This window comes from Balaenoptera musculus, chromosome 15 (genome assembly GCF_009873245.2).
Source record: "Balaenoptera musculus isolate JJ_BM4_2016_0621 chromosome 15, mBalMus1.pri.v3, whole genome shotgun sequence".
In the NCBI taxonomy this organism is placed as follows: Eukaryota; Metazoa; Chordata; class Mammalia; order Artiodactyla; family Balaenopteridae; genus Balaenoptera; species Balaenoptera musculus.
This window is the reverse complement of record NC_045799.1, coordinates 28,229,838-28,301,007: the sequence shown is the minus strand read 5'-3', so window position 1 is coordinate 28,301,007 and position 71,170 is coordinate 28,229,838. Positions and strand designations below refer to the sequence as shown.

At 50.8% G+C, this 71,170-nt stretch overlaps 1 protein-coding gene across 1 annotated transcript; it reads left to right on the top strand.

Moving 5' to 3' along the window:
- The first annotated feature begins 10,937 nt into the window (after positions 1-10,937).
- ANGPT4 (angiopoietin 4) lies at positions 10,938-51,766 on the top strand. Its single transcript, XM_036824220.1, has 9 exons — positions 10,938-11,798; positions 30,742-30,897; positions 32,368-32,489; positions 35,021-35,253; positions 38,954-39,069; positions 41,676-41,777; positions 43,227-43,393; positions 48,493-48,623; positions 49,594-51,766. Exons 1-9 carry the CDS (start codon positions 11,490-11,492, stop codon positions 49,752-49,754), a joined length of 1,497 nt encoding a protein of 498 aa, XP_036680115.1. The 5' UTR covers positions 10,938-11,489; the 3' UTR covers positions 49,755-51,766.
- The last annotated feature ends 19,404 nt before the right edge of the window (positions 51,767-71,170 follow it).

Genomic DNA, 71,170 nt, shown 5'->3' with positions numbered 1-71,170 from the left:
CAACAGAAATGGATTTTCTCACAGCTCTGGAAGCTAGAAATCAAGGTATCAGCAGAGCCATGTTTCCTTGGAGACTCTGGGTAGATCCTTCCTAGCCTCTGGTTTCCAGTGATGGCCATCAATCCTTGGCGTTCCTTGGCTTGCAGCTGCCTCACTACAACCTCTGCCTCCACCTTCACATGGTGTTCTGCCCTGGTATTGAAGCTGAGCAGGACCCTGTGGGGCCTTCACAGGTACAAAAGCCCCTCTGTGTTCCCCGTTTCTTATTTGTAGAAAAAAGGCTTTAGTCTCCTAGGCCTTCCCTGAGTTCCAAAGAGCAGACACATTCGGTTACTAATTAGGGAAGTGAGGGAGTGCAGAAACAAAGGAAAAGAAGGCAAGCAAGAAAAGTGATGATAGCTCAAACAATGATTCAGTGATAAAACAGAGTCCTAGTTCCTCCTCAAGTGATGTACATAACAATCTGAACACCCCCACCCAGGTGGAAGATGGTGACTACATGCTGACCCCAGACTGGTTGGAACCAGAATGTTGATGATTAAGATTCCCGCAACCCTCACCCCAAATGTTGCCTTTAAAAACCCTTCCTTAAAAGCCAGTGGGGAGGGGCTTCCCTGGTGGCGCAGTGGTTGAGAATCTGCCTGCCAATGCAGGGGACACGGGTTCGAGCCCTGGTCTGGGAAGATCCCACATGCCACGGAACAACTGGGCCCGTGAGCCACAACTACTGAGCCTGCGCGTCTGGAGCCTGTGCTCTGCGACAAGAGAGGCCGCGATAGTGAGAGGCCCGCGCACCGTGATGAAGAGTGGCCCCCACTTGCCGCAACTAGAGAAAGCCCTCGCACAGAAACGAAGACCCAACACAGCCATAAATAAATAAATAAATAAAAATTAAACTTTAAAAAAAAAAAAAAAAGCCAGTGGGGAGTTCAAGTCTTTTGAGCATGCACTGCCCATTCTCCTTGCTTTGCACCCTGCAGTAAACACTGTACTTTCCTTCAACACAACCCAGTGTCAATAGATTGACTTTGCTGCCCAGCGGCTAGCGGACCTGAATTCCATTTGGTAACAGTATCTTCACATCATCTTCTTATGAGGACAACAGGCATATTGGATTAAGGGCCCACCCTACTCCAGTATGACCTCACCTTAACTAATTACCTCTGCAATGCCCCTTTTTCCAAATAAGGTCACATTTTGAGGTACTGGGGTTAGGACTTCAACATATATTTTGAGGGACACAGGTCAGCCTAAAATAGTTGTTATGCTGCCATAACAAACAGCACAATACAACAAAGGTTTTTTTCATCTTTCTCCTCCTTCTTGTCCCCAGTGGGGATCATCAGGTAAGCTTATGGAAACCTCACTGGGACCAAGAATTTTGACCATTTGATGTTGCTGCTGTCTTAACACAAGGCTTCAGTTTCTCTGCAGTAAGGAAAAGAAGCAGAGAATCCCACAGTGGTTCTTAAAAGTGTCCAGTCACATTCTGTGGTCAAAGCAAGTCACATGGCCATGCGTAACTTCAAGAAGGAGTGTCCTGGAAGGAGAAGAGACGTGGAAATCTAGCACTAGGGATGTTTACTTAAGTGAACATCAAATACTTAAATTATTACGTTTGCCTTTACATTTAAATAGTGATACCCTCCAGAAAACCTGGAAGGATGAGGAAGTTTTGGATAAAGAGGGGCAGCAGGGAGAACAAAGGGGACATAAGAAAAGTCACAAGTCTAAGACCACCAGGACATGAAAGAGGACCTGTCAGGTACCAAGTCCTCACTGGGTGATACTGACATGCACCATCTCATTCAATCCTCACAACGACTTTGAGGGATAGATATTAACCCCCATTTTACTGAAGAGGAATTGAGACTCAGCAACCTGCCTAAGATACACAGCCTTAATGAGCTGAGCAAAGGGAAAACCTGACTGGATCTGCATCAGCTTTTAGTATCTCACAAATCATTCCCAAATTCAGTGGCTTAACACAACAAATATTTACTATCCCCACCTTTCTGTGAGTCAACTGGACAATTCTTCTGGTCTGAGATGTGTGGCCTAGGATGTCTTCAGCTGGCCTGGTGGTCAAGGATGGCCTCACTCATCTGGGGGTTGGTTCAATGTCAGCTGAGGTGATAGGATGACTTGACCACATGTCCATCATCATCCAGCAGGCTAGCAGGAGCTCACTCACCCTGTGGTCCCAGGATTCCAGGTGAGTGAGAGAGCAAGCCCCAGGGCACAGTCTCTTTCAAGCCTCAGGAGCCTCACATTTGAAGGGGTCCCATTGGCGAAAGCAAGTCACATGACCAAAGCCAGCTTCGAGGGGTGGTAACATAGACTCCACCTCTTAAAGGGAGGAGCTGGGAAGTCACATTGCAAAGAAGCGTGCTTACAGGGACCGGAATCTGTGGCCAGTTTTGCAATCTACCCCAAAACAAAGCCCAGTGTCCAACAACAGAGAATGAATTGAGAAAACCTTGGCTGCACCAGTGGAGGCTTACGCCACCATTAAACATGTGCTTATAGAAGAACCTTCTGCTGTAGAAAGTACTTCATAATACATAGAGTGTTAAGTAGGAAACACAGGCTATAAAATTACGTGTACATAATTTCACGTTGACTTCACAGCCATCAGATTGCCATAAAAGTAAAGCCTGACGATACCAAGGGATGGCAGGAGTGCTGAGCAGCAGAGACTCTCCTGCCTGCTGGTGGGTGGTACCTCAGTGCAGCCTCTTGGAAACACAGACTGGAAATCTACTCAGGCTGGCAATGCACGTACCCCACATCCCAGGAGGAGCACCCCTCCATTAATACCCTAGAGAAACGCTTGCTCATGGTACAGGGCTAGTGTAAAAGAAAGCCACAGAAGCCTCGTTAGGAACTACAAAAGAACTGAGTCAACCCAAATGTCCATTCGCAGAGGCTGAATAAATAAAGAGTAGTGTGATTATTGATGCAATGCTGCACAGCAGTGAAAAGAAGATGACCCCAGTCACGGGATCTATCTGTGAAGTTTGTATAGATCTGGAAAACATGGTGTGCACGCAGGACATTGCTTACAGCTTAATAGCATATGTTTGAGTTTTGGAAACACAGAAATAGTATCATTATTTATGGATACATACATATGGACCTGTGGGCAGGGAGAAGAGAAAATGAGACTGGGGAGGAGGATGTAAGGGATGCCAACTTAACCTGTAACAATATTTCATTTCTTTAAAAAAAATCTGGGAAAATTTGCAAAATGTGGACAGGTGCCCATTTGGAGTGATGGGTATATGGGGTTGTATTATATTACCCTGTGCATTTTTTATATTTTGTTTTTCAAAAAGTAACACCAATGTAAGTAAAACAAATTTTTAAATAGCTTAGAAATGTTCCTTTGAGGTTCTGGAAGATTTTTTGTTTTGGGGGATTGCTAGAAAACCACCCCAAAATATACGTGTCTCTATGTAGAGAGAAATGATTGGGGGAAAAATACTCCAAAATGTTAGCTGTGGTTTTGCCTCTGGCTGGTGAGAGCACAGGCAACATGTATTTTTTTTTCCTTCTTGTTAAGTATGTATTTTCTGACTTTTCTATGAGGGACAGGCTGTGCTCGTTTAATAAAAACAAACAAAATACAGAGGGGCCTGTTGGTTCTCTGGGTCACAGGCTCCCCTGGGCCTCCGGGGGGTGCCAGGTTCCAAAATAGATCTGCCCTTCGACCTGGCAGCCTCACTCTTCACGTCCTGCAGCGAGTGCCAGGCGTGGGCTCAGAGGCAGTGGGGCTCCCCAGGCCTGAGAAAGGATGGATATGGATAGTGGCCCAGGCTGAGGGGCACAGCTAAGAGGTACGTGTCCTCCACCCTGGTCCCCTCAAACTCTGGGGTAGCAGAGTCAGGCCTGCCATTGTTCAGAGGGGAAACCGAGGCCAGAGGGGATACCCCAGGGCGAGGCAAGTGTCGCTAACAGCAGAGAGAGCTCTGTCCGAGGCCCATCTGGCTGGGACTGGACTGAGTGCTGATATGCTGGGTGGCTTTGGACAAATCTCAGAGCATTCCTGGGCCAATTTTTCTGGCACCCCCGATGGAAATAATCCCACTTCCTGCTGCACCTTTAGCCATTAGAAGGGCTGAAGGACATTTTCATGCAAAGAGATGCTGGATCTTGCCCATAATAGCAGGGATAATAATAACAGCTACCAACTATTAAGCACTTTTGTGCTAAACACTTAAATGACATTTTCTCATCCTGACCTTCTGTGGCAGATTATATTTTCCAAAAAAGGCCACATCTCCCATCCCACATGCTCTTCTAAAACTTTGCCACTCTCCATTAAGAGGTAGTCTATTCCCTTGCTTCTTGAACTTGGATGGGACTTTGTGAGCTGGCCTTGCAATGATTCATGAGGCTAGGTCGTAAAGGTCATATGCCTTCTGCCTGATTCTCTTGAGATTCTCCCCCTTGATAGCCAGCCACCACGTCATGAGGACCACCCCGCCCCATGACATGCGGAGGCTGTACGTAGTCTTTAGGGCTGACAGCCCCAGCTGAGGTCTCAGCTATATGAATGGACGAGCTTTCAGATGATTCCAGGCTCTAGCCTTCAAGCTGTCCCCGCTGATGTCAAATGAAGTCATGTCAAGCTGTCCCTGCTAAATCTGGCCCAAACTGCACGTTTATGAGTAAAATAGGTGTTGCCATTGCTTTAAACCACTAAGTGTTGGGTGTTTTATTACACAACCCTGGGAACTGGAAGCCCCCCCAAAATCACCTTGCTCTCTCATTATATAGATGAAGAAACCAATTCTCACCTACTAAAATGGAATCAAGATTCAGTACCATGAGTGGGGAGCTCTTAATTGATAGGTGTGTGTCACAGGAGTGACCTCAATACCTAGCCTGGGCCCCTCCTGATGCATCAACTATGCTGTGGCTCTAGGGTTGGGGTGGCAGAAAGCAGAGGCAGGGAACAGTTGACAGACTTGTCTTGAGTGGAAAGTCTCACGGGGGCACCATGATTCGTGCTCCAAAGATCCCCGCCTTGGCCTCCTGGGGACACTGACAGACCATCCCCCCGGTGGTCAGCAACCCCAAAGCTTCCTGCCAAGACTCGCTCTGTTGCAATCAGCAGCCCTAGCAGATGCCAGGCCATGTTCTCAGGAATGTGAAGAGTAGAGAACAAGAGGCTTGGGGGCACTTCAGGCTGCCCACTTGCAACCCTCAATTATCACCCTGGGTGTTGAAATGTAGGAAGCTGAAAAGGGAAGCGGGCGGGGGAAGTGCTGGATTGTGGAGATGAAGCCAGGAGTAGGAGACTCAGACTTGTGACTAAATCCTCTTCTTTGGATCCAAAATCAGTAAGTGACTCTCCAAGAATGATCCCGTTTTCCCCGCCTTTGTCCCCAGGAGCAGGAAGAGCCATACTTCCAGGAGAATCGACCCCAGCGTGTGACTTGGGACAAGTCGCCTCATGAGCTAAATGCGAGGTGAGAGACCATGGTATCCCTGGTTATGCCAAGGCTCCCCTGGCTGGGGGCAGGGGGGCAGGAAGCCAGTTCACTTGGTGAGTGACTAGGATGGGGAAGCAGTGGGCAGGTGGTCTGTGCCCATCAACATCCATCTCCCTTCTGGTCTCTCTACCCCAGGTTTCCTTGAGAGCCACCCCACCCTTCCCTCAATCCCTTTGGGTCCCATGAGGTTGACCCATGAGGCACATGGCCCAGCCTGACCTACCAGAGTACCTCATCCCTCTGGCTACAGTAGTCGGTTCAGGAATGTCCATGTGACCCAAGCCAGAATTTTCCCAAGAGCTGTCAGGAAAGGGGTACTCCATTTCTGGGGGGGTGGCTAAGTTGATAGATTGGAGCTGCCCTCATCAATGGTAGAGGTGATGGTGGTGAGAACTGTCTGGCGATAAGCTAACAGAGGAAAACAAGAGCCTAGCGCTAGAGAAAAAGGGGAAAAAAAGAATTCCTAATATCATCTGAGTACCTGGATCCAGGCTATGCCTGAAGCCAGGTACCCCTACACTTTTCAGTTACATCGGCCAATAAGTTCTCTTTTTGCCCAAGACATTTGAGCAAAAGCCAAATTCTCCAGATGGATATGAGTATTTTCTCCACGTTCTGGCTCCACGGCAACAGCAGGCCAGCAAAGGGAAAATAAACTAGGGGTAGAGGGGCTGTTTTAAGTATTTGGAGGCAAGATACTTGAAATACCCCAAACAGAAACTTCCTGCTTCCCTTGCCCTGGAAAGGGTGATTTCCTGAGTCTCCACCTGGGGACTGCAGCTCCTGTCCCCACACCAAAGTGGAGACTATTGATTCAACACTCTTGAGGACTTACTATGAAGTTGACCTTAGGAGAGGCAACAGACACAGAAATGGAAAGTGGGGCTGATGCCCTGAAAGAGTTTTCAAACCAGAGGGGGATAAAGGCACACAAACAAGGCTTTATAATACAGGGTGAGAGCTCTGATGGGGAAGCACAGGCAGGGGGCCCTGGGGTCCCAAGAGCAAGAGGGCCTATTTCCACCAAAGGAGGGAGGCTGACGGCGAAGGCTTCCCAGAGAAGGTGATGCCTGAGATAAGACCCAGAAGACAAGTAGAAGGAAGCCAGTGAATAAATGTGAGGAGGATTGTCCAAGCAGAGTGACTACAAAAACAAAGGAACTGAGGCTGGAGATAGCAGAGAGAGTGTTGGAAATTAAAACCAATTCCTCATCACAAAGTACCAAGTCCTAGGATAAGAGTGGTGAGGCTGGAGGCCAGATCCTGCAGAGATTTATAAACCATGTAAAGAATTTGGAGTTTAAAACTGAAGGGTCTTAAGCAAAGGAGTCAAGAGCTGGATTTGTGTCTTAGAAAAATCACTGACTGCAGCATCAAAGATGGATTAACAGGAGTTCGGTTCTGAAGCTGTTATTCTCCCTTTGGCAAGGGATGAAGACACTGGGTTAAAAGAGTGACAGTGGGGGGAATGATGACATTGCGCTGCCGTTTATTGAGCACTTCGTATGTGCCAGACTCTGTGTTAAGCCTTTACAGGGATAGGCTTTTTAATCCTTTTAACAACCCTACCAGGTAATTGCTAGTATCAACCCCATTTGACAGAAGAGAAAACTGAGGTACAAACAGGTTAAGCAAATTGGCCTAGACCATACATTTGGGAGATGGGAAAGCCAGAATTCCAACCCAGACAGGCTGGCTCCAGTATGCCCAGAACAGTGGAGAGGGGCAGAAGGGAGAAATATTTAAAGGGTCATTGGCAGAACAGGTCTGATTGGATGGCAAGTGGGGTTAGGGGGGTGGTGGGGCCTTGTGTCTCCCTGGCAGGACCGGCTACATAATTTGAGGGGCCCAGTGCAGAATGAAAGGGCTGGACCCTTTGTTCAGAACTTATTAAGAATCTAAAGATGGTGACAGCAGAGCATTAAACCAAGTGTGGGACCCTTCTAAGCGTGGGGCCCTGTATGACTACAGAGGTCACACACCCATGAAGCCGGCCGGCCCTGCTTCCAGGTTTCTGGTCCAAGTGCCTGGTCAAGGTGGGGCAATTCCCAGGGATGGAAGAATCCAGAAGAAGTTCATTTGGAGTGGAGTAGGGGAGGAGAAAATGAGGAGTTCCGTTTGAGACCTAGGAGGTCATGTCCAGAAGGCGAATGGGTCTGGTGCTCAGGAGGGAATTCGGGGCCAGGAGTCCACAGCACAGAGCATGCTGGTTACCAAAGACCCTTCAGGTCCAAAGTTCAATGTTGCCTCTAGGCTCCCTGAGCTCGCTAACCGACCCCAGACGGCATCTTTCCAGTTTCCTCTCTGGGTCTAGGCACCAGCTCCTGCTGCCTGCTGCCACCTGGGCACTTGCTGCTTCTCGTGGGACTGGCTGGTTCCCTTTTCCCGGAAGGCCAAGAGGTCACTTTGTAAAACCTCCGTCTCCTGGCTAGACCTATGCCCAAACCACCTCCGACACTGGCCCTGAGGCCCTGTGTTCAAAGATTCTCAGCGGCCTGAGAGTTTGTAAACTTTCCCTAGAGCTCTCCTCTGCGAGATCTCCGGAGACCTGGTGAACCTGTTCACGCCCTCCGCCCTCCGACTGAGGAGGAGGTAGCTTTGGCCCCAAATGGTGATCTGCCCGAGGCCTCCCAGCGTTGTGCCAGCTGGGACTTGCCCTGGTGCCACAGCCCCGTGGCAGCTCCACAGCATCCCGCCTCCTGCCCCTCATCAGCCCGACGGGGAGAGCCTGGCTCAAGCATTCATTCACTCATTCATTCATTCATGCATTCATCTGACAGATATTTATTTACTGAGAACATACTGTATATCAAATGCTGGGAACAGAGGGAGATAAGTAATTACACAAGTAATTAACCTCTGAGCACCTTGAGGAGGGTTAAGATAAAGGGGTAGGGCTCCAAGAGGGGCGGGTCTGGTTTGAACAGGGCTGAGGGGGGCCGTGTAATCATGTGTCAGGTCTCCGGCCTGTAGCATTTCCCAGAGGCGGCTACACTAACGCACCTCCTGTCCTGCAAGCTCCTCTTGTGACAATGACACTCCTCCATCAAGGGATGGTGTCTACATTCCTGCCGTGAACCTGGGCAGACCCCAACCAATAGCATATGGTAGAGCTTCCACTGAATGCCTTCCGAGGCTAGATCATAAAAGGTGAGGTAACTTCCACCTGGCTCTCTGAGGACATGTGCCTTTGTAGCCACCGTGCTCGAGACACCACCGTGTGGAGTGAGGAGGATTCCCAGGTACTGACAGGTGAGAGAAGCCTTCAGGATGACCTCGGCTCAGAGCCACCATCTGATTTCAACTTCATGAGTGAATGGAACAGACTGTCCAGCTGAGCTGCTCCTGAATCCCTGACCCACAGAAACCGTGAGAGATACTACATGGTTATTTTTGTTTTAAACCACTAAGTGTTGGGGTCATTTTCTGGCAGCCATAGTAACTGGAACACTGATGAAAGGTGGGGGTGAGGGCATGTGGACAGCAGTGTTCTGGACAGAGAAAGCAGCATATGCAAAGGTCCTGAGGTGAGAAGGAGGTGCTACAATGAAGGTGCAGAGGTTGGCAGGGCCATCTCCCAGGCTTTCCAGAACTCTTCTTTTGATTCTACCTGCATTTCTCCTGTGAACAGACAATCCTATTTCCTCTTCTGTGCAGAGAGCCATTCTGTGTTCGTGCAGTTATGGGGCCCATGTCTATTTAATTAAGCCCTGGGTGGGGGGGGGGTAGAAATTAACATTCATTCTTTCTTTCAATCAATAAGATTAAATGCATTGTCTGTGCCAGGAGCTTCCCTTGTCATATTGGTGCCCACGAGGAGGTGTTAATGCTCCCTGCGGTGCACAGATGAGGAGGCTGAGGCTGGGGGGGCAGGCGTCCTCACACATGGCCTTGACAGGTACGTGGGAGGAAGTGGGATGGGCTCTGGGGCCAGCATGGCTGTTGAGCCTGCCCTCCTTCGCCACTTCCGGGTCAAGCCCCTCCAGGCTGTGTGACTTTGGACAATTCACTTTCCTTCTCTGGGTTTCAGTTTTCTCCTCTGTAAAATGGGGAGGATAATAATGCTGGCCTTACTGAGATTATCTCGAGGCTCAACCTACACAATCTTAACGATAGCTGCCCTTACTCTGGGCTCATCTGCGCCCGGCACTGTGATAAACTCGTGACTTACGTTAACATTCTTCTTTCTTGCAAGGGCAGAGGTGGTGTGACCCCCTTTACAGTGGAGACAGTGGAGGCAGAGGTGGGCAAGCAGGGCTCTGTGAATGCCGGTGACTGATGACCAGCTGCCTTTCCTTTTCCTGCCAAAGCCTCACACACCTGGTTTCATGTTCTCAGTCCCCCGGATGAGCCCCTACTTTGCTGCTGTCCCAAGCAGCCTGCCCACTTCAAAACTCCGTCAGGATTTGGGAAAACAAAGGGAAAAAAACAATACCAAACAGCCGGATAAGCCCCCACTCTGGGAAAACAAGCAGAGAAAGCCAGAAGGCAGCCCACACAAGAGGGGCCCAACCAACTCCTGGGCACCTCCTGTCCAGCAACCAGGCCCCCCAAGGACAAATCCTTGCCCCTGTGGTGTTTACATTCCAGTAGGGTGGGGGAGGGGAGGTACTTAATAACTATGACACTGATGACAACAACCAAAAGCATTTATTTAGCGCTCACCTTGTGCCAGCACTGCTGTAACTCAGAATTTTCACACCCTGTGAAGTGCATGGTATTATTTCTCTCTGTTCACCAAGAGGAAATGTAAGCACAGAGAGGTTAAGCGACTTGCCCAAAGTCACACAGCCGATAAGTGGTGGAGCCAGGATTTGAATCAGTAAACAAGTTAACAAGTAAATTCAAACTTCCTCAGTCCCCACGCACAGAACTCATATATATTCCTCATGCAAGAGATGGGGTTTACCCAGCCTACACACCAGGGTATGGAAGCCGAGAGAGGTGAAGTTGCCCACCCAAGGTCTCAGGGCCAGTAGTTGGGGCAGGAGGATTTAGAGCCAGCTGCCGCTAACTCGGGAGCTGGTCAAGACACTGCTGCACCCCAAGCTCTTCTCCCCGAAATCTACTTCTCCACTCCAGCCAAAGGCGGCCCCAGAACAATCTGCCACAAGACAGGACAATCTCTCATTACTGTCACAGCAATGGAGCCAGGGCCACCTTAAGGCCCAATGTCCCTCCAGGCCCTGAGGGAGAAGGGAGGATGGGAGCCCACTCCGGCTGGGGCGCCCACTTCCCTGGCTTTGCAAGGATGTTCTCTGTCTCTGGAAACAGATTGAACTGGCTGCCTTCTTCCCAGCCTCACCCGTCTGCCCCCCTCCCCTTTGCTCCCTCTAAGGTCACTTCGCTGTGTTCCAAGGCTAACTGGGAATCAAAGGGGGGAAGGTGGAGCAGGGAGAGAAGGGAAAGGCGTTGGGGGCTGAAATTTGAGATCCCAGCCTCCCTGTGGGGGGAGGTTGGAGAGAGAGACACAGAGAGACAGAGACAGGAAGAGAGAATTCAGTTGTCTTTGGTTTTCCAAAGCGGGCAGCTTGGGGGTTTGTGTGTGTGTGTGCGTGTGTGTGTGTGTGTGTGTGTGTGTGTGTGTGTGTGTGTTGTTTTCTTTCCTACGCTCAGGCAGGGAGGCCAGGCCTCCCCTGGATAATCCAAGGACTCAGAGGTGAGGCAGGCAAGCCAGTGAATGGACATGGCAGCGTGCGGACAAGAGTAAGGAGGCAGGAAGGGAAAGGGGGAAGAAGAGAGGTGAGGGGGTGTCTGGGGCGGGAGCCTGAGGCGGTGGGAGGAAGCAGAGCAGCTGTGGTATTTGGAGCAAGTATAAATAGCCGCCTGGACGGAGCTTGGCCAAACAGGGCTTTGCAGCTGCAGCGGCTGTGCAGGCGGGACTGGCCACTGTTGGCCACGGTGGGTGCAAACTGGGCAGGGAGACAGGCGGTGGACAGGCACGGCCCCTGGGCTCTGACCTGACACCCCTCGCCATCACATCTCTGGATGCCTTCCCGGCCAGCCATGCTGCTGAGTGGCCTCCTCCTCATTGTGGCCACCACGACTGTGGCCCAGCGGAGGGGGCAGGAGGCCGGCGGGCGCCGCCGGGCACACCGAGTCCAGCATGGCCAGTGCAGCTACACCTTCGTGCTGCCCGAGCCTGAGCCCTGCCCGCCCGAGCCCGACGCCTTCGGGGGCTCCAACAGCCTCCAGAGGGACTCCCCAGCAGCCGCGCTGAACCTAGGGGACTGGCCGACCCAGCGGGTACGACAGCTGGAAAAAATGCTAGAGAACAACACACAGTGGCTGCAGAAGGTAAGGGTTGGGCCTGCAGGGGGGTGGTGGGCAACGAGCAGCAGGTGAAACATCGACCCCAGAGGCCTGCCCCGGACACAGATGGCCAGGCTGATAGGACCTTTGTCTCCGAATTGTACGGGTTGGGATGATGAGGCCCAGAAACAGAGGAGCCTGAGGCCACACAGCAAGACTGGGTGGAGTCAGAGCTGGAAACCTGACTCCCTAACTGCCATTCATTCATTCATTCATCCGATTAAGGGCCAGGCCCATCCTAGGCGCTGGGGATACAACAGTAAACAGAACCGTACATCCCCGTCTGGACTAGTGGAAGAAAAAGGCAATAAAGAGATGAACAATAAATATCTATTCTGTCAGATGGTGAAGCAAAATGAAAAAGGGAAAAAGGCAAGGAATGACCAGAGGTGACTATTTGAGGTCAGATAATCCGAGAGGACTTCTCGGAGGAGGTGACGTTTGAGCCCAGAGAACAAGCAAAGTGATGAGGCAACCCAGGAAGGTATCTGGTGGGAGGGCATTCCTGGCAAAGGGATCAGTAAGTACAAAGGCTGTGTGGTGGGAATGTAGTTGGGTTACCTGGGGAACAGCAGGGAGGCCAGCGTGGCTGGAGCAGAAAGGAGGAGGACAGAGGGGTGAGGGACAAAATCCGAGAGATGAGGGGAGGGCAGACCATGTCGGGCCTTGGAGGCCACTGGGAAGGATTTTGGCTCTTTCTCTGAGCATCATGGGAGTCACTGCAGGGTTTTGAGCAGGTGAGAAACACCTGATTTAGTTTTAACAGAATAGACTGTAGGAGACAGATTCGATGCTGGGAGCCCAGGGAAGAGACCACTGCAGCCACCAGGCAAGAAGTGATGGAGGTGTGGAGCAGGACAGGGCTGGGGGAGGGGGTGTGGCCCGTCAGGTTCTAGTATATTCTGAAGAGGGCGCAAATGGGCTCTGCTGATGAATTGAATATGGCGTGGCACAGATCAAGGAGTTGAGGACCCCACTGCCATTTTGGCCCAAGGCCAGGGCCACTGTAGGGTCTCCTGTCCTCATACTTTCAGCAGACACTCTGAGCACCCTCCATGTGCCAGGCCCTACGCAAGACACTGAAGTACAGAGGTGAACAAGGCAGGTTTGGCCCTGGGTGGGGTGGGGGTGGGAAAGGCATCCTGTGGTGTCCAAGATGGGGAGCAGTCCCACCTTACCCATGGTTTCCAAATTTTTCAAATCATTCGCCTGATCAGCAAACAATGTTTCGCTCCCCCAATACACGCATATTTATTTAGAATTTATGCACGTGCACCCATATTAATATAGTATGTACAGGGTATGAGACAAAGGAAAATGGAACTTTAAGAAGATAAGATATGAGATCATATAAACTGAAGTTCTGGTGGTTTCCTCCTGTTTTCCAGAGGATTGCCTTCTGCATACCCTGGGTTGATCCATCCCCCAGGGGGAGAGGTTGCCCTATATGTATCTAATCAAGCTGATTTGTGCACACACTCGAATATACACTTAACCTCCTGTTTCATTCCTGCCCTGGCCATCTATCTCCCTAGCCCCCCACTCATCATCTTCCCATAGTCCCTGCCTACTTGCCCTCCACCCCTCCTGCCCTGCAGCACTTCCAGCTGCCACCATCCCACCCCTGGATCCCCCTTCAAGGGAGCTCTTGGCCTCATACACCAGAGCCCAACCCAGGGGGCTCCATGCTGCCTTGAAATCTGTGTGTGTCTCTTCAGGCAGTTGTTTCCAGTCCCATAAGGGTCGTGCCAAATCTCACCTCCTCCTCAGGCCTCCATCTTCACCCCCTGCCCATCCTCTCACCAGACCATGGACCTCCTACTTCAAAGAGAAATGGGGCCTGCCCCACACTTGCAGATTCACCCGTGCACCCACCAGTCCCCAGGGCCTTTCTCTGGCTCAGAGGGAAGTGTTCCTCCATGAGCCAAGGCCACTCTTCCCTACCTGCAGGTCCCATCCCTTGCAGCCCCTCAACCTCCTGAAACCAACCATGCCCTCCTATGTCTCTAACAACACCTCCCTCTCTGCTGTTCCTTCCCCTCAGTCTTTAATTGCATCCAAGTATCTCCCATGTTAAAAAAGAAAGAGAAAGAAGAGAATGAGGAGGAGGGAGAACAAGCCCCTTCTCCAACCCCCACCCCCTCTGATGTCTGGCCTGGCTCTCAGAAATCCACAAGCTCTGCCTCCACTTCCTCCTCCATTCCCTCCTTTCCTTAAGTAGCCTCCCACTTCCCACTTCCCACTTCCCACATCCAATGGCCACGGCTCAGTCTTCATCTTACTTGACCTCTTGGCAAATTTAATATTGCTGACCAATATCATCCTTCTAGAAACAGTCTCCATCAGCCAGTCCTCAGCTGCTACTCCGACTACTTTCCCTACCTCCACCCAGGACCAGCCACCTCCATCTCCTACCTGTATGGTTGTCATGTCCACTGCCCTGGGCTCCATTTCCACCCTGACCCCCATAGTTCATTCTGCACTCAGCAGACAGAGGGGTCCCGTTAAAACCTAAGCTAGATCCTCTCCTCAAAACCCTCCTGGGACTCCCATTCTCTTTAGTTATTCTCTTACTGAACAAAAATCCTTACAGCCTGGAACACCCCTCACCCAGACACTTATGTGGCTCACTCCTGACCCACCTCAGGCCTAGTGCTTAAATGTCACCTGCTCAGAAAGGCCCTGCCTGTCCACCCCATTGAAAATAGCCACAGTCCTTCTGCCACTCTCTGTCCCTTTTCTCAGCTTTGGTTTTCTCCCTTAACACCTACCACCACCTGTTCTTAAAAGCATTCCTTTTGGTCTGTGAGCTCCAAGAAGGGAGGAGCCATGTCTGTTTTGTTCATTGCTGGGTTCCCAGGGCCTAGAACAGTGCCTGGCACATAGTAGGTGCTCAATACGTGTCTGTTGAATGGATGAATGCATGGACGCACAAGGGTCCTCCAATCTCTCAGGCCACTCCTGCTCCTCCCCCCACCCTGAAATGTTGGTGTTTCCTAGGACACAGTCTCCATTCTTTGCTTCCTCTCACACTTCGTGGCACAACCCACAGGGCTGCCCCTGTCACTTCCAGCAGCACCGTCTCCAACCTGACCCCCAGTGACACCAAACCAACATCTGATGGGCTCCTGATCTCCTCTCCGAGGGCTCACAGTGTCTCAACTCCAAAGCTGCCTGAAACTCAGCTCTTCCCTCCCCTGCCCGCCTGTCCTGTTGAAGACATTACCACACAGCCAGTAGGTCATCTATGGCCCTGGGGTGTCCTTCACCCCCAACACCCACAGGCAGCAGGTCCCATGCATCCTGTTGCCTCAGCTTCTCAGACCATCCTCCTGTCTTCCTGGCCACTGCCCTGGCTCAGGCCTTGTCACCTCTCCTGTGGACACTTCTCTCACCTCCCACCTGCTTTTTCTCCCCTAGGTCTCACCCTCTCATCCATCTTTGACTCCCCTGGGTGCCTAGTGCTTGGATAACATTGGCTGAGCCAAATGATGGATTTAAACCAATGGTTTTCAGGTTAGGAGGTCACCCACCTCGCCTCTTTATCTGGCAGTAGAGTGTCCTCTCCAGGTATCTGTCCACGTAGCCTGATAATCCCAGGCAGGGGTCACCATGGAGCACCATGGGGCTAAAGAGTACTGATGTGGGAATCAGGTGGACCTGAGTTCACATCCCGGCCCCAGCACTTATTTGCCACGTGGCTGTGGATGAGCAAGGCTCAGTTTTCCCTTCTGCAAAGTGGAGAAAAGAACAGCATGTTAAGTGGGTGGCTGGGAGGACCAGTGAGACCACTCAAGCACCACTCACAGCCTGCTGCCCGGCTACAACATATGAAGACGTGGGGTAGCTCACCTGGGCAAGGATACGGTAGCTCAGTAGGCTTTTACTTAATTCAACATCATCTCTATTTGGAGCCCTGCACCACTGGGTGGGGGAAGCTCAATCCCGGTCAAGTCACTCCAAGGGTGGCAGGTAACCTCGGGGCAGGGAGTGTCACTTGTCCATGCTGGTATTCTCGGGCGTCCCCAATCCTGCCTGGTCTCTGTTGGGGTCCAAGCAGAGGTTTGTTGTGCCATCTCCTGGGTACCCTTGGGTTGAGTGCCCCCTTCATGCCCTTTGGTCTTTGGGTTACTGCCAGGTCACCCTGTGCCAGTGGAGCCTGCCACAAGGTCAGAGCCATTGGCAGTCACTTTCCTCTGGATCCTGTCACCTCCTTGGCAGCAGCATAGCCTGGAAGGTGAGAGCCCCGACTCTGGAGCCCAACTTCTGGGATTCGAGACCCATTCTGCCCCTTTCTGACTGTGTGACTTGAGGCAAGTTGCTTCACCTCTCTGAGCCTCAGTTTCCTCACCTATAAAATGTGGTGACAACACTATCTACCTTTATGAATATTTAATGAGATGATGCATATGAAGTCCTTGGCCTGGCACCAGGCGTACAGTAAGTTCTCAATCAGTGTTGGCTGTTTCTATTAGGAGTTCTCCCTGGAAAGAAACACAAATCCTGCAATTCTTGAGTTCTTCCTCCCCCAGATGAGACATGTGGCCCCTGGCTCAGAGATACAAGGCCCCTGAACAGTCATCTCTCTCCCTCTGGTCAGGGATGCTTGCTACCTTCTGTGACCGTGACCTGCCTCTGGCTCTTCTCTTGTGTATTCTCTTGGTCTGGGCTTATCTCAGAGTATTTGAAACTTGAGGGCCTCTTTTTGGCTTCTGCTGTAATCTCCCAGAAGAGAAAAAAAAATGAGTTTCAAAATATTCTCATCACCATCGCCATCAGGGATAACCAGGGATGACTGGGGAGGACTGGCCTCCCAGACCGAGCTCTCAGCAAGATTCGTTCAGCTGGGAGGGTGCAGCGAAGAGCCTCCCTGTTGCAAGCTCGCCATAGCCAATACCTGCTCAGCCCATGCCCCCAGCCCCTCTCCCTGTTCGCAGTATACAGGCGAGCAAACTGAGGCCAGGGAGGGGAAGGAACTTGGCAGAATGGCACAGCAGCGAGACCCAAAGTCCAGCTTCCTTCTCCAACTCTGCAGGGTGTCAACGAGGTGGGGGAAGCCCTATCTGAGACAAGGGGTGCTCCCTTCCGCCTCAGAATTCCCGAATCCCCAGTACCTACTCTCTTCTTGCAGCACTCTGCTGTGGTATCCTCCTGCCTATGCTCAGGGTGCGTGGGGGGTGCCCCATCCCTGCTCCTCCTCCCCCATCCTCACTCCCCTCCACGCACCCTTCCCCTTCCCTTCCTTTTACTAGTCTCCTCTTCCTTGTCCCTCTCCCTCCTCCTCCCTCTCCCTCCTCCTGGAAGCCTCTGCCCCAATGACTCACGTCTGGAGCCGGCAATCAGCTCAGTGGGATGCACATCAGCTCTTGGCTCTGCTCCACCCCTTCATCTGGGTGAAGAGCTGCAGCAGGAATGTTGGGGGGACAGGGGTGGGGGGGACAGAGCCAGCTGGAGAGCAGGCTTCCCTCGCTGGGCCGTGCAGACCAGTGGTTAGCTCCTGGCTCCTGAGTCCACCACGGATTAGCTCTGTGAGTCTCAGCTGCAAGATGGAGAGTGAAAGCTCCTACTCCTGACATTTGATGTAGGGTCAAGAGAGGCAGAGTCCGGAAAGCATCTGCCCGTAGCAGGTGCTCAATAAAGCCCCACTCTTGTCCTGTCATGTCCCCAGCGCCCCAGGCCTCCCAGCCAGGAAGTGCCATACTTGGCCCTCTCCCGTGCCCCGCAAGGAGACCCGTTCCTTCACATGAGGAGCGTGAGGAAACGCAAGTCCCCAGGCTCCCGTCCCACCCCCAGCACCTGAGGGCAGCAAAGCTTCCGCTAAGAGTGGGGCAGACTCTGAACCCGGAAACCATGGAGCCCTCCACTATCTTACCTGTACCGAGAACTGCTGGCCCTCTCTGCCGATCTCTCTGTGTGTCTCTGCCTCACTCTGTCTCTGTGTCTGTCTGCCTCTTGTCCTAGGGCTCTCACGGTGGCCTGACTCGCTTTCTCTAACTCCGTGGGTGCCTCTGTCCCTCTTATTCTCTCTCCTGTCTGGCTGGCGTCTACCTGAGTCTCTCCCAGTCTCTTGCTCAGGTCTCCCCTCACCCCTAGGCCATCCATCTCTCCTGCCTCTACCTCCCCGGGTGTCCACATGCTCTGTCCACACTGGAGGACCCGGGACACACCGGCCCAATGGCTAGCACCCCACCCCTCAGCCAGGCTCAGCTGGGGCCTCTTTCTCTTCCCCTTCTGCACCCAAAGCCAAGCAGGGAAGGGTCAGGGGCTGGGCAGGAGCCCCCCAGCCTCTGCTGTTCGCTCCAGGTCTCTGACGTCAAACCTCAGAATAACTCGGCCCCTCGGCCCAGCGGTCGTGAGGCCTTGCCTGGCTGAACGAGGATCGAAAGTGCATCCAGCGGGAGCGCAGCGTGGGGTCCTGGTCCAGCCCAAGATCCTCCCAAACTGGCTGGGGCTCCCAGCTGCCCTGGCCTCCCCAGGCTGCCCGTAAATTCTTGGCATTTTCGGCCTTCAGTTATCCAAACAAGGAATGAATCTTGGTTGCCGAACAAAATGTCTTGAGGTTTGATTTCCTAACCTCACCGCTGGCTCCTCTAAAGAGTCTGGGGCTGGGGAAGGGGGTGGGGAGAACAGCATCTACTTCTTGGAAGAATGGGGTTATTGTTCCAAGGAGGGAACCTAGAAATGGATTGCACAGATGCCCTGGGCGTAGGGATGACCAGGGAGCAGAGGCAGTGTGGCCCCTCATGCAGGATTCCCCAAAGGAACAGGCCATCCCATACGGGCAGCTTCTGGCTCTCTCCTCCCGGGCCCCAGAGCTCGGCCTGGCTGGGGTATACACAGACCCTTTCCCCTTCACTCCTTGGGCAGGAAATGTGAGAAAACAGGCCGCAGGTCTGCCCCTCAGCCTAAACCTCTGCCTGGACTCTGGCCTCTGAGCGTTTGCTTAACCCCAGAGTCAGCTCTGAAATGTCTGGAATGGAGCCCGAGTCAGGGGTCATGTCCCAGGGGGGCCACCGACCAGCTGTGGGCTTCCCTGGGGAAGCCACCTACATCAAGTAGTTCCTCTGCAAAGTGGAATTTAAAATACTGCCTCCCAGCAAGAGGGTAAGATAAACAGAACAGGTGTTACGGCCAGCATTTATGGAACGCTTCCTGTGTGCCAGACACTGTCCTATGTGCCTTGTGAGAATTATTGCACTGAATTCTCACAATGAGCCTAAGATTATTTGCCCATTAACAGATGAGGAAACTGAGGCACCAAGAGGTGAGGTGACTTGCCCAAGGTCACAAGACCAGGAAGGGTGAGGTCAGGTTCACACTCAGGCTGTCTGATGCCAGAAACCACGCTCTCAACACAATAAACAAGACATGTCCATTGTGACCTGGTCCCTGGGTACCTAACTGAGGCCTGGGGAACAGAGAGGCCCTTGGCCATCAGAGGGAAAACTCACAGGTGCTGGATTTTCCCCTTCTCCCAGGAGGCCCTCAGCCAAAGAGAACTTCTCTAGGGCTCTTTTGCCAGAGTAAATTCAGGTAGAACCTCAGTCATCAGGGGCAGCCCTTGAAAGCTGAGGGAACCCTGAACTTCCGTCTAGGCGTCCTCGTTACAACCTCCATCCTTGGCCCAGGGCCCGGGGTAAATCCCACAGAGACTGAGCGTGGGCCTTGGGGCCCCATTGACTCAATTTGAATCACATCTCTACTGTTTGCTGGGTGTGTGTTCTCAATCACTTTGCCAGTCTGTGCCTCAGTTTTCTTGTCTGTGAAACAAGGACACTAGTAGAAGCCACTTTGCAGGTTGTCGTGGAGATTAAATGAATTAATACACATGCAGGGCTGAAGACAGCTCCCGGCATAGAGTCAGAGCCCAGGGAAGCTAGCTGTTGAAAACATGCTTGGGGTGCTCGGCACAGGAAGGCAATCCATCTTGGAGTCAGCACAGGAGCCCGACTCCACCTTCTCTGTGTCCCGCCTTGTGTGATCTTGGGAAAGTCCCTTTTTCTTCTCCCTGGGCCTCAGTTTCCTCATCTGCCAAGTGGGGAGCATGAAAACAAGTACCTCAGGTGAGGACAAAATGAAGTAAAGCATGCAGAGATCTGGTGGGGTCTGCAGGCGAGGAGATGACTGGGGACTCTTGAAGCTGAAAGCAAAACGGCTTCCTTTGGACAGAGGAACAGAGCCACAGAAGCTCAGGCTGGCGGAGCCTTGTGGCCCTTTATTCCTGACTCCAGTCCAACACTCGTTGGTCTACCAAGTAGGGCTGAAGGATGGAAGGTGATTCCCAAGCAGCTGAGGGGAACCCCCATATGAAAGCTCTGCAGAGACTGTAAATGGGTCCCCCAGGAACAGAGATGAGCTAAAGAGAGGCTGTAAATAAAGCAGCTGGGGTCATGCTGACCTAGGGTCCAGTTCCAGCTCTACCTCTTGCCAACAGCCCAGTTTTTTTTCTCAGCTTTTGACGAATTTTCAGCATGCAAAAATTGGGAAATATGGAAGTGTGTGAAGACACAGAGGGAAAAAAATCACTGTCATCCCAATCCCCTGATCATCTCTTGGTTAGTTTCCTTGCTGTTCATTCTATGCATTTGAAATTTTTACTGAAATGCTTTAGATGTATGAAAAGGTAGAGAGAAAAATCAGATGAAATTTCTTGTCCCCACAACCCAGCTTAAGGAACAAAACCTTACCAACCCAGTTAAGCCCCTGACCCTCTCCTGCCTCCTTCCCCCACCAGAAATGGCTACTGTGAATTCTGTGTTGATGACCTCCTACTCTAGGTCCCTCCCTAACCGATGTATATTTGTTTCCTATATAAGTGGTCACCCTGTCTATCTCTTTCTACAATTTGCTTTTGTTCACTCGACCTTGTATCTGGGAGACTTATAGCTCTGCAAGTGTGGGAAAAGCCTGAGTCACAGTTTTTCCATCTGTAAGCTGGGGACAATGGTAAGCACATGCCTGAGTTTGCTGTGAGGCCCAAATAACTAGTGCATGCTGAGGTCTGGGAGTGTGCCTGGCACTGCATCTGCTTGCAGGGAAGTAGGAGATGCTGTTATTGCTTCTTCTCTCTTCCGGGGTGAATGCGTTGCTGTGGCTACTCCACAAACAGGACTGTCTCTGTGCCAGGCACGATCATACATGTTTTACAAACATTGACTCATTGAACCTCATGATACCCTAAAAGGTGAGGACTGTATGATCCCCATTTATTGTGGGGAAACTGAGGCCCAGAGAGTTCACACATCTAGGAAGTGAGGGAGGTAGGCTTGAACCCAGGCAAGCTGGGTCCAGACCTCACACTCTTAATCACTACACTGCCTCTCCATGCCACCCATTTTACAGATGAGTACACTGACCCTGGGTGGAGGAATGACTCGACTACATTCACCCCGGGGTCATTGGCAGGGACAATCTTGTGGTGACAGGACACACAGCATGTCAGAAACCTCATGAAAAATCCATGCGTCCTTACAGTTATGAAGCTCTGGGATTATGTGCAGAAATACAGGCCTGCACACGTGCACACATGCACCGTTCTGAACTTAATTTGCCAGGTAGAGTGTTCATTCCTCCATGCACTTCATCTTCCCCTCCACTGATGTTTACTGCAAGCTTACACGCTAGGCACTGTGCAGGTGATGAGGATTCAGCAGTAAGCAAGGAAGACTTGGTCTTTCCCCTCCGGGAGCAGAGGAAGAGACACTAACCTAGTAATTTCTCATGTGTAATGATCAACCATGATACATGCTGTGAGGGAGGGGCTCACCTGTTCTAAGAGGGGCCCCAACCTTGATGGAGGGTCGGCTCCAGGAGGAAGGACAGAGCTGAGATCTAAAGAGTGGATTAGCAGTTCCTAGGCAAGGAAGAGAAAGGAAAAACATTCCAAGCACAGGGAATGGCAAGTGCAAAGGCCCTGAGGTAGAATGGAGCAAAGTGATTTTGATGGAGTGAAAAATGTTTGGTGTGGCTGGAACACAGAGGGTCAGCAGAGTGTGGCCAAGATGAGACCAGCGTGTCCATCAGGGCCCAGACCCAACCTCCCTGGGCCTGACCCTGCTCTCGAGGCTTTTGGGTGCTGGGAACTGATGTGGCCACTTTCTGTCCTGCCCCCAGTGATGGGCAGTGGCAATGGACATCTGGACCTGCTCCTCCCCTCCTTGCCTGACCCTGGTCCTATCCCTGTCACCCTGTCTTCAATATCAGCCTTGCCCACCAGAGATGGGGGATGGGGGGATGGGTGAGGGAAAGAGCTTAGCCATTGGATTCAAATCCTCACTTACCAGCTGTGGGTAAAGCTTGGCCTCTCTGGGCCTCAGTTTACTCATTTGTCAAGGGTGGAGCAATCTCTCTTTTCCTCCAGGCTGCTGGGGATCAGAGTTACACACCAGAGTTGTGCAGGCAGGAAACCCTGTTGCTGCATGGGGAGATACCCCAGCAAGGCCTCCTTCCATCTAGAACACACTTGACTCCATTCCCCCAGGTGGAGCTGGGGCTGGGAGGGGAGCTGGGGTTACTGTCACATGATCACTTCAGTCAAGCCAGCTTTGAAGTGCAGCCTGGGAGAGTCACTCCCAGACAGCCTGGATTTGCCCTCGATGAGCTGTCTGTCCTTGGACAAGTTGCTTAACTTCTATGTGCCTCATCTGTAAAATGGGTTGATAATATCTCCTACCATAGAGGGTGGGATTTAATAAACATAGAGGTTAGAACAGTGTCCAGCACATAACAAGCACTAAGTAGACACTTGCCAAGCAAAATGGACACACCACCCCACTCTGTGTAAGGGCTGATGCACAGGTGGCAGGGAGGTGAGTGACTGCAAGAAATGTGTTTCTTTACTTCCTCTTGATTAAACTCCCAATTCCTACACTCGGGAGAATAAGGAAGCCTCATCCACTGGGCCTCATTGTAGACAATCCTTCCAAGATCAAGGTTTAGATACAGACAACCACAAAGGGATAGCTGAACCTGAGGCCAGAGCCCTGGCAGCTCCTTCCCAGCTTATGAGAGGCACCCACATCCAGGCGGCAGAGGCGCCCACGCCAGCCCCTCTGCAAGGAGGAATCAATGAGCCCATTTTCTGATGAGGCCACTGAGGCTCAGAGAAGCTCCACCACTGGCTCGGAAAGCAAACACCAAAGCTGTGATTGCACCAGCGCCTGACTCCCAGAGCCATGCACCAGGCCCACACTAGACTCAGCGCTCCAGCTGGAAGTTTGGCGAAGCCGGGCCTGTGCTGGGAATCGCAGCTTGAGCTGAGAGTTGAAAAGCGCAATCCTCCTCAACAGCCCCGCTGGTCCCTGACACTCTCCGCTCCTGGCTCCCTGCCCACTCACTCTGCTTACTCTGAGCCCTGACCCAGAAGAAAAGCAACAGAATCTCCTGCAGGGAGGAAAATAGCCTAGGAAGGCTGGGCCTGGCGGCTCAGAAAAAACAAGACAACCCCCTCTGCCTTGAGCCAAGGGGTCAGGGCCTGTGTGGGCCCCGAGGGGACGGGAAGGGCTGGAACCAGGCAGAGGAGGAGCGGCCATCAGGTTCACAGCCACAAAGTTAGTTCCATTGGGAAAATGAGGAAACTGAAGCCTGGGGATGGCAGGGCGGGATGTGATGGGCCAGGCAAAGGCGGCAGGGCCGGCGAGATAGAGGGTCTGACTTCTGTGACCTCCGCAAAAGCAGTACAGTAGTTATAGTCATCTATTGTGGCGCAACGAATTACCCTAAGATGTTCAGCAAGTTAAAGTAACCACAAACATTTATTATCTCTCACAGTTTCTGAGAGTCAGGAATCGGGAGCCCCTTAACAAGGTAGTTCCGACTTGGGTTATTTTCCATGCAGTTACACTCGGATGTCAGCCGGGGCTGTGGTCACCTGAAGGCTTGACTAAGGCTGGAGGATCAGCCCCTAAGGTGGCCCCAGCACAGGGCCGGGAGGGTGGTACCAGCTGGTGGTGGGAGCCCTCTGTTCCTCTCCGGATGGGTCCCTCCTCGGGGCTGCTTGAGGGTCCTCAGAACATGGCGGCCAGCTTCCCCCCAAGCAAGAGATTCAAGAGGGGGCAAAGCAGAAGCCACAATGTGACGATGTCACCAAGGGCTCACCACCAACATTTCCACAGTATCCTGTTGGTCACACTGGCCAGGCTGACTACACTGGGGCATGAGTACTGGGAGGGGGATCATTAGGGCTGCCTTGGAGTCCTGGCTGCTACAAGCAGCCCACTGGAGTGGTGAAGTCTGTGGTCTCAGGAGCCCGAAGGCCTGTGTCCCAAGCCAGCCTCTGCCACTCCCAAGCTGTGAGACTTGGGGAGCGGGCTCATCTTCTCTGTGCTTCTTTTCCTCACCTGTGAAATGGGAGCGATGAGACCAAGGACTAAACGGGCTAAGTAAGGCCCTTGGGGCCACACCTGGCACCCCTCCTCAAGCAGGAACCAGCCTGCTCTGGTCACCGCTCTCTCCCCGGTGCCCCGCAAGAGTCCTGGCACTTCTGAATGAGTTTGTTGAACAGACGGATGAGCCCCAAGACTGTGTCAGGTCTCTGGAACATTTTTCCTGCAGATACCACAAGCTGGCTCCCTCCCTTGCCGTGGGCCTCCCTCGGCTCCTCCCCCTTGCCCTCCAGTCTCTGTGCGGCATTTCTTCCTGCCCTTGGACCAGTGGTCTCCCCAGCACTCTGGCCCTCTGGCCATACCTCTCACAGGGCTCCAGGGGCAGCTGGGGCTGAGTTAGGATGTCTAAACTTATTTCTAGCAGCCAAACAATGATTCAGTGGAAATCCAGTGCTCCTTACATAAAATGGACCTATTTGTTCTTTTTAACAAATAGTTTCTGAGCACCTCTTATGTGCCTGGCACTGTTAGAGGCACAGAGGGCGCGGCCATGAACAGAGCAGCCCTGCGCTCCTGGGGCTGATATGCCTGTGGTGGGGAAGAGACAAATAGGAAATGACTGCAGTGATTTCAGATGCGTGACATGCTGTGAAGAAACCACAGTCATGGCAGGTGGAGTAGGGCTGGGGCACAGTTACCTTTGACGGGGCGGCCAGGGAACGCTTCTCAGAGGAGGTGACACTTATGGGCAGACCTGAAAGTCAGAAGGGAGCTGACAGGAGAAGCTCTGGGAGCTCCCGAGATAGGGGCGTGTGGATGTGTGTTTGAGAATTCGAGTAGGTAACACCCTGGCTCCGCGGCCAGACCCCAGGGCCCCTCCTCCAAACGCAGTGTGGGAACCACAGACACAACCTCTGCCCAGGGCAGTTTGTCCACATCACTAGTGTACACACCCTTTAACTCGGCAGTTCTGGTTTAAGGGATTTATCCCCAAGCAGCCTTGCAAGAGAGTTAATGACAAGTGGACAGGATGTTCCCAGCAGCCCTGGTGTGATGGCAAAAGCCTGGAAATAACGTACAGCCAACTATAAGCAAACAGTGGGAGGCTGTTAAAACAGCAAGGCGAGTCTCTCTGGATGAATCTAGAACAATCTCCAAATTATATTAAGAAAAAAGACACAGGGTGCAGGATGGTGAGCTGACATTTTTATAGACTAAAAGCAGGGGGATATAGGCATACTTACTGCTGGTACATGCTTAGAGTTTCTCTGAGAGGAAACCTGGAAGCCCCTTCAGTGGCCTGTGAGTAGGGGAAACAGGGCAGGACTTATATTACCCATTTGAAAAATTAAAATTAAAATTAACATTACAAAAATTTGCGTTTAAATTGAAACACATACACAAAACCGTCAAAGCTCTGACCTTCCAGATGTCCATATGTCTGGCTAGACAGGGCAGTAGCTCCTGTGTGTAACCTCCTGTAAGTTACTTTCCTGATTGGGGCCTCAGTTTCCCTGTATGTGAAATGGGGCTGGGCTGACTGGGCCCTGCATGTCCTCCAGGCTCGCCAGGTCTCTGCTCCTGTATCCCTCCGTGCCTGGGGCCCGGTGCCTGGGGGACCCCTGCTGAAGCCCTTTCTCCTTCATTAGCCTCTAATTTCTGCCCTTCCTACCCTGGGGCCAAGGTTCAGCCTGTCCTGCTTCACCCTAATTCCCATCCCAAGATGGGATGCTCAAGAAATAATTTCTGAGTGAATACATGAATGAAACTCAGAGGGTGAGGGATTAGTTTGAGGAAACACATTTGTTATTATAACACATTTTTATATGGGACATTTTATAGAACCTTGTGTTGCTGGGTTTGTTTTATATTGAGATATAGTCTCAATATGTGGATACAGTGAAATTCACTCTTTTAATGTACAGTTCTATGAATTTTGACAAATGTATAGAGTCATGTAACCACTATCACATGATATAGAATATTGCCAGCACCCCAAAAAAGTTCCCCTGTGTCCCTTTGCTGTGAATCCCTACCCCCGGGCCCCAGCCCCTGACAACAGCTAATTCTGACTTTTCCAGAAAGTCATATGAATAGAATCCTACAGTATGTAGCCTCTTGAGTCTGGCTTTTCTCGTGCAGCATAATCGGAGGTGCCTCCGTGTTGTTGCATGCGTCAGTAATTCATTCCTTCTCATTGCTGAGTAGAGTTCATTGGATGAATGGACCACAGTTGTTTATGCATTTACCAGTTGAAGTCTTTCTCATTTAGATAATGCAGGAGAGAAGCTGGCTTGAGCAGATCCCCTGGGCCACTGAGGCTGCTCATGCCTGCATGCTCATCCCTCGTCTGTCCGGGGTAGCCTCCTTCCTCCCCCAGCCCCTGCCTGTCAAAACTCCTTTCCTTTCCTTCAAGGCCCTTTTCAAATGCCCCCTCCCCAACAAGGAGCAGGGTTTACTGTCCCCGTGTCACAGGTTGGTAAAGTGAGGCTCAGAGAAAGGTAGCCCTCACCTGCTAGAGGCCCACAGCTAGAGCGTAGCAGAGCCAGAAGTCAAACCCAGGGCCAAGGGGAGAGGGGGTAGCTCAAGGGCCAAAGATCAGTCTCTTTGCAGGCCAGAGGGGTGGTGGGAGTTCAGAGCCCCATTCCCCCCATCTCAGCCCTGAGAGTTTACCAGCATGAGGGTGGCAGAGAATGGGGAGGTCCAGTCCTGCGTGAGGGAGGGCCGTGGCAGATCCCACCAGGGCCTGTTTCTCCATGGGGGTCCTTCCTTCACCCTTCCAGCTGGTGCCTGAGCCCGGGCTGGGCCAAGCTCCCACCACACAGGCTGACATCAGTCACCAGAGCTGCGGGCTGTCTGAACGGTGCCCATCTTGCCCAGATTACCCATCCTAGGGCCCATGAGCATGCATGGCAAATTGGATGATGGGCCCCAGCTGTGGGTGGCCTTTGCCCCACCCAGCCATTGGCAGCCACAGGACAAGTGGGGGACTAATAAGAGTGCTTAGGGAGTTCCCATCGCTCGAGAGGATCCCAAGCTACCCTGCTCTGCAGACCTGAGGAGTCTTGGAACACAGCCCAGCAGCTGGTGACCTTCGGCAAGTCTTCTGGGTCTCAGTTTGACCATCTGCAAATGAGACTCTTGGGGGAGAGGCTTGAGAAGTTCTCATGGCAGGAATAAACTTGCTGTTTGTCTGTGTGGAGCAAAAGCTCAGGGCCTGGGAGTCTATATTTTAAACCAGGCTCCAGGAGGCTTGTGACACATGGGATAGTCTGAGAGCAGCCGCAGTATAGCTCTGCTTACCCTTGTGCACATGAATGCACGCTGGGCCACATGGTAGAATCCCCAGAGTGTTGATAGAGGCATGGCGAGGAGGCTGACCTGTGGGGATGCTGGTAGCCTGGCCCAGGGTGCAGGGAAGTGAACAGATTGGCAACTCACATTAGGATCATAGTGACCAGAACTTGCTAGTGGATTGAGTGCAGTGGGTGACAGAAAGAGTCAAGGATGAAGTCTGGATTTGGGGCTTAAGAACTGAGTGACGCCATTTACTGTGATGGGAAAGAGGGAGGAGAATGGGTTAGGGAGGCAGGGACGGGGTGCTGTGGGAGCTGGGGAATCAAGGGTTACATGTTGGATGCTTCTGCCTGAGATGCTTTTGGAAGCCCGGGTGGCGACGGCAAGCTGGTGGGACATTCAGGGGAGAAATCTGGGTGGGATGGAGACCGCGCAGTCAGCACATAGGGGGATGTGAAAATCCTAGGACCCACTGGAGCGGCAGGGCCCTGATGCATCTGGGGCCTTGGGCACTTTACCATCTGGTCCTGGGTGGAGCTTATGGATCCCTTTTCAGAATATTACTTTTAAATGCATAAAATAAAAGCATAAGAACACCCAGTGATATTGCGATTATAATCAAAACATTAAAAATTAAATTTGTGCCATAGTTGTCACATTATCCAGTGGTGGGTTTGAGAATGTCTGTCATTCTGAAGTGATGATCAATATAATATTTTAAGATACTGTAACATCGGTGCTGTGATGTGAAAATATTTGTGATTTCTACTGGTAATGAAGTTGTAGAATCAGCTAATAGTGCTATGATTTGGGGCCTATGCTCATAATTGAAGGAAATACCAAATTTTAATTACACGTTAGTGAACAAAAACATAATTTTTCTCTCATCCAAGTTCATGGACCCCCTGAATTCTCTTCACAGGCCCTGTGGTCCCCCTAGGGAGAGAACGTAAACACCCTTGACAAGGGCCCAGGATGGGGCTTATGAGAGCTCCCTAAGAAGCCTGAAAAAGGAGGACTCAGAGAGGGGGTGATGGGAGGGGAGGGGAAAGGAAGGAGGAGGGGAGAAGGAAAACTCAAGGAGGGTACATCTGGGAAATACTTCCAGAAAAAGGGAGCGGCAATAGGGGTTGACTGCTGCTGAGGTGGAGAGTAAGCTGAGGGCATAGAAGCGTCCCCTGACCCTCCCTCGTCAAGGAGGGTTATAACGAGGTGCATTAAAGAGTGAAGGGGCTCCCTGGGGCTGGGGATAGGTCGGCGGGTGCACAGGATTCAACAATATGGATTGTATTTTTTTCTTGAGTGTGGTAAATACACAGATTTTATTATACTGTTCTTTATGCTTTGTGTGTGTGTGTGAAGTACACCATAATAATATTATTAATTTTTTTAAAAGGTGGGGACTTCCTGGTGGTCCAGTGGTTAAGACTCCATGCTTCCACTGCAGGGCGCAAGGGTTCGATCCCTGGTTGGGGAACAAAGATCCCACATGACACAGCCCAAAAATAAATTAATTAATTAATTAATTAAAAACAAAAAAATTAAAAGGCGAGCGTGGGAATGGAGGTGAAAATGGAGACAACTTGTTCAAGAAGTTTTGTTGTTTGGGGGAGCAGAGAAACTGGAGACACAGACAGAGGGGGGCTGTGGTGTCAAGGATATTCTTTTTCTTTAACTTTTAGCTGGGAGCCCTTGGAGCACATTTGTGTGTTGGGGTGGGGGGTGGGGGCGCTGACGGTGCAGAGGAGGAAAGAAGGGGCCAAAGGGACAAAGGTTTGAGAAACTCGGACGTACTTGTCTCCCTGGTCCTCAAGTCCCCTTTGTGACCTCTGCACCACGGGTTCTCACACTTAAGCGGGCATCAGCTGGCTGGGCCTCTCCGCAGAATTTCTGATTCAGTAGGTCTGGAGTGGGACCTAGAAACTTGCATTTCTCACAAGCTCCCTGGCGATGCTGCCACAAGGACCACAATTTGAGAACCACTGCTCTAATCGACACCACTTGCGCCCCCTTCAGGATTTAACATTGCACTACAATGGACCATGCCCCTTCTAAAGCACTCAAGGGAGGAAGGTATGGGAGCAGACACTTGAGATGGAAGAGACTAAGGAAGGAGCAGCTGGAACCTGACCGCCAGCCAAGGTCACTGCCTCTCTCTTGGAAGCACCAGTCTTCCCAGGGACCCTGGGAGCTGCCCTTTTGGACCTCCTGGAAGACTGACAGGAGAAGGGAAGGAGCCAGGGCTGGGGGATAGAGACTGTGGCAAGAGGCCAGCAAGTATGCCAAATGGAGAGGGAGTGGAGGAGGGGCACCGGCTCTCTGCCTTCAGGCACTGAGCCCTGAGAACATGCTGTTCACCTTTGCAATCTGATCCTGGTCTCACACCAGACCAGTTTCTCCTGCTCTTGGGAAAGACAGCCGCCCTGTCAAAGAAATGAACATTAGCTTGTCAGATCCCAAAACATCTGAGCTGGGAGAACCCTTGGAGACTGGCCAGTTCAGCTCCATTTCACAGATGGAGGGGGCCAGAAAATAGAAAGTCCAGCTTGGTGGATGGACCTGCAAACTCTTGTATGGGGAAAGATGCATCCCCACTTCCTGCTATGGACTCAGCCCTAGGAAGCTGGGTAACGGGCGTGACACTGGGCGCTATGCTCTGACCCTTGCTGCTTCCCCTTTTCATCGACTCACTGAACACATTTTTTTTGAGCACCCACTGTAAGCTAAGCATTGTGCTAGATATGGAGATAAAGCAAGACCAAGCCCCTTGCTTCATGGCACTGACACTCCAAGGGTAAATTTTAAAAGGCAATAAACAGATAAATATGTAATACAAAGTCAGGGAGTGATAAGTGGTAGGAAGAGACCTGCAATGACCTGAGGGAGTGAGCCTTGTAGATGGTGTGTGGGTGGGGAGGATCCACACAGAAGGAACAGCATGTGCAAAGGCCCTGAGGTGGTTGTGTGCTTGCTCTGTTGGAGGGGTGTTACAGAGGCCAGTGTGTCTGGAGCTGAGTGAGGGAGAGAAGGCAAGGAGAGGAAATCAGAGTGGTAGCAGGAGGCCAGGTCATGAGAGAACCTGCGGTCAGAGAGGATTTTGGCTTTTCCTCTGAGTGAGACAGGAACCCTGGGAGGGTTTTGAGCAGAGGAGAAATGTGATTTGACTTAGGTTTAACAGGATCCCTCTGGCTGCTGAGTGGAGGATGGCCCTGGTTGCTCTATGTCCTTCCATGGGGACATATGGAAGGGACAGGAGCCTTCCCCCAGGCCCTACCCATGACCCCAGCCCACCGTCTGTCTCCCCACAGCTAGAAAGGTACATCCAGATGAACCTGAGGTTGGAGCTGGCGCAGGCCCAGCAGCACATGGTCCAGAACCAGACAGCCACCATGCTGGAGCTGGGCACCAGCCTCCTGAACCAGACCACCGCCCAGACCCGCAAGCTGACCGACGTGGAGGCTCAGGTACCGGAGGGTGAGGGGGCAGCACTGGGGGGCCTGTGGCTGGCCAGGCTGGCTCACAGCCCCAGTCATCTTGCCCTGACCCCTGTCCCTGGGTGAGGTCAGGGCCTCCTCTGACCCTGTAGCCTCCTGGGGCTCCTCCCTGATGACCCCGTTACAAAGCTCTCTCCCACCAGGCCATGAGCCAGGGTAGGGAGAGGGGGGAGGGTAGACACTGGGTTTGGCTCTTCTGCCTCTGTGACTCCAGTGTCCGGGTCCGTGCTGGGCACTGGGATGAGGGGATGCAGCAGCACACACACCCCCCAAAGGACTCACAGTGCTCCAGGGGAAGGTGGATAATAAACAATTCATTAGAACTCAGGGGGCCAATGACTCTGAAAGAGGAGGCCACAGGGAGCAGCCGAGAGGGAAGGAGAGGACGGGAATATAAACGAGAGGGTAAGTGAATGGCTGAAAAGACACTGACAAATGGGCACATGTTTGTTAAACCCTACTATGTGCCAGGCACTGTTGGATAGGCCTGGTTCTAGTTTACAGCAGTAAATAAAACAGGCGTGGATCCTTACCCCCATGAAGCTTCCTTTCTAATGAGCACCAAGAAAACAAACAGGATAAATAACATATGTGTGTGAGACGGTGGTAGCACTAGGGAGAAAGTAGCATGGACGAGATCAGTGGGGAATGTGTGCCGGGAGTGGCGGGAGGGGCGAGTTGCAAGTTTAGACGGTATGGCCAGGAAGGCACCACTGGGAGGGTAGGACTGGAGCCAGGCTTACTGGGAGAACCTTCCAGACAGGGAGAACAGTATATGCAAAGGCCCAGGGGTGGAACGGTGCTGGGAAGCTCCAGGAGCATCAAGGAGGCCGGTATGGCTGGAGTGACCCAGGGAGACGGGTGGGCTCAGACAGGTGATGGGGGCAGATGGCATCACAGGGCTTTGCAGGCCACTGCCGTGTGAGGCGGGAGCCACAGGGAGATTTTGAGCATAGGGGCTGCTTTTTAAGTCTGCCTCAGACTACCGAGCAGACAAGGACTGTAGTGAGCAAGGGCAGGAACAGAGAGCCCTGTGAGTAGGCTGGCGCGGGATACGGCGAGAGATGGAGGCCGGGGCCTGAGTGCGGACGGGGAAGGGCAGGGAAGTGGTCAGGTACCCGTTTGGAAGGTGGAGCTGATGGGACTTGCTGATGGATTAGATATGGGGGGGTGGGTCAAGGGTGAGTCCTCCTGGGGTCTGAGCAGCAGGAGGAATGGAGCTGCCATGCACAGTGATGGGGAAGAGTAAATTTAAGAAGCAGATCAGAAGCTCAGTGAGGGTCTGTGAGTGAGTGAGTGAGGAAATACTGAGAGGATGGAAATAGGTCAGCAAGTTTCTGGAACGGCAGGGCCCAAGGCCAGGCGTGTGGCGGTTGGCAGGGCTCCTGCAGGGCTTACATGGGCCCCCACCTCCCCCCATCCCCCCACTTGCCGGGGCAGGTCCTGAACCAGACATCGAGAATGGAGATCCAGCTTCTGGAGACCTCACTGTCCACCAACAAGCTGGAGAAGCAGCTGCTGCTGCAGGGCCACGAGCTCCACCAGCTGCAGGGCCACAACAGGTGGGTGCTGGCACCCTGGCACTGGACAGGGACAAGGGCTGGGACCAGGGTTGAGGGCCAGGGCCAGCCGGGACCCACGTGGGCGTGAGACCGAGGGTGAGCACCAGAGCCGGCCAGGGCTGGGCTCGGGCCGGGGCCGAGGTTGGAAGCTGGACTTGGGCTAGTGCCTGGGATGGGGTTTGGGGCCAGAGCTAGGGGCCTGGGTTAAGACTGGAGTGAGGGGACACTTGGGGGACTAGGGCTGGAGCTAAAGCTGGGACGTGGCCAGGGCTGGGGAAAAGACTGAAACCAGGGCTGGGGATCAGACTGAAGCCGATAGTGAATGTGGATCCTGGGGCTGGCGGCCAGGCAGGCATACGGCCTGGCTACCCCGTCCTGGGTGGGACAGGGGACAGGCATTTTCCTGGGGCTCAGGACACTCTGATTCTTTCTCTGTTCTTTCTATCTTTCCCTCTCTCTCTCCCTCTCTCTCTCTTTCTTTCCTTCTTTTCTTTCTTCCTTTATTTATTTCATAAATTTTTAACAGCTTTATTGAACTACCATTTACATACCATACCATTCACCCTGTGCATTTTAATTTGATTTACTTATTTGTAAATACATAAATCTGATCTCATCTACCAACTCTCCTTCCCAGAAGCAACCACAGTGACCAGTTTCTTTTCTGCATTAGCAGACAGTCTCTGCATTTATAAGCAAAGACACACAAGGGGAACACCCTTTAAATTACAAAGAAAGAAAGAGTCCTGGGGTACAGATAAGGCAGAGACATGGACATCCGAAGCTGATTTCATCTTGGTTTCGAGCTGAGTAGAGAAAACACTGCCAAGGTCAGGCTGCCGGAGGAGGCACCGGAGAAGCCACAGGCCTGTGTACAGGGCGAGATATTATTGTTGCTCACGTGCTGGGTCAAGATAAGGCATAAGGATCCTCCGGCTCCCTGTGATCTGGGGACCGTTAATGATAGTTTGTGCACCTTCTTATTCTTACTCTCCACCCTGAGGGGGGAAGGACTGGGACACTAGCAATCACTCTGAATTGAATTACCAAGTGCCTAGAGACCAGTGAAGGTGGAGGATATCATCAATAAGCTCTTGGCCCATGGAGACAGCTAAAATTCTAGAATCCAAGTGTGCCCAAATTCTCTCCTTTCCCGCGGCGTAATTTGGGGTCCAGGGGAGATTCCTCCTGCCCTGGCTGGACTCATTTTCTTAGTCTGGCGGATGGGCGGGCATAGCCTCATGTATAGGAAAACATCTCCCTCCTACCCCTATCCCTCAGCCACCCACCCACCCACAGCAGCGGCAAATACGTATGCACAGTCCCTTTTTAAACCCAAGTGAAGCAGACTACTCCTTGGCACATTGGTTTTCTGTCTCGTTTTTTCAGTTATCCGAGAGATGGTTCCATAACTGTATGACACACTTGCCCGTTCTTTCCTCCAGCTGCATAATATTCCACTGTATGGCTGTCCCCGCATTTATTTCCCAGTCCCCAATTAATGGGTATTGAGGTCGTTCCAGTCTTTTACGATTCCAACCAGTGATGCTATGAATAACATTCCCATATCTTATTGCACACACATGTGAGCAAATCTGTAGGATAAAATGCCAAAAGTGCAAGAGCTGAGTCAAAAGCTTCTTTCTTTTTTAAGACTCTTTTTTTTAAACTCATTACAAAAATGCCTCATGCTTATTAGACAACCTTACTTATCAGAGAATAGAGACCTGTGCAAAATGAAAGGGAAAGTCAGTCCCCTCCACCCAACCCCTCCTCTCCACCCCCATCTGCTCAAACCTGCTCTGCAGAAGTAACAGCACTTACTGGATTTTCGTTCACATTCTCTAGAAACACAGGCGCCACTATGTCCTTCCACGTGTCCGTCCACGCCTTTTCCTATAAGCTCCCCAGTATCCCTCTACATTTACATTAATACATTTTTCTTTCTAATTTCCCACATGTGGGGTTAGACTACATGAGGTACTGATGCGCCAGGGCGCCCACTCCAAGTCCCCGGCATCTTTCCAGTTCTGCGCAAATGCTCTCAGCCTCCCTCCTCTTCACCGCTCCAGAACATTTCCAGGGACACCAGAACAGAACAGACTCAGCCAGTCCTGGCTGTTGGCATTTTGGCTGTTTTGTTTTTCCCTATTACAACCCATCCTCCAAAGGGCATTCATGCCCATGCTCCCTGGAGGTTATCTCCGGTGAGTGGACTGCGAGGTCAAAGGGCACGCATATTTGGGATTTGATAATGGCTACCAGGTTGCTGCTGTGTCCCTCCCACCCCACCTCTTTCCTCTACTGGGCTCCAATCCATTTTACTCCAAGGCCAGGTCTCTCTTTCCTCCCCTCCTCACTCTGTGCTATCTGTGGGGACGGACCTTCGGGCTGTGTAACCCTGGGCGGGACGCTACCGCTCTGAGCCTCAGCGCGGGTCTGAGCCTCACCCCGGGGCCCAGGGGAAAGCCCGCGAGTGTGACTGCCAGGTGGGGACGGCGGGTTCACGCCTGTGCGCCCCCGCCCCGCAGCGCGCTGGAGACGCGGGTGCAGGCCCTGGAGACGCAGCAGCAGGCGGAGCTGGCCAGCCTCCGCGGCGAGAAGGAGCGGCTGCGGCGCCTGCTGGGCCGCCAGAGCGGCGCCCTCGCCGGCCTTGAGCGCAGCCTGCGCGCCGCCAGCAGCAACTCCAGCCTCCTGCAGCGCCAGCAGAGCCAGCTGCTGGAGTCGGTGCAGCGCCTGGTGCGCGTCGTGGCCCAGGGCCCGGGTGAGCAAAGGGGGCCCGCCAGACGCGGGAGGAGGGGAAGAGAGGGGAGGGAGACCCCGCTTACCCTCCTGGTTCACGCCAGTCCTGGAAGCCACCTCGGGGAAGACCACCCCCCGCCCCCACCTATGAAACAGAAATAACACCAAACAGTAGTAATAATGGTGACGACAACAGTCCTAAGAGGAACCAATCCAGACTCTTTCCCCGACTCCATGAGTGACCTTGACCGTACCCCTGTCCCTCTCTAGGCCTTCGTTTCCCCATGCATTTAATGGAGGTGATGATAATAAGGAGGATACCACCAGCCCAGACGGACAAGTCCGGGGTCCAGGATCCACCCTCCATCCTCACTTGCTTGGGCTTGCCCCCCTCCCCAGGCCTCAGTTTTCCTATCTGCAGAATGGAGAGGTTGGACTCAATGCCTCCCAAGGACTTCTCTCGCCCTAATGGCCCCTGCCCCTAAGCCCAAGAGGGCCAAACAGAAGTGGGGAGGCACCTGTGGCCCACCTAGGCTTCTGAGAAAGGAGGACAATGGCTGGCCCCGCTCCCCAGCCCTCACTTCTAATGGGACCGACTTCAATCACTCAGTTCCAGCTTCAATCACTCAGTCAACAAGCACTTACTGAGCCAGACCCAGTGCTGGGTGCTGCGGATACAGCTGTGAACAGCATAGTTCCACAACTGTCTCTTGCAAAAGATGCCCAACCCCCGTCTGTGGGTCTCTGAGGGAAGGAGGAGGGAATACATATTTGCTAAGTGCCTACTATGTGCTAGATGCCCTGCTAGCAGTGTTCCTGAAGTTTCCAGTGGTTAAGAATCCGCCTGCCAATGCAGGGGGCATGGGTTCGATCCCTGGTCCTCTGGGAAGATCCCACATGCCGCGGGGCAACTAAGCCCGTGCTGCAACCACTGAAGCGCACGTGCCTAGAGCCCGTGCTCCACAGTAAGAGAAGCCACCGCAATGAGAAGCCCACGCACCACAAGGAAGAGTAGCCCCCACTCGCTACAACTAGAGAAAGCCCGCGCGCAGCAACGAAGACCCAATGCAGCCAAAAAAAAAAAAACCAATAGTGATGGATTCCAGACACTATGGCTGGCAGCGATTTAGAGACAGAGGATGGCACCATGGCTGCATCTAAGGTGGGCAGGCCCCACCAGATAGGAGTGTGAGGCCTGAGGTAGCCACAGGCAAGAGAGGTGAACACCTTCCAAACCATGAGATTAGGAGTGACCCGAACCCATCACTGGCTTGTGCATAGAGCCGTAGCAATGAGGCTGCCAAAATTAATCCTGTAGCTCAGCCAAAGGCACGGGGCCTGGGCCCAACACCTCTCCCCACAGGCTCACCGCTAACCCAGTCTCCAGCTGTGGCCCAATGTCTGCTCACCAGTCTGGGTGAGAGGTTGTATAGGGGACTTTGCCTCAGGCACCCTTTGACCAAATGCATGTCCTGCCCCACTGTCACCAGGGAGAGGCACTACGGGTTGTTTCTCCCTACTGTCTAGATGGAGAAACGGGAGGAAGATTAGTCACCAGGTGTAGAACAGAAGATTGGATGGAGACGGGCACAGGAACCAGGCATCCATGAAGGCCAGCAGGAAGCCTGCACCCCCTCTCTGCACAGCTTTGTCCTAGGCAGGTGGAGGCTGGCAAGGGGTGGAGAACTCAGGGCATTCAGAAGGTTAGAAGGACGGGGACACAGGTAGAAAAGACCTAACCCATGCATGGTATCAGAAGCAGCATTCGTTAACGAGGTCTGTTTGTCCAGCCTTGTATGGGCTCAGTAGTGGAGACCCAAGGGGAGGTGGGTAGTAGGAAAGGTACTGGCTCTCCAGTCAAATGGACCAGAGTTCAAGCTCTGGCTCCTTCACTTACTAGCACTGGCACTTTGCACAGGTCATTTAACATCTCAGAGCCTTGATTTTCCTCACCTATAAAATGGGAATAATAATAGCTCCTATCTCTCAGAGTTCTGGCGCAGAGCATCAGATGAGTTCATACACATGAAGGGGCTGAGCATGGTGCCTAGGGCCAAAAGGGGGTGAAGGTGGTACAAAGATTAAGGGGGGTCCAGGCTGAGGCCAAACTATGTTGCATGTCAATACTGGTCCATCCTTGCCGTTATGCTCCCTGAAAATACTTTTCCTGGCCCCAGACTGCCCCTGACAGTACCTGGCTAAGAAACACTACAATGCATGGTGGGTATTTCACTTTTATTGCTATGATTGTCGTTAAGGCTATTGTTGTTGACTAAGGAAAACAATAGTGGACAGACCCTGAGAAGAGTGGCTGGAAATCTGAGGCCACCTCCTAGCTCTGCCCTTGCCTAGCTGGGAAAGTTGGGCCTGTCCCAGCTTGCCTCTAGGCCAGCAACCTACCAGGCTTGGCTAGACTCCAGTTCCCCAGGGACCAGGGGCCTTGCAGATGGGGCCGTGGAGACCCTGCCCAGGGAATGTTTGTGCACAGACTGGTATGGATTTGGGGCCTTGGCCCTTCATTTGTGATCTGGGAATAACAGCCTCATTTCAACAGGGCCTCAGCTCCAGGACCCAGGATCCAGGTTCAAGAATGAGGCCAAAACAGGAAGTCCCACCCCTTGGTAGCTTCCTGGCTCCTCACTGGTCAGGATACCTATCCATCTGGAACTTTAGCCCTATCCTTGGATACCCACCTACCCAAAGATTGGTTTCTGGTGGAATCATAGCCCAAACCTCTAATTGGATCCCAAAAAAGGAGCCAGAGAGGGTGTTTGAAACCTCTGCAGTTTTTTTACCAACAGTCACTTTTTTCAGGTTAATCCTGGAGGCCTCCAGGGCCCTGGTGGGATTTGGTCATTAAATTAATATTCTCCCTTAAGGCCAGAGGTCAGCTCCCAGGGAGGGCATAATGAGGGGGGCCCACCTAAGAGCTGCAGGGATATCCAGCTGGTAGAGTGGGCTGTGGAGGGGACCCTGGGTCTCCTACCTGAGGGAGCTCCAAGGACAAATCCCCCATAAGACCTGGAGAGAGGGAAAGCCCTGCCCAACCCCTCCCACCTGACCCAGCTGTGTGCCCTTGGGCCAGTTACCTCACTTTTGGGCCTCAGTTTCCTGGTCTGTGAAATGGGGAAGTACCTCAGTGGAGTTCAAGCCCCAATTACCTGTCCTGGAAGACTCTAGCAGCCTCATCTCTGGCCTTCCTGCTTTGAGTCTCATCCCCTCCAATCTCTGTTCTATACTCTGGCCAGAGGGCTCTTCTTCTGCACAGTCTGGGCTCCTCAGCCTGGCATTCAAGGATGAAATCTCAGCCTCATCTCTCCTTCCTTAATGATGCTCTCTGGTCCATCAAACAGCCAGAGCTCCCTCTGGCCTTAGCTCTGGATCTGGGTGTGAGTCATCTCCTCTTTGTGGCCTCAGCCAAATTCCCCTCACCACACCCCGATCCCTGCACACACAGGACTGTTCCCACCTTGGAGCCCCTGCATATGCTGTTCCCTCTGCCAGAGACACTCGCCCCTTCTCCACCTGGGTGGCCTCTGCTCCTCGTCCAGGTCCCAGCTCACTGTCAGCTCCTCTACGAAACCTTCCAGGGTCCGATACATCTCCCTATCCCCAACACCTCCCAGCCCAGAACCTGGCACAGAGCAGATGGGAGTGCCCACCTGACCCCTTCCCTCTCTCCTTAGCTCACTTCTAATTGTTTTTACCTTGTCCCATTGCAGCGTCCATGAGGGCAGCTGAGCAGGTGTTCCAGGACTGTGCAGAGATCCAGCGCTCCGGGGCCAATGCCAGTGGCATCTACACCATCCATGTGGCCAATGTGACAGAGCCCAGAAAGGTTAGGGGGCTCCCTGAGGGCTGAGGCTATCAGAGGGTGCTGAGCCAAAGGACTCTCAGACAACCCTCCACCCAACCCCACCCTGCCCCCACCAACATCACCTCCAGGCCTTGTCCAACATCTGAGATTCCAGAGAAGGTGGGGGTGACCCTACCCTCTAGAGCCCCCACTCATTCAGGGGTCAGATCATGCGGTTAAAGCAGAAGTTCCCAAAGTTGGCAATGCATCCTTCTCCAGCATGTTTTCCTGGGATGCTTTTAAGTTGGAATAGCAATAAATGGTTCTGTGTTGGTTCAGATAATGCTAGCTGATACAGCAAACAAACCTGCAAGAATTTCAGTTCCAGGGGCTTAACACAAAGAAGTTTATTTCTAATTTACTTACAGTCCAGTTGAAGGCAGTTGTGGGAGCTTGCTTTATGTGGGAAATTAGAGACTGGGGCTGATGGAAGCTCCACCATCTTCAGTGAGTGGCTCCCAAGGTTACCCAGAACTTTGAGGTCCAGTTATCAGATGTGGGGGGGGAGGGCAGTCAAGGGAAAATGTGGATGTCAGGAGGGAGGGTTTGGGGGCCAGGCCCAGAAGTGGAAGAGTTTGGGGAACAACTAGCCAGTCTTCCCACTTCATATTCCCTTTTCAGTTTTCTTTCAACCCTGCTGAATATATCTAGGAGAATGGCTCAGATTATCTTTAACAGTTCTCACACACCTGCTAAATCCCCCTTTTTACAAAGAGAGATCAGGCCCTCAACCTCTAGCTAGAATTTTGTAACACTATTTTGTTTTCTTTATATATATTTTTAAAATTATCTGAATAAAGGCAAGTGTTACTAATTTTCCCTCTATGGTACTAATAAGATTTCCTTTTAAGATGCATTTAGTCTGAGTATTTATTTAAGTAAAAAAAAAAAGACACCATTTTTTTAAACATCTTTATTGGAGTATAATTGCTTTACAATGGTGTGTTAGTTTCTGCTGTATAATAAAGTGAATCAGCTATACATATACATACATCCCCATATCTCCTCCCTCTTGCATCTCCCTCCCACCCTCCCTATCCCACCCCTCTAGGTGGCCACAAAGCACCGAGCTGATCTCCCTGTGCTATGCAGCTGCTTCCCATAAGCTATCTATTTTACATTTGGTAGTGTATATATGTCCATGCCACTCTCTCACTTCGTCCCAGCTTACCCTTCCCACTCCCCGTATCCTCAAGTCCATTCTCTATGAAAGATACCATTTTTAAAGTAAATATTTTATATGAAATTAGTTCAGCTATGGTGGAATTTGGGAAGGTGTGAATAACTAAAATTTGGGAACACTGATAGAGAGGGAAGAGCTGGCCTGGGAGGCAAGAGATCTGGGCTCAAACCTCAGCTTTACTTTTGACTCATTTGCCTTGAGCAAGTCCTTTCCCTTCTCTGGGCCTCAGTTTCCCTTCCTGCAACCTTTGCTACCCTCACAACAGATGCTACTGTCTTCTCTCCCTGAGCAGACCTTCACCATCTCAGAGCCTCTACTCCTGCTGCTCCCTCCACTGGAAACGCTATTCCCACTCATCTCTGTCTGGCAGGCACATCATCATCCAAAGCCTTGTTCCAATGCCACCTCCCCTGGGAAGCCTTCCAGGATTGCCCCGTGACTCCCTGGGAACTCTCTGTGTAGCTGCCCAAATGTTCATATTCAATAGTCTGCCAGCCCTATCAGTCTGCTAGCCTCCTCCAGACCAAGCCAGCCCTGGGGGTTAATTTATCTCTGATTTGTCTCTGATTCACCTAGTACAGGGGCAGGCACCAAGTGTTTCCTCATCAAACATTGAAATGTACTGAGCTGGCTGGAAAAATAATATGTGAACAAAAGTTAAACTGAAAGATGTGATTGTGGTGGATAGTAAGCTCTTTGAAAGAATCATTCTGTCTTATCCATATTGGCATTCCCCATGCCTTGAACGGAACCTGGCACCTAGTAAGTGCTCAGAAAACATTTGTCTGCTGAATGTAATAACATTTCCTTTTTTTTTTTTCGTATTTTGGCCGTGCCGCCTGGCATGCAGGATGGTTCCCCAACCAGGGATCGAACCTGGGCTTCCACAATGAAAGCACGGAATCCCAACCATTAGGCCACCAGGGAACCCCTGTAATAACATTTCCTGAGTCTACACCATGTGCCAAGCACTTTACGCCTCTTGGCATTTCATTCTTACAGCAACCCTGCAATAATAGCCAGTGAAAGGCCTCCATTTACTGAGTTCCTAGTATGTTATGTGCCAGGCTCTGTTCTTTTGATGGATGACTCATCTCATTTAATTTTCACAACAATCCCAGCATGCAGATGAGAAACTGAGGCACAAAAAGGTTAAGGTATTAACATCCCCATTTTACAACTGAGGAAAAGAAGGCTCCGAGAGGACATCACTTGCCCACCAGTTTAGAAAAATGAAGACAACGGGTGGGGGACTTGGACCTGGATCCTTGGGATGCCCTTGACCACCAAGCTCACCTGTTGCTCTGTGAGGTTCTGTCAGCCAAATCACCCTCGGGCTGGCCCAGACCTGGCTTCTGGCTGCCTCCTGGGACTTCCAACTTCCCACCTCCCCAATTTCCTCCAGGTGTTCTGTGACATGGAGGCCAGTGGAGGTGGGTGGACCCTCATCCAGCGCCGTGAGAATGGCAGCATGAATTTCCAACGCAACTGGAGGGATTACAAACAGGTAACATTTCTGCCCTGGGGAGGAGCTTGTCAGCTCTGAAACCTGGGGCAGGAAGTGGGTTGTGGGCAGGGGTCTGGTTTGCCCCCAACCCTTCTCAGAAAAAAAATCAGCCCACCTAAACCAACTGCCTTCAAACAGATTTGACCAGTGCAAATACGCTATCAGGGACTCCATCACCCGAAATTGAACCCTCTTTTGGCAAGTCCTGACATATATCCTAAGAATGAAAGTTTAAGTTTTATTTTGTTTTAATTTTTGGAAAAGATAATACATATACATTGCTAAAAATTTTTAAAGAATACAAAAAACGGAACAGAAAAAAGTGATCTCCGCTGCTCACCCCTGGCTGCATTGCTTAAATGAATGTCTTTGTCTTAGCACACATACATGACTACATCTGCAGGAGAGATTTTTTAAATTCAGAATTGCTGGCTTAAAGACCCCATGCATTTTACAAGACGAGGAATAGTGCCTGATTGTCTTCCAATTTTTTAATTAAATTTTGGATAAAGGATTTTTGGCAAGCTGACTTAAAAGCTCTTAAAGTCTTTAAGAGCAAAAGAAATAGAAAAAGATACACAGAAATACAACAATACTATTTTTTGTGTGTCTGCTTGCTGTTCCTTTGATAAATACTTTTTAAAAAGTACCAAATTAATCTATGAGTGTTCTTGAACCAATTGGGTTTTAAAGAATCATTCAAATGGCAAAGAGAAACAGGGTGCTCAGAAGCAGAAATACACAAAAGACTGCTGAATATTAACCATTAGGCTAATAAGTGGTACAGCATAACTAAAATGGGGAGTGGGGCTTAGGTGTGCCCTGTCCTCGGTGCTGAATTATTGTTCTGGCCAAGGGCATTGGTCACGTGTCACTCTGGGACACTGGTGACTCCCAATGCTCTTAGCTTTACATTCCTATGTTACTGAAATTTTGCAGTGGCTGCCATGTCACTGAACAATGTTTGCTCTACCGCTTATGCAGCTGATTTAAGTTTTTAATTTTTTAATTGAGATTTAATATTCATGCAGCTAAGTGCACAAATCTTAAGTGTAAGACTCAGTGAATTTTCACATATGTATTCACCCATGTGACCACCATTCAAAGCTAGATATACAACACTTCCAGCACCCCAGAAACCTTCCTTGTGTCCCCTCCAAGTCAAGACTCCCCTAAAGGTAGTAGCTATTCTGACTTCTACCACCACAGACTTTTTTTTGCCTGTTCTTGAACTTCATAGATTTCAATTATGATTCATGTGATTTCAATTATTTTTAACAGGCTTTTACATTTACAAAAGTCTTAGTCTTTTTGCTCTAGGAGTTGGGGATCTCCTAGCAAAGTGGTTTTGGGTAAGTGTCCCCAGAGCCCGGCCCAGCCCAGCTCCTTAACCAGAGACATAACCTTCCTCCTCGGCATGCAGCCTACCCCCATTCTCCTCTTCCCTAGGGCTTTGGCAACCCAGCCGGGGAGCACTGGTTAGGTAACGAGGTGGTGCACCAGCTCACCAGCAGGGCAGCCTACTCTCTGCGCGTGGAGCTGCAAGATTGGGAAGGCAACGAGGCCTACGCCCAGTATGAGCATTTCCAGCTGGGCAGCGAGGGGCAGCTGTACAGGTGGGCTTGGGGCCCAGGCTCATGGGTGGGCTGGGAGCCCTGGGCTAGTGGCTACAGGGTATGCACCAGCGGTCAGTCCCTGGGCGTCTCCAGTTCCTGCCATCTGTCCCCCATTTGGGCGCACGTCATGGGATCCGGAGGTGGCTGGTTAGCACTCAGCACATCCTGGCCACTGGGTGGGGTGGAGAGAATGTCGCTGACACTGCCATGCCAGGAACAGGAAGGGGCCTTCCAAGGTCAGTCACCCCGAGGCGGTCATTTTACAGAGGCCCAGAAGTGGGGAGGTGACTTTCCCAGCCTGTCCTATGCTGTGGGGTGAGGTGGAAATTCCAGGCTGGGAATCAGGGGAACTGGGCTCATTCTGGCCCTGCTCCAGCTCAGTGTGTGAACTCAGGCAAGTCAAGTGGGCTTCTCTGTACCTCTGCTTCTTAACCACAGGATGGGCTTAAATATGAGCACATTATAAAATCATCAAGGTCTCTCACCCCTCCCTCAGCCTGGTTCTTGGCTCTGTTCAGGAAAAGGAATGAACATTTCTTGAGCGCCTATTATGTTCCAGGCACATGACTCCATTTAATCCTCCCCACAACCTTCTGAGGTAAGCATTGCTGTACCTGCTTTAGCGATGTGGAAACTGAGACACAGAGCTCAAGTCCCCTGCCCAAAGTTACAAAACAGGTAGGGCCTGGTTTTGAACTCAGTTTTGCTGCCAAAACTCATGGTGTTTCTCCTACATAATGTTACGTCTCTGAGAAACTCAAGGATCTTAAAGATAAGCTATCTTGGAACCAGGACAGAATTGAATTCATAGACTCATGCTCTAGGGCCGCAAAGGACCTCACATGTCGTCTGGTTCTTCATATGATGCTAGAATCTCCTCCACAGCCACATTCATCATCCAGCCATGCTGGAATGCCTTCACTGATGGGAGGTCACTTCCTCCCAAAGAATCTCTGATGACTCTCTGTCTGCCTGCATTGTATGCCTAATTCCACCTCTGAGAGCTTCTCAGTGATGTGCCCCCAACCCCTCTATTAAATGCCCCTGATTCCTCCAGCTAGCTGGTTCTGACATCCCTTCTATGGGACCCAACCCAGTCTGTTAATGTTCCTCCTTAAAGTGCAATGTCTAGAGCTGAATGAAACATCCCCGGGTCTGGGCTAGGCGGGGCTCAGCTGGATGCCTCCGACTCCTTAAGCTGACCAGTGAGTAGCCACAACGCCCTGCTGACTCCTCTTTAAGCCACTGACCACCAAAGCCAAGGCTTAAATCCTGACTTTATCCCTATCTCTCTGAGTGACCCTGAGCAAGTCCCTTCACCTTCTCATCTGCAAAATGGGTGCCACAGGTGTACCTACCTCATTTAAAGTGTTGTGAAGCTTGAATGAGATACTACACATAGAGCATTAATGCTGGCACTTAGTATATGTTCAGCAAATAATATTATAACATTATATTATAATATTATAATTACTGTCCCCAAGCCAGCCCTTCACACACTTGGCTGGACTGCTCTGTGAGAGTTCACGGCTGTTCCCATCTCCAGTGCCTGGGACATGGTAAGTGCATAACAGGAAGCTGGGGAAGCCTCCCTTTCCTACACAAGTAACAGTTAAACCTCATCTCCATGACCCAATTCTTGGGCAGCAGCTTCTGTGGCCCTAAGTCCAGGATCTGCCATTTTTCTTGGGGAAGAAACATCGGGAAAAGTATCTCATTGTGCTAAAGAACATGGCCCTGGAGCCAGATTGCCTGGGTATGAACCCTGACTCTATCACTTGTTGGATTCATGACCTTAGACAAGTTACTTACCTCTCTGTGCCTCAGTCTCCTCATCTGTAAAATATAGTATCTATGTCATAATTGAGATAATCTGCAGAAAACGCATAGAATATGGTAAGTGTTACATAAATGTTAGAGATATACAAACAATATATTCAAAGACAGAAATATAATATTTCTGCATCTATGTATATCTCAATTATTTATGTCCATTTATACAAACATATACATGTATGTTACATTTAGAACGCCTTGCTGTGCTGTCCTCTGTGAATTTGATGCGCTGCCACTGGCTTTTTATCTGAGACATGGAGAGCTCCCTGCCCATGGTTCCAGACTGTTATGCTCAGGTTTCAAAGGGCCCACATCTATGTGACCCTTTGCAGAGCCCTAAATAATAATAATTATATATTGAACACTTGCCCTGTGCCAGGCATGGGCTGGCTCTGGTCATTTGTGGAAGAATCAGACCTGCGCTCTACCCCTCAAAGTTGTTCACAGTCCAGTGTGTCGAGTGTGTCCACAAGCAAACCCACACCCCCGAGAAGACAGGAGCTGCCTAAGGGGAAAGCACAGGGGCTTAGAGATGCTTGTGCTATCGGGGAGGGCTCCCTGGAGGAGGTGGTGCCTATGAAGAGTAGGCATTCTCCAGACAGAGAGAGGATAGAAAGGGCTCCCCAGGCAGCAGGAAGATTCTGAAAAGAAAGCAGAAAGAAGAGTTGACATGCAGCTGGCCACAGAAACCCCAAACCTGAGCAAGGCTCTTTCAAGGGCTCCGGGGATCATAAGGAATAGGCCCTGCTCATTCAGGAAAAGCTTGGAAGATCCTGGAAAACACCTAGGGACCTGGAAACTGCCAGAGAAGGGCTAAGGGGAGAGTGACAGAAACAGGTGCTGTCCCTGGGTCGCCACCGTACAGAGTCAGCTGCCTGGTGAGGTGGGGTGGATCCCCATAGGGAAGCCTAGAGGTGGCAAAACCTGGGCAGTCAGCAGCTGGGGCATGGGCATCGGGGTGGGAGGGGCACCCTTATTTGTCAGGCACAATAATGGGAACCCTCTGGAACCCGGCTGGGGTGCATGCATAAGCCTGCAGAGAAGTGGCCCACAGAGCGGGGTGGGGGAGGCACAGACAAGGCACAGACACACGCTGACACCAGACACAGGCCTCCCAGAGGTGCCCACACACCCGGACCCGGCAACAAGCACAAGATACACACAGAGATACACAGGGACACACACAGACACACATGCACATGTGGAGGGGCTCACCACACCCCTCGGGTACACACTTGAACCTTCAGAGCACAGACTTACACAAGTGCCATAGCTACACAAACAAGCACAGACACACACCCAGGCACATGTGCAAACATACCTCAGAGAAGCCCTCTCAGGTAAACACGCGCACAATCTCAGGCACAAAGACATATTCCAGAGCACACACTCAGACCCTCCATAGAGATTGCTGCACACACTTAAACGCACACATAAACACGCAGTCACAGAGACTTGTATCCAAATGCTCACGACCTCAGACACAGACTCACGCACCTTGTGTGTCTCACTTGGGGGTGTCCAAGGACTCGTGTGTATGTTTGTGTTCGCCAGGCCTGAGCCATGATTATGTCCAAAGTGCATCTGAGCAATGGGTCAAGTGGGGCTTCCCAGCTCATGACTTGAGGGTCCCTTAGAGATCACAGATCCCCCTTCTGGCTCCCAGAGAGGAGGGGAAGGGAGGCTGAGGACTTGGGGCCAGTGCTGCTGCAGTGACCCCACGAGATCATTCGGCTTTGTCCAGCACTGATTCCACACAGCCCCAGACTAAAGGTGACACCAAACTTCAGCCTGCGTCCCGAGCCTGGCCTTGAACTGACATGACTGAGCCCTCAAATGGAGCCCTCAGTGGCCACAAGGAGAAGCTGGGACCATATGAGCAGGTGGGCCGGCCAGCCTGTCCCCACCCCAGGGAGCCCCTGGCCAGGTGGGCCTCTTGGCGGGGGATTTGCAACACCACTCATGCAAGCCCAGGGTGGCATATTTAAGGGCACAGTTAAGGCTTCACGGCTGGCCACCCTGAGCCAGCCCTGCCCTCACCACAGACAGAGAACACAGGTGGTAGGTGCAGGGACTGAGGTGGCCTCATGCCCAGACCCCACATTCCCTCTGGATCCCAATGGGGGCGTCTCGCAGGCCCTGCCCTGGGGAACCAGGGCTTCCCTGAGCTGCCCCAGCTGCATCTGGTGTCCACTTGCCTCCACCCGTAGGACCTTCTATTGCTCCCAAACTGGCTCCCGCCTCAGCTGCCAGTACAGCCCCTGCCCTGCTACAAGCCCCCAACACTCTCTCCTGCCAGGCTCAGTGGAAGCCTGTGCCAGCCATGCACATGGGCTGGGAACACAGGGACAGGACGGGACGAATCAACAGGCACTGAACGTGCCAAGCACTTACCGTGTGCCAGTGCTGCCCTGCGCCTGTCACACGCTGAGGTCACCCCATCACAATGACAGTTAATATACTATCATTACCGTTTTAACAGATGAAGAAACTGAAGCTGAGAGGCGAAGCAATCTGCCCAAGGCCACACAGCTGACGAGCGGCACAGCTGGGATTTGAATCCAGGCATTTTACCCCCAGAACTTGTGGTCATAATCGCCACACAGGCCTGGATGTGCCTGCCAGGGCCTCGTAGCCTGACCAAGAAATAGAAACCCTCCCCAGCTGGCTGCAGGGGTGGAAGTCACAGGGCTGGGGGTGCCTCAGGGCCCTGATCCACGTGGGCTGGTATGGTCAAGGAAGGCTTCCCAGAGGGCGTGGGTGAGTGTGAGGAGGTGTGACAGGGCTGGGGTTGCCGGATGGTCAGCTGGGAAGGTAATGCACACAGCTCCCAAGTCAGGCCAAATGGGGCTGGGATCTGGCTCTCACCCTCATTTGTTCTGAGATCTCAGGCAGGCTCCTGTGGCTCTTGGGGGCTCTGTTTCCTCTTCTGTAAAATGGGAATGCTAAGGTATTTTGAGGATTAAATGAGAATGAATTAACCCATGTAAAGTGCTTTAAACAATGCCTGGCACATAGTAGATGTTCAAAAAAATGTTAGCCATGGTCCTCATTATTATTATTATCATGATCATTCTCACAACTGTCCAAGACTCAGGTTCAGCCAGCTGAGGGAGGCCTGGCACACGGTGAGTGCTCTGTCCCTGCAGGCAGCAGACAGGGAGGGGAGATGCCTCAGCACAACCGGAGGGGAACCCCTTCTGCAACCATCCCCAACCTGACTCTGGGCCCCTCTCCCATCACCACCTCCGGGTGGCCTCCAGGCTTTCTCTGAGTGGGTACAGCGGCTCGGCGGGGCGCCAGAGCAGCCTGGTCCTGCAGGGCACCAACTTCAGCACCCGCGACGCAGACAACGACAACTGCCTCTGCAAGTGTGCCCAGATGCTGTCTGGAGGTGGGTGCGGGGCGGGGTGAAGCCCCACCTCCCCACAGGCACGCCTGGCTGAATACCCCCATCCCCTCCCCACTTGGGTCCTTGTGCAGCCAGGTGCCGTCAAGAGGTGGGTGCAGGTCAGGGTCTCGCTCACCCACGGCCTGGCCTGGCTGTGCCTCATCCATACCTTCCCCCCGACAGGGTCCCTGAGGTCCCCTCCGAGGTCTCACCTCCTCCTAAAGCTGGCATCACCAGTTCTCCTCTGAGACCTCTGAGAAGCACTGAGAGTGGGGCCCAGGGTGCGCCCTAGGGGGGTACAATGCCTAATCTGCCCCAACCCCAGGCCTGAGACTTCCTCCCCAACCCTCCTCCTGGGCCAAGCAGGATCCGGAGGAGGGAGACCTGGGTGGAGGGGAGAGGGGCAGCTGCCCACCAACTCTGGCTTAGGCAGTGTTTTCTGTGGGGAGAGACATCAGAGAGTGGGAGATGAGGAGTGAGAGACAGAATGGGAAGGACAGAGATCAGAGGAGACCTCCAGAGGCACAGAGACAGGGACAGATGGAGACGAGAGAGACATCAGGATGGACAGACAGAGTGCTGGGCACAGAGCTACACGGGGACAGAGGGAAGTACAGAGGGAAAGATGGAGAGAGAAACGCAGACCACAGAAAGACAGATGGACAAAGTGTGTGAAAGACAGAGAGACCCAGAAAGGTAGGGTAAGGGAGAGCAAAGAGAGACAGAGAGATCAGAGAGAGACACAGAGAGACAGACATGAGTGCACTGCCTTTGGAGGCCCCATACTGAGCAGAGGGTCTGGGAGCCTCCCCCCGCCCCACCACCCAATGCCCGTTCCCACCCAGCCCCGTCTCCAGCGAGCTGGCTTCCCAGAGGAGCCAACAGCCCTGATTCATCTTTGGGGTAGGGGGCTGCCCTCACCCCACTGGCTGGGCCCCCACCTCCCCAAAGCCTCTTCCTCCCCCTCCACCAGGATGGTGGTTTGATGCCTGCGGCCTCTCAAACCTCAATGGCATCTACTACCCGGCCCGCCACCACGTGCGCAAGCTCAACGGCATCCGCTGGCACTACTTCCAAGGCCCCAGCTACTCACTGCGTTCTACTCGCATGATGGTGCGTCCCACAGACATCTAAGGAGAAGCCACGCCTGGAGGCTGGTCCTGCGGGAGGACCTGGATGTGGTTTCCTCTGAACAAGCTGGACCCAAACACAGGACACAATGCCAGGACCTTGTCCTGGACACCCTGGGTCCCCTGAGCCAGCCCTCCTTACCCCAGGAGTCCAGAAGAGTCACCTCCCTCCCTTTTTCCCTCAAGTTGTGAAATGGTGGGTGCTTGGGGGTTCCTGCCTCTGCACTGTCCCTATTTCCTCTTCCCTCCTGCCTCCTGCAGAGCCCTCCGGCCAGCTTGAGGGTCACAGTACCCTGGATGAGCTGAGAACAGATTTAATTGGGCTCCTCAAAGGAATACACGACTAATGGTGGGATGTCAGGCAGGCGGGAAGGTATTTACAGGCAGGAAACTGCCCAGATGGAGGCCCAGATTCTGTCCCTGGGTTGTTGGGAAGGCCATCGCTTGTTCCAAGCTTTCTCAGCCTCGAGATGTCCTTGAACTTTCTGTTCAGGACTGAAGGAGCTGCATCCACCCTATAACGGGAGTTATTTTCACCGACACTGTCCACCACTCCTAGGCCCCAGCATCTAAAGCTCAGACATGGTTTCTCGGGGGCTCCAGGAGATCTAAGAGGGATTCCTTTACCCCTTGAATGTCCTAGAATATATTCCAGAGAGAATAACTAGGACTCCCCTCTAAAAGTACCTGTGGTCAAGTGAGGGAGGGAAACACCAGGTTAAATCAACGTGAACAGGCATTCTTAGCTGCAGGCCTTGTCAAAGCCATTACTGTGGTCCTGTGCTTAGTGACTGCCCATGAAAGGGCTAGAGTAGGCAGCTTTCCCCAAATTTATTTATTTGAAAATGGGCCCTGATTATCCCAGAGCATCTCTCTGGGCTGCGGATACCCTTGGAAAAAGCTGGTCCTCGTATGTCACGAGCTGAAACCCCAGGTCACTATCCCCATCCCCGGCTGCTTTCACCATTTCTAGCTACGAGGGACACAGTGACATTCTCAGCCTCTAAAAACAACTGGAAGGAACCTTTGGGTTAAAACAGACACACCGCCGCTGAAGAAGGGTCTAGAACTAAGTTTCCTGTCTGTGCTCCAAGACTTCTCTGGCCGTAGAAAGCCAGATCTCTGTCTGGGGGCTGCCCTCAGCACTCCCTGTGACCCCAGCTCATACCAGCTCAAGTTCAGGGGCTCTTGGGGCCCACTCTGCCTTGAACAGGACACCAATCGCTGGGTCCAGATCCCTCCTGCCTCCAAGCCAGAGCTCCTAGCCTCCTCTTGCCTTGTCCAACAGCGATGCTGCAGCTAGGGGTCCATGGAGACTGGGCGGGCCTTTGCTGAGTCTGGGAGACCAGGGGCTCCTCATGAACTTCTTTCAGAGAGGGGCCGCAGCCACTCTGCCACCCAGTCCCATTACTGCGTCACCCTCCTCAGACCTGATAAGGCCACCAAAGTCCTATCATCCTCAGCCAACACCCGGGCCCAGCCCACGACCGACCTGTCCTACCGCCAGGTTGCGCCTCTGTCTTCAGAAGGTTTTCTGCTGGCTGAGGCTGCACGGTGGAAATGGGGCACCTTCATCCCACTGGGCTCTGCCCCCGCCCCTGAGTCCCACCTCAGCCAATCCACTGATTAAACCCAGCACAGACTAATGCTGATCTCCTTCAGGGAAACCAAAGGTTGTGGTTGCTAATGGTGACTTCAGGCAGGAGGGAAAGGTACTTAGGGGCAGGTAGCTGCCCAGAAGGCTGACACAGCCTTATCCAGCATTTGCTCGGCAAGCCTTTATTTAGTGTCTACGGTGTGCAGTGTGGTGCTGTTGGCAGGACTTTGGAGTCAGACAGACCTGCTCCAGCTCTTGAACTTGAAGCCAGTGGCTCAGCCTCTCAAGGCCTCAATCATCTGGTCTGTGAAATGGAGATGGTGATACTCCCTCCTTGCTGTGCTGGGGCAGGAGGAAATGAAACCTTGTATTGCAACTTCTTAACAGAGCCTGGCATGAAACAGGTGCCTAATAAATGTTAGTTCCCAAAGAGGTGAATAGGGTGGAGAAATCGGCCCCCTAGTGCATGCCACCCCTTCTTCTGGACCCAGGGAAGGTAAGTATTTTTTTTTTGTATCTACAGCATTTATTTTTGTACTACAAGTGTATAGGCAATGCTGTGTGGCCCAGGGACAGAACTCCTCTGGGTGGGGTGAAGGCCCAAATCCCTGTCTGCACTCCAGTTGTCTAAGAAGACCAAGAAGCCGATTTGGGTAACCCTCACACATCTGTTCTTTAAAACATTCATCCTTCCTTCTTACTTTCCTTCCTTCTCTGTGCCAGGACTCTCAAGTGCAAGGGATAGAAACCTTATCCTGAGGAATGGATTGACTCACATACAGGGAGTCTAGGGATGGATTCAAATGTGGTTAGATCCAGCTGCTCAAGTGATGTCCCTCCCCATCTCTCAGGCCTGCCATCCACCGTGCTGACCTCATTCTCAGTCAGGTTCTCTCCTGAAAAACGGTTCCAGCAGCCCCAGGCTTGTGTCCTGCCTGCTTAGCATCCCTCAGACAGAAAGCTCCCCTGTCCCAGGGATTCCAGCAAAGGCAGGATTCTTTCCAGCCAGGACTGGTTCTGTGTCCATCCCTGCGCTTATCACTGAGATTCTGGTTGACCAGACCTGGGTCACACTATCATGCCTGGAACCAGGGGGTGGGGTTAGTTCCCTCCAAGTCGTGTGGACTGGCCTTGGGGAAACTGAGGAGCCGCTTTAGGAAGCAGGGATGCTGGGCAGGCAAGAACAGAGGTTCACTTTTTCTCTTTCCATCTCTCAGACTCCCATCTCTCTTATTTCCATCTCTGCCCCTTCTCCTAGCCTCCCTGCCCCCAAGGCCTGCCCCTCAGGCTCCAGCCAATCCCTGGTTTGCCCCAGACTATCAAGGACACTGCTGTGTTCTGCCCAGAGGTGTCAGACCCTGGTTCGCAGTCCAGGCTCTGTGGCTGGAGCAGAGCCCCTGCCCTCTCTAAGCCTCCAGTTCTCATCTGTGCAGTAAGGATGGAGCGCCTGCAAACATCTAAAAGAGAGCAACGCTCACTCACCGTGGCTGCAGACATGAACAGCTAAAGGATTCTGGGTGCACAAGGCCCTAGGGGGCCTGGCTGGCGAGGTCTTGGCCTTGGATGGGTCTCCTGGAGGAGGAGCCAGTTCCGCTTGCAGGAACTGGCTTCTGAGATACCTACATCTGCAGGTTCCTATGTAGAATCCTTGTCCCCTCTCCCTGCATCAGACCAGCGTTCCCCCATCTTAGTAATGAAGAAATTAGAGCTCAGAGAGGGAAAGAGTTTCATCCGAGCGGCACAGCCAGTCACCGCCTCCAGTGCGCTTGCACCTATCAGCTGCCTCCCTCATCCAGAGCTCTCTGGAGGCACCTTGGCACCGACCACAGAAATGCTGGAGTGATGTCCCCTCCACCTATATCAAGGGCTGATGGATCTTTCTGGAAAGTTTTCCAAGACTAATCTGTCTTTCCCACTGGCACCTGGTATGTCCCGATGGAGCCAGGCAGGCAGAATGCATTGTTCCCGCGATCTCTGCACGTTCGCAGCAAAGGCAGTTGCCACACTGGGGGAGAGAGTTCACTGTGCACAGCCCAGAGACAACCAATCATGGGTGGGGTAGGAGGTGGCCCTTTGCAGGGGACAGGGGATAAGTCAGCATCAGGATGGTTTGTCTTGCTGGCTGGGTGATTTGACCCCTTTTTCCAGACTTTCCCCCCCTCAGTGTCCATCTGGGCCTTCACCTCTCTCATTGAAGATGCTTCGGAAAGCTAACAGTGTTGCCTTGGCAACAGCAGCATCAGCATCTTTTGATGGAGCAGCCCTTCTGAGAATGGAATCTGGTCCAGGCCACATCCAGCAAAAATGTGTTACTTTCTTGTGTTAGATTAACGTGTAATGTGGCCTGTGAGCTGCTGTTGCCTGTGTCCTGAGGGCAGGGAAGTCCAATGGCCTTTAACATCCAACACATTCCCACCCTCCCCTGTGGGACCTCTCTGAGCCTCACTTTCCTCATCTGCACAATGCAGAGACTGTGATCTAGTCATGGGGAAGTCGTACAAATCCAGTGCAGTGGTGGACATCCAGGCCTGGCACATTCACTCATGTATTTATTCGTTCATACACGTATTCATTCATTCACATGGCAAGGACGTACTGAGGACCTGCCTGGGCCAAGGCCTGCCTCGGTGATGGGGAGGGAGCAGCAAACGAGACAGACAGATGGCCACAGTCCTGAAATCATAGAGCTTAACAGGCTAGAGAGAGAGACTCGCCAAAATTTTAAAAAAAAAAATTTTTTTATTTAACTAAATTAATATATTGTAAGTGAAGAAAATAAACAGGAGTTACAGATAAAAGATTTCAGAGGCAGGGTGATCAGGGAAAGACTCTCTGAAGAGGGACACTTAAATTGAGGACTAAAGGTGAGAAAGAGGCAGCCAGGTGAGGAGCTGGGGGAAGAGTAGGCCCACTGGAGGGAACAGCATGTGCAAAGGCCCTGAGGTAGTTGTGAGGAACCATAAGGAGGCTAGTGTGGGAGAGTGATGCCACTGAGCCAGTGAGCCAGGGGAGAGAGGTGGGAAAAGGTACCCCCGACACCTATATCGGAAATCAACTCCCCACCTTGGTGCCCATGAAAGACTGGATCCAGCACCACTCTGCCCGAGTTGCTGTGGAGCTGGGGCAAATTCCTGCCCCTCTCTGGACCTCAGTTTCCTAATCTGTAAAATTCAGGAGAGGGATCACCTCTGTCTGAAAGTCATCCAGACCCTGGGTCTAACGTCTGTTGTGTCCACTGCCCTGAGCCTGTGCCACCAAGGGAGTCAGAAGGAGGAAGAGAAAATAAAAGTCTTGCCACTGGGCTAAACAGGAGTTAGGGGCCAGCCAGGGGCTTGTGTGAGGATAAGGGGCATTAACTGCATGGCTCCTCCGTGTTAGTTCTACACACACCACTTCTGAATCCTAGTGGGTTCTATTATTGCCCCTGTTTTACAAATGTGGAAACTGAGGCTCAGAGAAGTAAAGTGCTTTGCCTGAGGTCACACAGTGAGTTCTGGTACAGGATAAGCTGCTGTAGCAGAAAGACTCCAAAACTCAGTTAAGTTAAATATTTCTCTTTTGTGTATGTCTGGAGTTGAGCCGTCTATGTCTGGTGGGTGGCTCTGCCATCCTCGACCACAGCTTCCTTCTCTGGGAGCAGGGCAAGCTGTACCCAAAGGTGACATTTCCCAGCTGGCAGGAAGGGAAGCAGGACATCCAGCACCGCTTCCCCTGCAGCACCTGCCCTCTCACCCTAGCCTCATGTTTTGCCTGGAAGATCCCAGCAGCCTCCCGATAGAGCCCCATCTCCAGGTTTGCTCCCTCCTGGCCTACAGTCATGTCACTTCCCCTGCCTAGAGCCTTCAGTGGCTCCCAAGTACCCTGAGCCTACAAGGAGGACTCTTCACTGCCTAGCTCAGCCCCTCTCCAGCTCCACTCCTGCTCCAGGGGTTCTTAAACTGGAGTGCAGAGGCTTCGGGCCTGAAGTATTCCTTCGGAAGAAAGGGTCCCAGATGGCCATCAGTTGTCCTAGAAGAACTGTCCATTTCCACTTGACCTTTATTGCCCTATGGAAGAGAATGTAGGGCCCAGCATGCAGCAGCTGCTCTCTCTAAGTAACATGGTTCTTTGGTTCAGCCCTCTGGTTCTGTAGAGAGCTAGGTCCAAGTCCCAATTCTGTCCCTTTCAAGGATCATGCTGGAGCCTCCAAAATCCACATGAAGGCTTAGTAAATTGTAAGGGCCCTCGTACTGGGCCTGTACATAGTAAGTTCTCTGTGGCATTATTTCTCTATGCCAGGCACCCCACGAAGAACTTCCCTTAGAATATCTGGGGAAACCCTATAATGACCGTATGGGATAGGTACTATTATCGTCTCCCCCTTTTACAGATGGGGAAATGGAGGTCCAGAGAAGCCAAGATACTTGGCCAAAGTCACACGGTGTGGGGTTTCAGAGGTGGTTTTGGACCCAAATCACCTGCTCCAGAGTCTTATCTTCCCTGTGACCAAGATTAAAGGAAAATAAATACATACATAAGCAATTGCTGAGTCCAAGCTGGCCAGTGCTTGAAACACACAGGAAGATAAAGGCCATTGAGTCCTCTGGATCCTCCTGGGGCAGGGACGGGAGCTTCCTTCCTGCTTCTGGCTTCCTGACTCCCCTGCCCTGGCTTCAGAACGTGACCACAGCTCCGCCTCCCCCAACTCTTCTGCAAGTAGGACTTAGCTTTCTTCCTTGTCTACCTCCTCGGCCTTCTCGCCGCTCTGATCCCACCTCCTGCTGCACCCACGCAACCCCCCCCACCCCGCCCACCAGGTCCTGGGCAGGGGAGGGTCACACTTGTCACTTCCAATGTGGGAAACAAGGGAGGACTACGGGAGCCCTGGAAGTCCCCCTGGCTGGCTGAGGCCCCACCCCTCGGTCTGGGAGACGTATCAGGACCACAGTCACTCAGACCTGGTTGTGTCCACAAATCACAGGGGACTGGACACTTCCCTCTCTGGGCTTCACTCTCCTCATCTGTAAAATAGGAGTGAGCAGCCCAGCCCTGCTTGCTTCACAGGGTTGCCATGAGACTCAAGTAAGATGGTCCCTTCCCTCAACAAATGTTATTGAGTGCCTACTGTGTGCCAGCAACTGTGCTAGGCTCTGTGGACACAGCCATGAACAAGACAGACAGACACCTGCTCTAAGGTGCCTACAGTCTGGGGTGGGTGGAGGGAGACAGAAATTCAATACCAAACAACCAAAAGCACAGTGACAGTGAGAGGAGAACTATACAGTGCTATTGGAGCAAGGATACCAACTTAGGGAAGGCGTCCTTGAAGGACGAGGAGGAGTTAGGTGAGGAGGAGAAAGAGGGTTCCAAGCAGAGGGAGCAGCATGTGCAAAGGCCCAGGGGCTGGCTCAGGGAAAAGCTTGAGAACATTCAGGAAGCGGAAGGAAGAGGCCAGAGCTCTGAAAGAGGCAGAGGAGGCAGAGCCTTGGGTGCCAGACTGAGAAGAGGACACAAAGATGTGGTCTAAACCGAAGGAAGCCAGGGCCGTTGGGGAGCCCAGAGCCTATAGGTTTTCCCATCCTCCAATGTGAGCGATGAACCTTGAGCAAGTTACTTCCCCTCTCAGAGCCTCGGTTTTCACTCCCAGTGAAAGAGGGGTCACAATACCTATTTCACGAAGGCTTTTGAAGATTAGAGATCTATGTACTGTACATAAAAGATCCTATCCCCATGCAAAAGACTTCGCCATAGATGATGACCACGGTTATTCTCAGTAGCAGCCCATGGCATTTCTGGGTCTTCCCATTATTTCCTGTTTCTTGAACATCTGTCATTGCTAAAACTTGGTAGCCAACAAGTGGGAACGAACCCCAAAGGTTTTAGGGAAATTTTTGCCCTGAGAAGAGCCAATCCATGCATTTGTTGTTTTTCCTGTCATTTGAGAAAGAACCCCAGGGTTCCACAGGAACCTAGTTTGAGAACAATAACCCAACAGAATGGCAGAACCATAGAGGAGGATCTAACAAACCTGACATCTGTGCAACAGGTTCTGATGACTATAATAAAAACCAAGGAGCATAGACTGTATTAGTCCCTAACGGGAAATACCAAAAGGAAATTGGATAAATAGTGGTAAATTCATACCACGGAAGGGTGTATTCACTGGGGAGGGGGACTAGGGCAGCTTTTAGGTTGCTAGGAATGTTTGTTTCTTGACCTGGGTGAGGGTACACATGTGTTTAGTTTCATCAAGAATTCATCAAGCTGTACCTCTATGCATTTTTCTCTATGTACATTTCTCTGTAGGTATGTTGGGGAGGGGAATTATACATGTACAAATATACTGTAAACACAAAGAAGGCTGTTTAGAGAGGAATTTGGCAATAACTAACAAAATTGTGTATGCATTTTACCCTTTGACACAGTAATCTCATTTCTAGGAATCTGCCCTAAATATACATAAACTATGCACAAAGTTATTCATTGCAGCTTCATTTGTATTAACAGAAGATTGGAATCAACCCGAATGAATAAACTAGGATACATTTATTTCTGCATATCAAATTACCCTAATCTCTGGCGAAACATAACAACCATGTGTTTTATTTTGTTCACGGATTCTGTAGATCAGGAACTCAGACAGGGTACTGCAGGGATGGCTTGTCTCTACTCCATGAAGGCTGGGTCTCAGCTGGAAGACCCAGATGGATGGAGGTGTCTGGAAGTTGAGGTGGGGCTGGGGGAGGGCTAGGAGAGGTAGGAGTGGAATCATCTGAAGGCTGTATTTCTGTCACCTGTGCTGGGATGCCCCAAAGGCTGGGCTTGGGCAGAGCTGTTGACTGGAGCACCTACACGTGCCCTTTCCATATGGCTTGGGCTTGCTCCCAACATGGCAGCTGCGTTCTGAGAGGAAGCGTCCTGACAGCAAGCTTTCCAAACCGGGCCAGCAACATAATTTGCAGGGCCCAATGCAAAATGAAAATGTGGTCCCCCTTGTTCAAAAAGTAGGAAAAACGTGCCAGGAGGAGTACTGAAATATAAAGCTGTTTCCTCTCTTCTAGTCTCTCTCAACTTGTCATGGTGTTTTTTATTTACTACTAAATGTTGTTCTAAGAAAAATTAATTTTAAATTATTAGCATGAATTTTACCATTCGTGTTTATATTGTGCAATGACAGTTTTAAATGCAATATAAGAGCATTTAACTCATATGTGGAATCACTGAAACTACACCATTGGTATTTCATAGTTCATACATTCTTACCAGGACAGTGCACAGCTGCACCAAACCAACTGAATTGCTTTTATTTCACTTCTTGATATTCACACATTTTACCAACACTCCCTACTTCCTACTTACTAATGAATAAGGAAGGCTGAAAGGAAAGGGAAGTACGGGGTGTCCTATGTTTCCCCTTCCTTCTATGTCCTCATTTTCAGTGTAAGTGATTGGCTAAAACAGGGAAGTAACATGACTAAGAAAGGATATGTTAAGGTTCCTTGATTGTCCTTGTTTCTTGGAACACCATTACCTTTTTTCTGTGACTTTTTCAAACTTCTAGTTTGAACAGAAAGTATAGTCTCTTTGGGCTGTGCCCCTCCTTACCAAAGATATAACATGCTTCCCTTGTACTCATTTTGAGTCTCGCTGAATGTCCATGCATTGTGGGTTCACCAGGATTCTATGCTCATGGGGCACTGTGAACACTGTATGTGAATGGTGAACACCCATATCGCATGTATCTCTTCTGCTCACACACAAGATCCATTGCCCATTGGACTTCACTTCCAATACATAGGTTCAAAGATAAAATTTAAAATTTCAAGATGACAGTTATTAAGAATTTCAAGATGTGACAGCAGAGCATTAAAACAAGAGAGGAGCCCTTCTGATCGTGCGGCCCTACATACAAAATAAGCTTGTTACAGAAGCCACGTAGCAGGCATCACAAACGCATATACTAATAAGGTAGCAAGGAACTAATGCACACATATCTCCTGTGTGGCCACATGAGCCACCGTCCCATCAGACTTTACTTACAAAACACAAGTTCAAATATACCATCATCAAGAAGGTTAAGACTACAGCAGAGCATTGAAACAAGAGAATGATCCTTCTGAAAATCACAGACAAATGGGAGCTCCCAGAGCCCCTGCTCTAAATTACACACGTGGAAACGTTTATAGGTGATGGATATGGTTCATTATCTTGACTACGGTGGTTTCACGGGTGTATACGTATGTTAAATCTTACCAAATGCTTTGTTTTAAATACATGTAATTCATCATGTCAGTTTTACTTCAATAAAGCTGTTCTCTTTTTAAGTTATTAGATAAGATACAAGTTGTTATTTTCTCTTCCTGCCCAAATTTCCTCAGACATAGCATTGGGTAGACATAGAGGCTACCATATAGAATTGAGGAAATACAGATATTTCTTTTAATCCTCACCAATTCTGCAAGTAACCGTCTCTGTTCTTTAAATCAGAAAATGAGATGAGGTGACTTGCTGTGATTTATTTCCATTCTGCCCCGACTCCTTAGAAAGCACATCACAGAGCTATAATCACTGATCCAGTGCGGCACAAGTATGAGGATTAGCAAATGATGACCACAAATAATCCATGTGATATATGTACTATTGTTATTGATATCATTTAACATTGGGGATGAAAACAATTAACTAGACTTGGCATTTTTGGAAAGATATATTGAGAGGTACAGCTGAGGAGCAGGGAGAGATATTCAGGGAGAATATTAAAGGGCCCCTTCTGGGGGACTCCTATCCCATGGGCCATGGGGTGGGAAGAGCCTTTAGCTCTGTGGCTCAGATGGCTCACATCCAAAGACCCCTCTGGGGATTCAGTCTCCTCAGGCTATGAACCCCAGGACCCCTGTGTGAGTAGGGGGCAGGCTTTACTAGACTACTGTGATATTGTGATTTATAATAAGAAATGCATAGATTTGGTCTTCATTCTGTCTCTGGCACACAGTTCTAAACCCTTGGAATGAAGACAGGCTGGAGGTTATCACCAACAACCAATGAGTTAATCAACTGTGCCTGTGAAATGAGGCTGCCATAAAAACCCAAAAGGATGGGGGTTCAGAGAGCTCCTGGGCTGGAGAACACGTGGAGGTGCAGGGAGAGTGGGGACCCAGGCAGGGCATGGGAGCTTCGCCCCCCCTTCCACATGCCTTGCCCTCCGCATCTCTTCCATCTGGCTGTTCCTAAGTTTTATCCTTTTACAATAAACTTGTGATCTAGTAGGTAAACTGGTTCCCTGAGTTCTGTGAGTTGCTCTGGCAAATTAATGAAACCTGGGGAGGGGGTCTTGGGAAACTCCGATTGATAGCTGGTCTGTCAGAAGCACAGGTGACAACCTGAACTTGAGACTCGTGTCTGAAGTGGAGGGAGGGCACTCTTGTAGGATCTGACACTAATTCCAGGTAGTGTCAGAACTGAGTTAAATTGTAGAACACACCCAGCTGGTGTCACAGAACTGCTTGATGTGTGGAAAACCCAGTCTGGCGTCAGCAGTGAAGTGGTGCTATAGTGGGGTCCTGAGAGCCGAGGAGCCCTCCAACAGTGGGGTTTTCCTTTACGGTTCCCACCAGCACTGCCACTCCCCACAGGCAGCCTGGCACAGGGACTGTGGTCCCAGACAGCCTTCAGTCACAAGTGCCCAAGAGAAGGGCTCACTATGGGAACTGCCTCCTCTTTCCTCCAAATTCCCCTCTCCCCAGGCTGTGCCCAGGTTACATATCTAGACCCAGGCCAGAGGCTGAGCCCTGGGGCTATGCTTGCCCTCCTACCCCACCTCCACCTGCTGCCCCTTCCCCCGGGCCTGGCCCCACTGTCCTTCCCCAACCCAGCCCTTCACTTTCCAGGGCCCAAGGGATGCGGAGATGCAATTAATCCAAGTGATCCCAGAAGTCAGACAGAAGGCCCAGAGTGGACAGGTGTTTTTGGTTCCCTTTTCTATATGCACTACACACACCCACGTACAGAAACGGAGATCCGTACACCCACACGCATGACACCTGCCTAGGGACATTCACATGCATATGCATAACACAGAGAACAAGCCCACAGCAGACCATAGGCTGTAAATGCAGCTCTCAGATTAAATAACGCACTACAACTTGATATCTGCGTGACCTTAAGCAAACTGTACAACCTCTCTGTGCCTCATATCCCCCTCTGTAACATGCTGGTAATAATACCTGCTCCTGGGGGTCACTGGAGGATTTAATCAATGCACAGGGCTCCTCACATCTGTCTTGTCATGGATACTTTTGGATCTAGCCATGGAGCACTTCTCAGAATGATATTTTCAAATGCTTGAAATAAAATGCATCAGATTTTGAAGGAAAAAAATTTATTAAAATTGTGGTTATCAAAATATTTTTAAAGAACACAATTGTGGCATAGTATTATATATGATTCTTTGTTAACACTTATTATGGGGGGGAGTGATAAATTAGGAGTTTGAGATTAACATATATACACTACTATATATAAAATAGGTTATCAACAAGGACCTACTGTATAGCACAGGGAACTCTTCTCAGTATTCTGTAATAACCTATATAGGAAAAGAATCTAAAAAAGAATGGATATATGTATTTGTATAAATGAATCACTTTGCTGTACACCTGAAGTTAACACAACATTGTAAATCAACTATACTCCAATATAAAATTTAAAAATTTTTTAATTAAAAAAAAACACTTATTGCACGATATAGTGGTGGATGTCATTAGTACTGCAATTTCAAAGTAACGGTGGATGTGAACAACATTCTGAGCTATCTGAAACCACTGATAGGATATGAAAGTAGCCATGGTTTCTAATGGTGACAAAGTTCCAGGCCCTAATACCACTGTGGCTTGTCTCCATGTTCATAACTGAAGAAAGTGCTGAAATTATTTTTTTTTTTTTTTTTTTTTTTTTTTTTTTTTGGCTGTGTTGGGTCTTCATTTCTGTGCAAGGGCTTTCTCTAGTTGTGGCGAGCGGGGGCCACTCTTCATCGCGGTGCGCGGGCCTCTCACTGTCGCAGCCTCTCTTGTTGCGGAGCACAGGCTCCAGACGCGCAGGCTCAGTAGTTGTGGCTCACGGGCTTAGTTGCTCCGCGGCATGTGGGATCCTCCCAGACCAGGGCTCGAACCCGTGTCCCCTGCATTAGCAGGCAGACTCTCAACCACTGCGCCACCAGGGAAGCCCGAAAGTGCTGAATTTAATTAAACATGAATGAAGATAAATTCCATCCAAGGACTGTGGTAAGACCCCAGGTTAAGCATCCTTAAACGAATAGATATAAAATGCTTGGAACAGTACCTGACACATAGCAAGTGCATGATAAATATTATTACTACTATTATCTTATTAGTTATATAATTCATTTATGTACAATTAATACTATAACTATATGGTTAAGGTAGTGTTAATATAATATGTAAGTGGGAGAGGAAAACTTCTGGGAGAAGAAAAGTGCCTAAAAATAGCTGTCCAGTTTGAGCAGGAGTGAACTTTTGCTTCAACTTGAGCTCTTTAAAAGGGGGAAGGAATCCTCCCAGACTCACCAGTGTTGACTTAAGCTGAGAAAGAGAAAAGCAGCCGTGCCATCCAGGAGCTGGCGTGGATGGTGATCACGTTGCTGCAAACTGGCCTGACACTCACAGGTGACAGCTGATGTCTCATCGAACATAAACAATTTCACAGAACACCAGCGACAGACAAGGTGCTCTGGGGCTGATGACTCAAGACAAAACCAAGACCACTTGTAATCATGTCTCAGGCAGAATGACCAAACATTTTGCTGAGACACCGTCCCCCTACCCCGCCTGACACAGTGACTGCTGCTTCTTCACCACTTACCAGAGTTAGCCTGGCTCTAGCCGACCTTCTCTTTAGAGAAGATTATCAAGATCCCAAGCCTGTAATGACTTCCATTCCTGACAGCATCCAATCGAGAGAAAAACCCCACTTCCCTAAACTCTCCTCAAAATCACTTCACACAAGCCCAAATCCTATGATAAGCCTTCTCTGACACCCTCTTACTGAGACACCTGGGTTCCCCATGGCATGCATTCCCTCCCTGCAGTGGGTGATAAAGCCACCGTGTTTAACCACCACTGGTGTGCTCCTGGTGGTCTTGGGCTGGAGGCATGGACAGAAAATTACTGATTCGTGTCCACTCACAAAATGAGGTCTCAGGTCCTGAAGCTTATAGTCTTCAAACAACTATAATCTGAAACAAAGTTACAAATTAAATACTAACACACTATAAAACTAATAATAATAACTATTATATAACCATAATGCTTATATTGTATATCTTATATATCTTATAGAAATAGAATATAATTACATGATTATTATTATTATTATTATTATTACTATTAATCTACCGAGGTACTATTACATGTACTGTCCCTGCCTCACTCATTCAAGTCCCACAACCTCCCTATGAAGTAAATACTGAGTCCTTTTAGAATTAGGCTTGACTTCATGTAACAGAAAACTCAACAGATTGGCAAAAGAAAGTGGCTTGTGTAGCAGTTAGTTTTTGCTTCATAACAAACTACCCCACAAGCTAGTGGCTTAAACTGACCACTGATGTGCTCATTACCCTGTGGGTGGGCAGTGTGGCCTGGGCTCAGTGGGGATGGCTCGCCTCTGGGTCTGTCATCCATCTGCAGTCAGCTATGGTCAAAGGCCTCCCGCACGCAGCTGCTGCCTGACTGTAGGCAAGGGTAGTGGAGGTGACTAGGCCACACGGCCTCTTTTCCTCCACAGGCTAGCGCTGCTTGCTCACATGGTGGTCTTAGGGTCCTGGGTGCAGCAGCCCCAATGCACAAGCCCCTTTCAAGCTTTGGCCTCTTCCCATTGGCCAAAGCAAGTCACTTGGCCCAGCCCAGACTCCAGGGATGGAGAGAGGGTCAGGTCTTGATGCCAGAAGCTATAAAGTCACATTGCAAAGGCATGAGCATGGAGGAATGGGAGGAATTTGAGACCATTGTTGTTAAAAATCTACCTCAGTTTGTTTTACTCTCATGTCCAAAAGTCTGGGGAACCAACAGAACGGGATCCCAAGGTCCAAAGTTGGAACAATTTGAGCAAAAAAAATAAAGTTCTACTGGATTACACCCCAAAGAATAAAATAAATATCCATGAGCCCATACTGATATAAATAAGTAAATAAACAAACAAATAGAAGAGATAACTCTCCTAAGAATTCTGAATAATTTATGTAGATACTCCACCCTTAAGGAAGGAACCTAACTCCCCACTTCTTGAGTGTGGGCTGTGCAAAGTGACCTTAATCCAAAAAGCACAGCATAGAAAGAGGGGAAAAGGAGTAACTTTACAGAGGGAACCTGACAGTGATCAAAGTTCACCTCCACACTAAGTCATGTTGACAGTATCTACCCTCGACAGAACATGAGGAGGCTGCCACTTCGTGTCTGTGACCTCCCTCCCCAAACACATCACCCAGTCCAACGATAAGAGAATCATCAGACAAATCCCAATTGAGGGACATTTTACAAAATACCTGACCAGTATTCCTCAAAACTGTCAAGGTCATCAAAAACAAGAAAAGTCTGAGGAACTTTGACAGCCAAGAGGAGCCTAAGGGGACATGATGACCAAATGTAATGTGGCGTCCTAGATGGGATCCTGGAATAGAAAAGGGACATCTGGGGAAAACTGAGGAAATCTGAATGAAGAATGGACTTTTTAGTTAATAATAATGTAACAATGTTGGTTCATTAATGGTGACAAATGTACCATACTAATATAATATGTTAATAATAAGGAAAACTGGGTGTGGGGTATATAGGAAGTCTCTGTATTATCTTTGCAATAATCCTGTAAACCTAAAACTGTTCTTTCAAAAAAAAAAAAAAAGTTTACTTTAAAAAAGAAGTCTGGAAAGATCATTCTGGGCCAGGGCTGGTGCAGCCTCCATGGTGTCACCAATGTCTCAGGTTCCTTCCGGCTTCATGTTGTTTCATCCTTCCATATATGGTTTCATCCTCCAGGTCCTTTTTGATCCAAGATGGCTGCTGGGGCTCCAGCCTTAATGCCTGAGTTCCATGTAGGAAGAGAAAAAAAAGCAAATTGGTTTTCTTCTCAGCTGCATCAGCATCTTCTAAGGATATTTCCAACACACCTCACTTAACAACTTCCACTCATTAGCTACAGGTAGCTGCAAGACAGACTAGGAATGTAGTGTTTTGGCTGGGTACATTGCTACCAGGAATAAAATCAAGGTTTGGTCAACAAAGAAAAGGAAGAGAAGGGAATTGCATAGGGAACCAGCAGTCTTTCTAGTGCTATTATAGTTCCATTTTAGAGATGAGAAAACTGAGGCTCAGAGAGGTTGAGTGACTTGCCCATAGTCTGAGGACTAGGCAAGGAGGAAGATGGATTTGAACTCAGGAATCGTGTCTCTTAAGCCCTAATCACTAAGTTATACTGTCACAGCATCAATGTAACAATATTAATTTAGTGATATGGACAATGTTGCTTTGCTAAACCTGAATTGTCACTAGCAGTGTGAATGTGGGACACTCAGTTGTGCTGCCATTTCTTTTGGGTTCGTCACATACTTCTACCCAACTCTGTGTGCTGCTGACTTTATTCTCCCACCACTTGGCTCTAATTTACCCATGGCAAAACTTCCTTCCCACCCTCTACCTCTGCATTACATGGCTTTCACTTAGCAGGAATTCATTTTACATATCAAGGCCACGCCTGCCTTTTCTCACCACTCCGAGCTGGTTACAGTGGTAAAGCACTGTGGTCAAGATCACAGGCTCCAAAGTCAGCCTGGGTTCCAATCTTGGCTGCACTCCATACTTGATGTTGACCTTGTTGCAAATTACTTAACCCCTCTGTGCCTCGACTTCCTCTGTGAAATGGGGATAATAATAGTACCTATCTTATAGGGTTGTTGTGAGGGTTAAATGAATACTACATGAAAAGTACAAAACACAGTACCCAGCCCATGGTTAGTTCTCAATAAATGTTATCCTTTGATGCCAGTGTGACCCCAAATCCAAATACAATCTCAGATAGGACACGCCTGTGGTCATGCAGATGATTCATGATATATTCAAGTTACTTTTTTAGGGTTACTGTCAAAATGAAAGCAAGCAACTTAAAAAGTCTTATGGGGAGCTCATTAACCACTACCCCCAGTGCATCCCCACATACCAGCTTGGGAAACACTGATTTAGAGCAAAAAGCACAGGCTTTTCAGATCTGGCTCAAACTGCCATGAACTTGTGGTGTGACGTTGGACAAGTCTGTCTTGGGGCTCGCTGGGCTCAGTTTGCTCAGCCCCTGAATGTGACATTGATAATATTACTGAGCCAAATGTGACAACTGGTTGGGAAAGGAATTTGTGATCTGTTAAGTGCTTGGGGTCTGAGGTTCACCTGGGGGAAACAAGCCCTGCCAATAATTAGAGACAAGCTTCCTACTCCAGGGACTGTCCCATCCCCAGGGCTGACATTTGGGGGACCCAGGAGCTCTCCAGGGTCTGTCCTAAACTTGCTGTGTGGCTTTAAGTAAAACCCCTCCCTCCTCTTCCTGGTCCTCGGTTTCCCCATCTGCTCACTGAGGTCCCCTGTGGTCCCATCCCACTGGACCACACAGAGAGGCTGAGTGATTTGCCTAAGGTCACACAGCCAGAAAGTTGTGGAGAACCAGACTTCGAGTCCAGTGCTCTTTCCGGGCAGAAGCAACTGACAGCTTCCCGCATGGACCAGAGGGTTACTGCCCCATCCCACAGTCAGCCCTCAACCCGCCACAATGCTCTGTCCCCCCAGTCACCATGTTGGCCAAGGCGAAGTTGGGTGACAAACACCAGAAAGTGACTAACCAAGGGCCTGGCAGTGGATTTATGGGAGGGGCTCTGCCTATGTGCCCTCCATTCAAGTTTCAAATTCCTGGGAGAGACTCTGGCCTGCCCAGCCTGCAGTCAGGTGTCTGGAAGCAACTGAGAATTAGCTGTGGTCAGAGGACAGCGTGCATAATTCAAACATGGCCAGCGGGGACCTCGTGGTGATGCCCACCCCAGTTTGTGTCTATGACACACATCCCCACCTCCAGGTGTTTGCACAAGCTACTGGTATTCCTCTAAAGAAAAGCAAGAGGTGGTTCTCAGAACTGGGAAGAGAAATAAATGCATATTTTTGTTTCCCAAAACCTGCCTGTGGGGTTGCCATTTATAAGCACTGTGATACTCAAGGCTTGGTTCAAGATGGGTGCAGGGCCAGAGGGCTGGGGGAAAAGAACTAGTTTTATTTTCCCAGAAATGTTTGTAGGCCCAGCCCACAAACATTTGTCTCCAAGGAAACCAAACTTCCCCCACCCTGGGAGGCTCTGCCCTATTGCCCCTGTGAGTTGGCACCACCTAATTCACATGCTTGGAACGATGATAATGATGACAATAATAAAACTAGCTGACATTTTCTGAGACACTAGCCTAGGTATCTGACCTGCGTCTCTCAGGTAATGATATGTATTATTAATAGCCCATTTTACAAGTTAAAAAACTGGGGCTGAGAGAGCTTAAGTGACTTATCCAAGGTCACACAGCTGATAAGAAGCAGAGCCAGAATTGGAACCCTAAAATAGTCAACTGTTAGAGCTAAAAGGGCCCCCAAAACACGTCTAAGGCATGAGATCAATTAGCAGATGGGGAAACTGAGGCCCATAGGAAGGAAGAGGTTGGGGACGTGCATTTGTGCATTTACGGAGCTCCCACTAACAGTTTCATGTACCTGAGCTCACTGGCCATCTGGAGGAAGGCATTCCTGCTCCCATTTCACAGATCGGACACTGCAGCTCAGCAAAGGGGTTTCCCTTGGCCAGAGTCTTACAGCCAGTGAATGGCAGAGCTGGGATTCTAGCCTCGGTCCCTCTGACCTAAGCCTGTGCTTTGTCCCTCTCCCCAGGGCTCTCAGATTCAGGCCTGGCTCTTATGCCCTTGGGCCCTGCTCTGCTGGGGGCGAGGGTGCTCCTCCCTCCTGGGCACCGGGCCTGGCCTGACAGGGAACCTGCCTGAGCTTGCTGGCCCGGGAGCTGAGGGTATTCAGGGGGTGGCCAGAAGCCAGCTCTCTAGGAGGCCAGTGCCCAGACGGAGGAGGGGTTGGCAGAGGAGCTGGTACCGCAGCCTCCTAGGAGATGAGGGGCTGGTCCTGGCAGGGCCTCCAGCGCTGGGGCAGCTTCTGCCTGACACTTCCTCCCTGCAGGGACCAGGGTTTGAGGCCTAGCTACTCTCTGGGCCCCAGTTTCCCCATCTGTAGAAGAGGAGGTTGGACTCAGTGGTTGCCAAGGACCTCTTGAGCTCTGACACTGTAGGATTCTAGGATGCCTGTATTAGTCATCTATTGCTGAGTAAAACATTATCACAAACTTAGTGACTGCAAACAACATCTTACAGTTTCTATGGATCAGGGTCTGGGCATGGCACAGCTGGGTTCTCTGCTCAGGGTCTCACCAGGCTGAATCAAGCTGTCAGCTGGGCTGTGTTCTGTTGCAGAGGCACAGGGTCTTCCAAGTTCATTCAGGTGATCTGCAGAGTCCAGTTCCTTGGGGTTGCTGGCCTGAGTTACAAATTTCCTAGCTGGCTGTTGGCTGGCAGTAACTCTCAGTTCCTAAAGGCCACCTCGGGGCCAAGCCATCCTTCATGTCCTTATTTCCCTCACCTCCCATATCCAATGCTTCCACTGTGGCTCCACCTTCAGAATAGACCCAGAATCTGACACTCCTTACCCTCCGCCACCTTAACCCCAGTCAGCTCCTGCTATCCCACCAGGACTAGGTGGCCTAGGACTACAGTAGCCTTCATGCTGGCCTCCCTGCTCCCTGTGCTACAGCCCATTCTCCACTTGGAAATCTGGGAAGGGGGTTGTTAAAATACAAGCCCAATCCTGTCCCACCTCTGCTCAGAACCCTCCCGTGGGTTCTCAAAGTAAAAGCCAATGTCCTCACCATGACCTACAGGGCCAGACACCATCCAGCCCTGTTACGCACTGACCTCACCTCCTAGGCCTCTCCGCCTCACTCACCCTGATCCCAACACATTGGCCTCCACGCTCTTCTTCAGACACACCACCCCCCAGTTCCCTCTGCCTAGAATACTCTTCCCTGCAGACACCCACAAGGCTCCCCTCACCTCCTTCTGGCCTGTGCTGAAATGTCACCTGGTGAAGCCTGCCCCCACCACCCTATTTAAAAGCACAATTCTCACTTTTAATAAAGTTACACATACACTTCCTACTAGACCCAGCAATTCCACTCCCAGAGTGTATATGAATATCCATAGCAGGTTTATTCATAATAGCCAAAAAGTGGAAACACCCCAGATGACCGTCAATAGATTGGATGAATAAACAAAACATGGACAGCCATACCACAGGATGCTCAGCGATCAGAAGGAACTAACACGCAACGGCATGGATGAATCGCAAATGCGTTACGCTGAGTGAAAGAAGCCAGATTTCACTTGTGTGAACACCAGAAAAGACAAATCCAATCCACAGTGAAGGAAGACTGACCAGCAGCTTTCCAGATGGGAAGTGGGGTGGGAGCTGGGGATTGACTGCAAAGGTGCATGTGGGAACTTTACACGATGGATGGAAATGTCTATAACTTGTCTGGAGTGGTGGATACACACATGTATACAACTGTCAGCTCACCAAACTATATACCTAAAATGGGTCAGTTTTATTGTATATCAATTCTACGTCAGTAAAAATGGAAAAACCCTAGAGCCCCACCTCCTTTCCCTGCTTCTTCTTCCTCCATAGCACTTCCACTCACTGGTAGGTATTGCCTTTCCCCACACCGGAGGGCACGAGGTTTTATTTGTTTGGTTCTCTGCTGTTTCTGTAGTGAGTAGAAGAGTATTCGGCACATAGTAGGTGCTTAAAGAGTATTGGGTAGATGGATGAATTCAGTCCCTGAAGGCTCAGAGCTAGTTAATGGGGGTGGCTGTTTCAGTGTCCACACGCCCACCTGGAGGTTGCGAGACAAACCCCAGACCAGCCAGGCCTGTGGGACTGCGGGAAGTGCCATCATTCCACTGGGGGCTGTGTCATCACTCAAGCATTTGGATGACGCCATTCCCAGGGATGTGTCATGCCCACCACCAGACGGTCCAGCCCGGAACCTGATGCCCATTGGCTGGGGTTTCCTGTGAGTGCCGTGTGTGGGGAAACCAAAATATTACGGTAGAGGGTGGAGCCACAAAACCAAGCCACGCAGAGCCCAGAATGCAGCCGTGGCTGCCGCAGGGGAGATGGGGAGCCGACTGGGCCTGCAGCCTGAGGTTTGTCTGTCTGTCTGTTTCAGGTTTCCTGCCGTCTACTTTATGTTACTTTATTTTGAATTTATTTCTATTTTTTCTGCATAGATAATACATTCACATGGTTCAAAATTCAAATGGTACAAAGAGGAAGAAGTGAGTCTCCCTCCCACCCCTGGCTCCAGCCAGCCAGTTCCCCCCAGGCAGCCAGTGTATCAGGTTCCCTGTGTAGCTCTCCAGGAGACTGAAGGCCAGTACAAGAGGGTTTGGGCACGTATTCTGGTTTCCACAAACGTAGCACATGGTGCCTGGTCTCACATCTTGCTCTGTTCATGGAACCAAGTACCTTGCCAGCCCACACCAGTGCGTGCAGTGCATCTTCCCAGTGCCGCAATGGGACATTGCGTGGCTGGGCTGAGCTGATTTAACCACTTCTCATTGATGCATATTTCCAGTTGTTTGTTATTACAAACAATGGCGTAATAAATACCTATAGCCTTTGTATGGGGTATTTTTACAG

Excerpts from the sequence above, each read along its gene's own strand:
- ANGPT4 (XM_036824220.1), top strand. The coding sequence starts at position 11,490 with ATGCCTTCCCGGCCAGCCATGCTGCTGAGTGGCCTCCTCCTCATTGTG. Across the intron at positions 35,254-38,953 it reads CGTCGTGGCCCAGGGCCCGG|CGTCCATGAGGGCAGCTGAG; the intron begins GTGAGCAAAGGG and ends GTCCCATTGCAG. Across the intron at positions 43,394-48,492 it reads AGCGAGGGGCAGCTGTACAG|GCTTTCTCTGAGTGGGTACA; the intron begins GTGGGCTTGGGG and ends GGTGGCCTCCAG.